At 47.3% G+C, this 72,089-nt stretch overlaps 3 protein-coding genes across 4 annotated transcripts; 1 reads left to right on the top strand and 2 right to left on the bottom strand.

Annotated features, from left to right (window-relative positions):
- Positions 1 to 51,064: 51,064 nt before the first annotated feature.
- On the bottom strand, positions 51,065 to 55,445 carry LOC125545760 (probable mitochondrial import receptor subunit TOM20). The gene is made up of 6 exons (XM_048709793.1): positions 55,226 to 55,445; positions 55,027 to 55,105; positions 52,887 to 53,056; positions 52,672 to 52,719; positions 52,192 to 52,272; positions 51,065 to 51,563 (listed from the first exon to the last, which is right to left on the bottom strand). Exons 1-6 carry the CDS (start codon positions 55,325 to 55,327, stop codon positions 51,411 to 51,413), a joined length of 633 nt encoding a protein of 210 aa, XP_048565750.1. The 5' UTR covers positions 55,328 to 55,445; the 3' UTR covers positions 51,065 to 51,410.
- Positions 55,446 to 55,581: 136 nt separating this feature from the next.
- LOC125545759 (SNF1-related protein kinase regulatory subunit gamma-1-like) lies at positions 55,582 to 58,311 on the top strand. The gene is made up of 2 exons (XM_048709792.1): positions 55,582 to 56,951; positions 57,030 to 58,311. Exons 1-2 carry the CDS (start codon positions 55,726 to 55,728, stop codon positions 57,307 to 57,309), a joined length of 1,506 nt encoding a protein of 501 aa, XP_048565749.1. The 5' UTR covers positions 55,582 to 55,725; the 3' UTR covers positions 57,310 to 58,311.
- LOC125545757 (exocyst complex component EXO70B1-like) lies at positions 58,216 to 62,629 on the bottom strand. 2 transcript variants are annotated; one of them, XM_048709791.1, is made up of 2 exons: positions 60,438 to 62,629; positions 58,216 to 58,604 (listed from the first exon to the last, which is right to left on the bottom strand). In XM_048709791.1, the coding sequence occupies exon 1, from the start codon at positions 62,451 to 62,453 to the stop codon at positions 60,459 to 60,461; it is 1,995 nt and encodes a 664-aa protein (XP_048565748.1). In that variant the 5' UTR covers positions 62,454 to 62,629; the 3' UTR covers positions 58,216 to 58,604; positions 60,438 to 60,458. The 2 variants fall into 2 exon arrangements, with proteins under 2 accessions (XP_048565748.1, XP_048565747.1); XM_048709790.1 differs by having other exon boundaries at positions 58,216 to 58,587; positions 60,438 to 62,627.
- Between the last annotated feature and the right edge of the window lie 9,460 nt (positions 62,630 to 72,089).

Below are 72,089 nucleotides of genomic sequence, written 5' to 3'. Positions count from 1 at the left end.
GGCGGCTTATATAGGCGGAGGCGCCGCGCGTACGCGTGGCCGCCGTGTTACGTGTGGCGGGCGAGGGACGCGGGGCGTCCGGTTGCGCCGCCCGTGAGGCATCAATGGAGGAGGCTGATCGGCACAGCAGCGCGCGGCAGTTTTCGCATTGATTCGTCGCGGGAACCGAGGCGATGAGGACGACGAAACGTCGAGAAGAGCCGAGTCGCTGCCAAGGAGGGCACTCGACTTTCGTGCCAAAAGCGATTCGGCCGGCGCCCCCAAGCGCCCACCAGCGCGCCGGGTTCGGCCTGGGTCCGCCGGCGCCAATTTCGGTCCGAGCCAATGAAAAAAGGGCTTTTGAGGACGCGGCTGAGCCGATTTTTCAGCATCGACGGCCGAAATTTCGCTTGGAAGACCTTGTTGGGGGCGCGGCTGGAGATGCTCTGAGGTGTGTTGGGTCCTCAGCTGTCGCACCCCCTCCCTCCTATAAGCCAGTTTTGTTTGGCCGTCCTACATGTATCACATGAGCTAGTGACATAAGCTGGACCCTAAGGAGAACATCCTATCATATGGACGCCCATTATCGAAGGAAACATCCTGTGCATGGATCATGCCATGAGTTAATTAGGTCCTACTAGGCCCTAGCTAGGAGAGGTCGACTGCCATCTGCCTAGCTTAGTTAATTGTGTTACGCCTAGATATGCAATTGGTCCTCTTTAGCCGATTGATCTAGCGCGGTTTGCATGGCTTGGTTCAATGCACAAGATTTTCTAATACAGGTTAAAACCTGCGCCCTAGGACATAAATATTCATAAATTTATCCTAGGAGATCTCAAGCGAATCCATCACACAAACTTACAATCAGAGTACATAGTAGTCGGCAAAGGCAGAACCATTTACAAAGATGAGGTGGATAACACCAACCATCAAGTCTCAGTTTTCTAAAGCAACGCCTTCAAGGAAAAAGTATGCACTTGCACCGACGTAGCTAGATGTCCAGTCTCGAAAGATCGAGACATCGGTTTTCATTTCATATTTTTTTCAAAAAGGGGAAAATCTGGCATCTGCATCTAGCGATGCATAGAGCCATTTCATTTCATGATACGCAATTCAACCAACTACTCAAAGTAAGAACAACAACACGGCATGGCTCCAAGAGGATGACACAAATGCAGTCATGATTCTGCAAAAAGATCGAAAATCTCCATTTCTCTCCTCTCCTTTGGCTTTGATCTTTGTTTTTGCACCGCGTCAGTTGCGGTTGTGCGTCCCATCCTAGAAGAGGAGATAAGGTACGTGCAGTTACCACCCCAATAGTACGTAACCTGCTCGCTCTTTTCTCTATCGAGGGATCTAGGTATATCTTCCAACTCTCCTTCCTACACCATTGTCTACCCTCCTGATTGGGCAGGCTTGAGAAAAAGGAATCATGATCTCCAAAGCAGTGGCCATGATGGACGCACAGACAAGTAAGGATGGGAGGGCTTTTCTTGATTTGCCAGGAACTGAGTACACCAAGATAATTAAATGTTTGTGGTAACATGCAGCAATCAATTCAAGCCCTCGTCTCATCTCATCTCTCGGGAGCACCCACACGGATTATGCGAGTGCGAGCCCCCTGGCCGGAGACCGGGACACGTCACACTCTGCTGCACTAATAGTGCAGTGCTACTGATGCATGATGCCGCCATGCCAGCCTATCGCTAGACCTTAAGAAGAATCAAGCGCTGGCAGAACCCTCAGTAGCTGCTAAACCTCTCCTCTCCACCAGTTTTGTTCGCCCATCCTACATGCATCACCATGAGTGGCATGAGTTGGGACCTAGGGGAGCACATCCTATCATGTGGATGCCCATTACCGAAGGAAACATCATGTGGATGGATCATGACATAAGTTAGGTCCTACTACGCCATAGCTAGGAGAGGTCTGCTACCATCTTCCTAGCTTAGTTAACTGCCTTACGCCTACATATGCAATTGATCCTCTCTGGATGTTCGATATAGTACGGTTTAAACAGCTTGGATCGATGCACAAGCTTTTTTAAGAAAGGTTAAAACCCACATCCTAGGACATGTATTTCCACAAATTTTATTATGGAAGATTTCTTTTTTTTGCGGGTGATTATGGAAGATTTCAAGCAAATCCATGACATAAACTTACATCAGAGTACATAGTAGTCGGCAATGGCATAACCATTTACAAAGATGAGGTTGATAACACCTACCACTAAGTCTCAATCTTCTAAAGCAATTCCTTCAAGGAAAAAGTGTGCACTCGCGCTGATGTCGCTAGGTATCCAATATCTGAGGATCGAGCCAACGATCTTCATTTTTACATTTTTCGAAAAGGGAAAGCCCTGCCCTCTAAATCAAGTGATGCACACGTCCATTTTGATTTCATTATGCCCAATCCAACCGACTAATCAAAGCTATAACAACACACACACACACACACACACACACACAAATGCAATCTCTTCTCCAAGAGGATGACGCAAGTGTGCGGCATGACTCCGACAAAAATTATTAAAAAGCTCCATTTCTATCCTTTCCTTTAGCTTTCATCTTTATTTTTGCACTGAGCCAGTTTGGTGCCTCCCGTCCTACAAGAGAAGACAAGGTACTTGCAGTTACTACCACCACTGTCAACCCACGTGATTGGGTAGGCTTTAGAAAAAGATCATAATCTCCAAAGTACTGGCCATGACGGACGGATAGGAATGGAAGGGCTTTTCTTGATTTGCCAGGAACGGGGTACACCGAGATTAATAGATGCTTGTGGTAACATGCAACAGTCAATTCAAGCACTCTCTCATCTCATCTCTCTGGATCCCCCACACAACATGTGTGTTGAGGAATGTACCACGCAACAAAAATTTACTGTACAGTCGCACCCAGGAACACTTGAATATGATAGGATAGATCAATCTCACTAGGTAAATGCATCGGGGAGAAGATCAGTTGATTCCCTGGCTAGGTTATACCTCCCAGTCGTGAGAATTTCGCCTAGATGATCTGTCGATCTAGTGTCGAAGTAGTTGAAACCTCTGAGGTACCCGCACATACTGACATAGAGGTACTGCACTTCATGGAACCAACATGAAGAACAACTCAGAAAACTAGAGAGAGAAAAAACCTAGTGGCATTCTTATCTAGATCTAATGAAGATCAGGGAGAAAGAGGGCGCGAATGCATGGAGGTCTTGAGCTGAGTGGCTTAGTATGTCCTTGGGTGCACCCCTCCCCACCGATAAATAGGTGGGGGCCAAGGGGAGTCAACCAAAACCCCGAAGGAGTCCTCCTCCTTCTGCGCAAGGGAGTCCCAGTCCAACTAGGACTCCTCCTGACTAGCTTGCCAAGGGGTTGTCGACTTGTGTTCATGTGGGCCGCCTTGCCTTTGGAATTGGGAGGGGGTAAGCCCATTAGGGATTGTATAGAACATCGTAGAACCCTTCGGACCTTCTCAAAGCTTCAGTCACCTTCTGTGACACATGCGGACATCACTGGGACACACCAGGACCTCCCGAAACACTTTTGGGGACATCTGAAACACTTTTGAAGCCCTTCTCTCATTCTCCATTATCTCCTAGTTCTCTTAAATACCACTGGTCATGTGGCGTGTGACCCTGTTGGTTTGAAAACATGTGGACATGTCTGGAACACTTTTTGGTCAATAATTATAGATGAGATCTGGACACCCTTAATAATTCCCATATATTCACGATTATCTTTATCTAGCGAAACTTTTGCTTTCGCATATGCTTCCCTTTCTTCGTGATATTTTATAAAACCCCAGTTGCCGGTATCGGATACCAAGTTATCCTCGTTACCTATTTTGTTCTATTTTCTCATGTATGTATTTAGGTATCCCTGCGATCAATATCACGCTTTCGTGTGGCCAGATGATGATGGATGTTGTAATACAGAGTGGGATCGGTGAGCATCTCTCCATTGTTGGAGGAGCAAATCCTAGTCATGAATCATCGAGAACATTGACATAGGGTGTACCCGCAAGCTACCTTTATGATCTCCCAGAAACGGAAAACTTTTGGGAACCCCAATGTAACCATCCGGTATGAAGGCCTACAATATTCTCATGGTCTAAGGATGTAAGTGATGACCCACAAGTATAGGGGATCTATCGTAGTCCTTTCGATAAGTAAGAGTGTCGAACCCAACGAGGAGCAGAAGGAAATGATAAGAAGTTTTAGTAAGGTATTCTCTGCGAGCACTGGAATTATCGATAACAGATAGTTTTGTGATAAGGTAGTTTGTAACGGGTGACAAGTAATAAAAGTAAATAAGGTGCAGCAAGATGGCCCAATCCTTTTTTGTAGCAAAGGACAAGCCTGGACAAACTCTTATATAAAGAAAAACGCTCCCGAGGACACATGGGAATTATCGTCAAGCTAGTTTTCATCACGCTCATATGATTCGCGTTCGGTACTTTGATAATTTGATATGTGGGTGGACCGGTGCTTGGATACTGTCCTTACTTGGACAAGCATCCCACTTATGATTAACCCATCTTGCAAGCATCCGCAACTACAAAAGAAGTATTAAGGTAAACCTAACCATATCATGAAACATATGGATCCAAATCAGCCCCTTACGAAGCAACTCATAAACTAGGGTTTAAGCTTCTGTCACTCTAGCAACCCATCATCTACTTATTACTTCCCAATGCCTTCCTCTAGGCCCAAACAATGGTGAAGTGTCATGTAGTCGACGTTCACATGACACCACTAGAGGTGAGACAACATACATCTCATCAAAATATCGAACGAATACCAAATTCACATGACTACTTATAGCAAGACTTCTCCCATGTCCTCAAGAACAAACGTAAATACTCACAAAGCATATTCATGTTCATAATCAGAGGGGTATTAATATGCATAAAGGATCTTAACATATGATCTTCCACCAAATAAACCAACTAGCATCAACTACAAGGAGTAATCAACACTACTAGCAACCCACATGTACCAATCTGAGGTTTTGGGACAAAGATTGGATACAAGAGATGAACTAGGGTTTGAGATGAGATGGTGTTGGTGAAGATGTTGATGGAGATTGACCCCCTCCTGATGAGAGGATCGATGGTGATGATGATGGTGATGATTTCCCCCTCTCGAAGGGAAGTTTCCCCGTAGAACAGCTCCGCCGAAGCCCTAGATTGGTTCCGCCAAGGTTCCGCCTCGTGGCGGCGGAGTTTCGTCCCGTGAGCTTGCTTATGATTTTTTTTTCCGGACGAAAGACCTCATATAGCAGAAGATGGGCATCAGAGGGCTGCCAGAGGGCCCACGAGGCGGGGGGCGCCCAGGGGGGTAGGGCGTGCCCCCACCCTCGTGGATGGTGGGTGGGCCCCCTCTGGTGCTTCCTTCGCCCAATATTTTTTTTATTCTGAAGCATGCTCCCGTGAAGTTTCAGGACTTTTGGAGTTGTGCAGAATAGGTCTGTAATATTTGCTCCTTTTCCAACCCAGAATTCCAGCTGTCGGCATTCTCCCTCTTCATGTAAACCTTCTAAAATAAGAGAGAATAGGCATAAGAATTGTGACATAATGTGTAATAACAACCCATAATGCAATAAATATCGATATAAAAGCATGGTGCAAAATGGACGTATCAACTCCCACAAGCTTAGACCTCGCTTGTCCTCAAGTGGAAGCCGAAATCGAAAAATATGTCCACATGTTTAGAGATAGAGGTGTCGATAAAATAAAATATGGACATGAGGGCATCATGTTCATTCTTATAACAGCAACATATATATATATTCATATGATTTCTTATGCTAAAGTAACAATTCATTCACAATTTCAAGTATGAATCAGAAACTTCATTGAAAACTAACAAAATATAATCTCAGTCATTGAAGCAATTGCAATTTATCATAACATCAGAAAGAGTCAATATAAGAGCTTTTCAGCAAGTCCACATACTCAACTATCATTTAGTCTTTCACAATTGCTAACACTCACGCAATATTTATGGGTATTAAGTTTTAGTCGGACACAGAGAAAGATGGGGGCTTATAGTTTTGCCTCCCAACCTTTTACCTCAAGGGTAATGCCAACAATAATAGTTCATGAAAACTCACATCCAATTAGCTATATATATCAGGATCTTTCCAACACATTGTGCTTGCCAAGAGATAAAATGTAAAAAGGAAAGGTGAAGATCACCGTGACTCTTGCATGAAGTATAAGACAAGAATAAAAGATAGGCCCTTTGCAAAGGGAAGCAGAGGTTGTCATGTGCTTTTACGGTTGGATGCACAAAATCTTAATGCGAAAGAACGTCGCTTTATATTGCCACTTGTGATATGGACCTTTATTATGCAGTCCGTCACTTTTATTTCTTCCACATCACAAGATCGTATAAAGCTTATTTTATCCACACTAATAAATCATACATATTTAGAGAGCAATTTTTTTATTGCTTGCAACAATGACAACTTACTTGAAGGATCTTACTCAATCCATAGGTAGATATGGTGGACTCTTATGGCAAACCTAGGTTTACGGATATTTGGAAGCACAAGTAGTATCTCTACTTGGTGCAAAGAATTTGGCTAGCATGAGAGGGAAAGGGAAGCTCAACATGTTGGATGATCCATGACAATATAATTTAATTAGGATGTAAGAAAACATAACCCATTACGTTGTCTTCCTTGTCCAACATCAACTTTTTAGCATCTCATATTTTAATGAGTGCTCACAATCATAAAAGATGTCCAAGATAGTATATTTATATGTGAAAACCTCTCTTTCTTTATTACTTCCTATTAATTGCAACGATGACCAAAACTATGTTTGTCAACTCTCAACAACTTTTATTCATCATACCCTTTATATGTGAAGTCATTACTCTCCATAAGATCCATATGATCTCTTTCTTTCTTTTTATTATTTCGCTTTTATTTTTATTCCCTCAAGATCATAGCAAGATAATCAAGCCCTTGACTCAACACTAATCTTTATTATATATAGCTCGCGGACTCGATTACATAGAAGGATCATAAAGCAAAAACTCAAAACTAGATCATACTAAAACTTTATTCTACTAGATCAAGATATTACCAAAAGGTTCGAACTAAGAAAAACGGTAAAGATAAAAGTGTGGTGGTGATACGATGCCGGGGCACTCCCCCAAGCTTGGCAGTTGCCAAGGGGAGTGCCCATACCCGATACACAGTTCTTCTTTGTTGGTGATGATGACAATTGTGCCTTCAGCTTTTTCATATTGTAATTGAGAAGAGCGATCTCCTCCTTTAAATCATCGACCTCCGATTCCAGCTTCAAGATCTTTTCACATAAATCTCCTTTGCTTTTCTGCCGAAAACGAGAAGGAATAGATCGGTTGTTAGACAGTTTAGCCCTCTTGGGGAGATTAGACTTCTTGAACTTCACGTGCATATTCCCAGGTCGAGGTAGAGGGACATCCTCCTCCTCCGAACTTGAATCATTGATCATCCTCAAGTGAGTATCCTCCTCATCATCCGTAGTTCGACCACAAGGAGATAGGTCCCCATAGGTCTTTGGGTCAGCAATGAGATGTGATACATAGCTCTCTCCGTCGGAGTCTTGAGAAGACATCTTGATCTAATCTGCCATAGAACAGCTCGAAACAAAAACAGAGGATCTTTGCGTGGTACGGTGGTCAAAACCTTCGGGAGATTATATAATGAATTTTACCAACCAAAAGAAGTATCGTGCAAGAAAATGGAGTCCGGAGAGCACACAAGGTGCCCACGAGGCAGGGGGCGTGCCCAGGGGGTAGGGCGCGCCCTCCACCCTCGTGGACGCCTCGTGTCCTTCCTGGACTACTTCTTATTTTTCCTATTTTCTTAAATATTCCAAAACGGAGAAAAATTGCTATTAGAACTATTTTGGAGTCGGTTTACTTACTGTACCACATACCCCTTCCTTTTTGGAGTCTGAAACGTTCTGGAAAGTTTCCCTTATGTATTCCTCTGGGGTTACGGTTTCAATAACATTAGTTTCAATATTTATAGGATTACCTGAGATATAATGTTTGATTCTTTGACTGTTCACCACCCTCGGATTTGTGCCTTCGAAGTTGTTGATTTTTATGGCACCGGAACGATAGACCTCCTCGATAATGTCAGGACCTTCTCATTTAGAGAGGAGTTTTCCTACAAAGAATCTTAAACGAGAGTTTTATAACAATACATAATCACCTACATTAAACTCACGTTTGTGTATCCTTTTGTCATGACATCTTTTAACTTTTTCTTTAAACAGTTTGGCATTCTCATAGGCCTAGGTTCTCCATTCATCAAGTGAGCTAATGTCAAAAAGCCTCTTCTCACCGGAAAGTTTGAAATCATAATTGAGCTCTTTAATGGCCCAATATGCCTTATGTTCTAGTTCAAGAGGTAAGTGACATGCTCTACCATAAACCATTTTATATGGAGACATACCCATAGGATTTTAATATGTAGTTCTATAAGCCCATAATGCATCATCAAGTTTCTTGGACAAATTCTTTCTAGATCTATTAACAGTCTTTTGCAAAATCAATTTAAGCTCTCTATTACTCAATTCTACTTGACCACTAGACTGTGGGTGATATGGAGATGCAATTCTATGATTAACATCATACTTAGCAAGCATTTCACGGAAAGCAACATGAATAAAATGTGAACCACCATCAGTCATTAAATATCTAGGGACTCCAAACCTCGGAAAAATAACTTCTTTAAGCATCTTAATAGAGGTGTTATGATCAGCACTATTAGTTGGAATAGCTTCTACCCACTTAGTAACGTAATCAAAAACAACTAAAATATGTGTATACCCATTATAGGAAGGAAACGGTCCCATATAATCAAAGCCCCAAACATCAAATGGTTCAATAACAAGTGAATAATTCATAGGCATTTCTTGACGTCTACTAATGTTACCAATTCTTTGACATTCATCACAAGATAAGACAAACTTACAGGCATCTTTGAAGAGAGTAGGCCAATAAAAATTGAATTGCAATACCTTATGTGCAGTTCTATCTCAGCATGGTGTCCTCCATAAGCCTCAGAGTGACACTTGCGTAGGATCTGTTCCTGTTCATGCTCAGGTACACAACGTCTAATAACATCATCTACTCCTTCTTTATAAAGGTGTGGGTCATCCCAAAAGTAATGTCTTAAATCATATAATTTTTTTTCTTTTGCTAGTATGTGAAACTAAGTGGTATAAATTTAGCAACAATGTAATTAGCATATCAGCATACCATGGAGCAGTGCGAGGCATTTATGACAGCTAATTGTTCATCAGGAAAGCTATCATCAATAGGTAGTGGGTCATCAAGAACATTCTCTAACCTAGACAAGTTGTGTGCAACGGGGTTCTCAGCTCCCTTTCTATCAATAATGTGCAAATCAAATTCTTGTAGCAAGAGAACCTATCTAATAAGTCTAGGTTTAGCATCTTTCTTTTACATAAGATATTTAATAGCAGCATGATCAGTGTGAACAATTACTTTAGAATCAACTATATAAGGTCTGAACTTATCACAAGCAAATACAACTGCTAAAAAATCCTTTTCAGTAGTAGCATAATTTCTTTGGGCACTATCTAGAGTTTTACTAGCACATTGGATAACATTTAATTTCTTATCAACTCTTTGTCCTAGAACAACCCCTACAGCATAATCACTAGCATCACACATAATTTAAAATGGTAAATTCCAATCAGGAGGCTGAACAATAGGTGCAGAAATCAAAGCTTTCTTAAGTATTTCAAATGCTTCTAGACAATCATCATCAAAGACAAAAGGAACATTTTTTTGTAAGAGATTAGTCAGAGGCCTGGAAATTTTAGAGAAGTCCTTAATGAACCTCCTATAAAAACCGGCATGACCAAGGAAACTTCTTATGCCTTTAATGTCCTTAGGACACGACATATTTTCAATAGCATCAACCTTAGCTTTATCAACTTCAATACCTCTTTCAGAAATTTTATGCCCCAAGACAATACATTCATTAACCATAAAATGGCACTTCTCCCAATTCAAGACAAGATTAGTTTCTTCACATCTCTGCAAAACTCGATCAAGGTTGCTTAAGAAATCATCAAAAGAAGTTCCATAAACGGAGAAATCATCCATGAAAACCTCAACAATCTTTTCACAAAAGTCAGAGAATATAGCACTCATAAATCTTTGAGAGGTAGCAGGTGCATTGCATAAACCAAAAGGCATACGTATATAAGCAAAGGTACCGAAAGGGCAAGTAAAAGTTGTCTTTTCTTGATCCTCCTTTGACACAGGTATTTGAGAGAAACCAAAATAACCATCTAGAAAGCAAAAATGTGTATGTTTGGACAATATTTCTAGCATTTGATCAATAAAAGGTAAAGGGTACTGATCCCTTTTAGTAGCTTTATTTAATTTGCGGAAATCAATTAACATTCTATAACCTGTAACAATTCTTTGTGGGATCAGTTCATATTTATCATTAGGAACAACAGTAATACCTCCCTTCTTAGAGACACAATGGACAGGACTTACCCATTGACTATCAGCAATGGGATAAATTATAACTACCTCTAGAAGCTTTAGTATTTCTTTTCTTATCACTTCTTTCATCTTAGGATTTAACCGTCGTTGGTGATCAACAACCGGTTTCGCGTCTTTCTCCAATTTTATTTTGTGCTGGCATAGAGTGGGACTAATGCCCTTAAGATCATCAAGAGTATATCCAATAGCAGCACGGTGCTTCCTCAGAGTTTTCAATAATTTATTTTCTTCATGCTCTGAAAGGTTAGCACTAATAATAACAAGATATATCTTTTTGTCATCAAGACAAGCATATTTAAGAGTATCAGGTAAAGGTTTAAGCTCAAACACGGGATCACCCTTGGGTGGAGGAGGATCCCCTAGAATTTCAACAGGCAAGTTGTGTTTCAAAATAGGTCCCTGTTTAAAGAATACTTCATCTATTTCCCTTCTTTCATTCATAAACATATCACTTTCATGGTCGAGTAAATATTGTTCTAAATGATCATTAGGAGGGACGACAATAGAAGCAAGACCAATAATTTCATCTTTACTAGGCAATTCTTTATCATGGGGTTGTCTACAAAATTTAGCAAAATTAAACTCATGAGACATATCCCCCAAACCAATAGTAACTACATCCTTTTTGCAGTCTATCTTAGCATTAACAGTATTCAAGAAGGGTCTACCAAATATAATGGGACAAAAGTCATCTTGTGGGGAACCAAGAACAAGAAAATCAGCAGGATATTTAAATTTCCCACACAAGACTTCAACATCTCTAACAATCCCAACTGGTGAAATAGTGTCTCTATTGGCAAGCTTAATTGTAACATAAATTTCCACTATCTCAGCAGGTGCAATATCTTGCATAATTTCTTTATATAATGAGGTATTGCACTTGCACTCAGAGCGGAGCCAGTGGGGGCTAGACCCCCCCTATGGATCGACCCCCCTCAACAGATTAGAGTGGGGGCTATGCTAATCCTGGCCATTAGCAAATTAAGCTTGTAGCATCGAATGGCTGAATGGCCCAAAGCCCAAAAGGAAAATAATTAGCGACACGCTCAATTGATCCATTATCATACCCCGGACTATTTTTGATCCATTAAAACACGCATACACCTTACCATTGACGCATATCCCCATCATGTTCAATTCTACTCGACGGTCTCGATCTCGATTGACTGCCGCCTCGCCCGATCTAGGGGTTCCTTCAGTGTTTCCACCGGCGACTGGTGAAGGTGTGGCGGTCATGTGGGACACGATTGTCAACTACGGCCTGCCGAATAGCTGTTGTTAACAGCCAGCCGACTGCGGTCTTCTGTCTCGCTACATGCCTCACACGTAGGTACAAATCTGATTTCGTGATCTGTGAGATATATTGTATAGACATACTAATATTGTACATTATACAAATTACTAGTTGTAGTTCTGTAAATTTAAGCAGGTCAATTAAATTACATACTGTTTGTACTAAGTAGAATTGCTGGTGGTGCACTGGTGCTGATGTTGGTCAGTTGGAGTGCTAAATCATCAAGCGGTTATGCAATAAAGTCTAGAGCTAGAGGTATGTTGTATATTGTAATTGTTTTATGAGGATACATGCAAGCATGAATTATGTACGCATAAGTAAGAGTGTAACTAGAAGCCTGATTTGCCTTTTTGTAATTTAACTATGATTCATTGTCAATGAGATAACCAAAAACATGCTTTCAAAATGGTGTGAACGAAAAAGAAAGATATCATCATTAAATATTGTATCACAACCAAGCTTGTTTTACCTACAGAGCTTGTGAAGGCACATTTTTGACATAAAAATTCTTCACCATGTATGTTACTTAAATTGAATGTATGTTAGTGTTAGTTATCGGGTGCAGTCATTATTCTCTTCGCCCCCCCCCCCCCATGTCCAAACCCTGGCTCCGCCCCTGCTTGCACTAGCACCCATATCACGTAAGCCATGATAGCAATGATCTCCTATTTTAACAGAAATAACAGGAATGCCTACAACAGGTCTATGTTTATTTTTAGTATTGGGTCTAGCAATTCTAGCAGCTTCATCACAAAAGTAAATGACATGCCCATCAATATTATCGGCCAAGAGATCTTTAGCCATAGCAATACTAGGTTCAACTTTAATTTGCTCAGAGGGTGTAGGTGTTCTAGTATTACTCTTATGAACCATAGTTGAAGCTTTAGCATGATCCTTTATTCTAACAGGGAAAGGTGGTTTCTCAATATAAGCAGTAGGAACAAAAGGATCAACATTATAAGTGATAGTCTTTTCTTCAACTTTAATAGGTGCAACTACTTTTACTTCAACGGGAGAATTATATTTAAACAACTTCTCCTTAGGAAGATCAACATGAGTAGCAAAGGATTCACAGAAAGAAGCTACTATCTCAGAGTCAAGTCCGTATTTAGTGCTAAATTCACGAAAGGCATCGGTATCCATAAAAGATTTAACACAATCAAACTTGGGTGTTATGCCTGACTCCTTACCTTTTTCGAGATCCCAATCTTCAGAGTTGCGTTTAATTCTCTCCAATTAATCCCATTTGAATTCAATAGTCTTCATCATAAAAGAACCAGTACAATAAGTATCGAGTATGGAGCGATTATTGAGAGAAAGCCGAGCATAAATTTTTTGAATAATAATTTCTCTTGAGAGCTCATGATTGGGGCATGAATATAACATTGACTTAAGCCTCCCCCAAGCTTGAGCGATGCTTTCTCCTTCGCGAGGCCAAAAATTATATATATAATTACGATCATGATGAACAAGATGCATAGGATAAAACTTCTGATGAAATTCCAATTTCAATCAGTTGTAGTTCCATGATCCCATATCATCACATAGCCTAAACCATGTCAATGCCCTTTCCTTCAAATATAAAGGGAAGACCTTCTTCTTGATAACATCCTCGGGCATACCTGCAATCTTAAATAATCCACAAACTTCATCCACATCGATTAGGTGCAAATCGGAATGTAATGTTCCATCACCAGTGAAAGGATTAGCTAGCATTTTCTCTATCATACCCGAAGGGATTTCAAAGTAAACATTTTCAGTAGGTTCAGTAGGTTGAGGAGAAACTCTTTAATCTACTGGTTGGGGTGAAGATACCCCGAACAAACCCCTCAAAGGATTATCTTCCATAGTAACAAGTGACAGTAAATTTCAGCACACTATATAAAATTTTCCTTACCAAATTCCACCTACCAAAGGCGCTTCACTCCCCGGCAACGGCGCCAGAAAAGAGTCTTGATGACCCACAAGTATAGGGGATCTATCGTAGTCCTTTCGATAAGTAAGAGTGTCGAACCCAATGAGGAGCTGAAGGAAATGATAAGCAGTTTTCAGTAAGGTATTCTTTGCAAGCACTGAAATTATCCGTAACAGATAGTTTTGTGATAAGGTAGTTTATAACGGGTGATAAGTAATAAAAGTAAATAAGGTGCAGCAAGATGGCCCAATCCATTTTGTAGAAAAGTACAAACCTGGACAAACTCTTATATAAAGAAAAGCGCTCCCGAGGACACATGGGAATTATCGTAAAGCTAGTTTTCATCACGCTCATATGATTCGCATTCGGTACTTTGATAATTTGATATGTGGGTGGACCGGTGCTTGGGTACTGTCCTTCCTTGGACAAGCATCCCACTTATGATTAACCCCTCTTGCAAGAATCCGCAAATACAAAAGAAGTATTAAGGTAAACCTAACCATAGCATGAAACATATGGATCCAAATCAGCCCCTTACGAAGCAACTCATAAACTAGGGTTTAAGCTTCTGTCACTCTAGCAACCCATCATCTACTTATTACTTCTCAATGCCTTCCTCTAGGCCCAAACAATGGTGAAGTGTCATGTAGTTGACGTTCACATGACACCACTAGAGGTGAGACAGCATACATCTCATCAAAATATCGAACGGATACCAAGTTCACATGACTACTTATAGCAAGACTTCTCCCATGTCCCCGGGAACAAATGTAACTACTCACAAAGCATATTCATGTTCATAATCAGAGGGGTATTAATATGCATAAAGGATCTGAACATATGATCTTCCACCAAATAAACCAACTAGCATCAACTACAAGGAGTAATCAACACTACTAGCAACCCACAGGTACCAATCTGAGATTTTGGGACAAAGATTGGATACAAGAGATGAACTAGGGTATGAGATAGATGGTGCTGGTGAAGAGGTTGATGGAGATTGACCCCATCCTGATGATAGGATCGATGGTGATGACGATGGTGATAATTTCCCCCTCCCGAAGAGAAATATCCCCGGCAGACAGCTCTGCCGGAGCCCTAGATTGGTTCCGCCAAGGTTCCGCCGCGTGGCGGCGGAGTTTCGTCACGTGAGCTTGCTTATGATTTTTTTTCCCGGATGAAAGACCTCATATAGCAGAAGATGGGTATCAGAGGGCTGCTAGAGGGCCCACGAGGCAGGGGGCGCGCCCAGGGGGGTAGGGCGCGCCCCCCACCCTCCTGGATGGTGGGTGGCCCCCTTGAAGGAAATATGCCCTAGAGGCAATAATAAAGTTATTATTTATTTCCTTATGTCATGATAAATGTTTATTATTCATGCTAGAATTGTATTAACCGGAAACATAATACATGTGTGAGTACATAGACAAACAGAGTGTCACTGGTATGCCTCTACTTGACTAGCTCGTTAATCAAAGATGGTTATGTTTCCTAACCATGAACAAAGAGTTGTTATTTGATTAACGGGATCACATCATTAGGTGAATGATCTGATTGACATGACCCATTCCATTAGCTTAGCACCCGATCATTTAGTATGTTGCTATTGCTTTCTTCATGACTTATACATGTTCCTATGACTATGAGATTATGCAACTCCCGTTTGCCGGAGGAACACTTTGTGTGCTACCAAACGTCACAACGTAAATGGGTGATTATAAAGGTGCTCTACAGGTGTCTCCAAAGGTACATGTTGGGTTGGCGTATTTCGAGATTAGGATTTGTCACTCCGATTGTCGGAGAGGTATCTCTGGGCCCTCTCGGTAATGCACATCACATAAGCCTTGCAAGCATTGCAACTAATGAGTTAGTTGCAAGATGATGTATTACGGAACGAGTAAAGAGACTTGCCGGTAACGAGATTGAACTAGGTATTGAGATACCGACGATCGAATCTCGGGCAAGTAACATACCGATGACAAAGGGAACAACGTATGTTGTTATGCGGTTTGACCGATAAAGATCTTCGTAGAATATGTAGGAGCCAATATGAGCATCCAGGTTCCGCTATTGGTTATTGACCAGAGACATGTCTCGGTCATGTCTACATTGTTCTCGAACTCGTAGGGTCCGCACGCTTAAGGTTTCGATGACAGTTATATTATGAGTTTATGAGTTTTGATGTACCGAAGTTAGTTCGGAGTCCCGGATGTGATCACGGACATGACGAGGAGTCTCGAAATGGTCGAGACATAAAGATTGATATATTGGACGGCTATATTCAACACCGGAAGTGTTCCGGGTGATTTCGGAGAAAACCGGAGAGCCGGAGGGTTACCGGAACCCTACCGGGAGAAGTAGTGGGCCTTATGGGCTTTAGTGGAGAGAGAGAGGGGCTGCCAGGGTGGGCCGCGCGCCTCCTCCCCCCCCTGGTCCGAATTGGACTAGGAGAGGGGGGCGGCGCCCCCCTTTCCCTCTCCCTCCCCACTTCCTTCCCCCTCCTAGTAGGAGTAGGCCTACTCCTACTAGGAGGAGGACTCCTCCTGGCGCGCCTATAGGGGCCGGCCGGCCTCCTCCCCTTGTCCTTTATATACGGGGGCAGGGGGGCACCCCTAGAGACAAGTTGATCCACGTGATCATATTCTTAGCCGTGTGCAGTGCCCCCTTCCACCATAGTCCTCGATAATATTGTAGCGGTGCTTAGGCGAAGCCCTGCGACAGTAGTGCATCAAGATCGTCACCACGCCGTCGTGCTGACGGAACTCTTCCCCGACACTTTGCTGGATCGGAGTCCGGGGATCGTCATCGAGCTGAACGTGTGCTAGAACTCGGAGGTGCCGTAGTTTCGGTGCTTGATCGGTCGGGCCGTGGAGACGTACGACTACATCAACCAAACGCTTCCGTTGTCGATCTACAAGGGTACGTAGATCACACTCTCCCCTCTCGTTGCTATGCATCACCATGATCTTGCGTGTGCGTAGGAAATTTTTTGAAATTACTACGAAACCCAACACCCCTCTGGTGCTTCCTTCGCCCAATATTTTTTATATATTCTGAAATGTGCTCCCGTGAAGTTTCAGGACTTTTGGAGTTGTGCAGAATAGGTCTCTAATATTTGCTCCTTTTCCAGCCCAGAATTCCAGCTGTCGGCATTCTCCCTCTTCATGTAAACCTTGTAAAATAAGAGAGAATGGGCATAAGTATTGTGACATAATGTGTAATAACAGCCCATAATGCAGTAAATATTGATATAAAAGCATGATGCAAAATGGATGTATGAGTAAGTAAGTCATAACTCATAATATGGTAATATCGATAATTAGTTACGATGGGATCTGGCAATATATCATAAATTGGGTAACAATGAGTTCTCATTATTGCTAGCACCCTTGTTACTTTAACAATGCCCATGGTCATGAAAACATGATCATTTGCAATATACAAGCTAGTCTTGGAGGCAAGACTAGCTATCGATTTTTTGTTTATGTTTCCACACATGCAGCTGATTTTTCCTCTAAATCTCACATTCAAGAACCATTGCAATTATAGCTCATGAATATAAACTTAGTTATGAACTTGGAAATAACTTAATAATATTTCATTAATGACTCTAGGGCATATTTCCAATAGTTTGCGAGCACCTCGGACGGAGACCCGGATGCGTCGTGCCCTACTACGTCAACATTGTGGTGACAATTGATGCATGATGCCTCTAGGCTAGCCTGTCTCTACACATTTAGGAACAACGCGGCGCTGGCAGAACCCTAAGCAACTGCTACACCACTCCCCTCTTTTAAGCCAATTTTGTTCGGCCTTCCTACGTGCACCACCATGAGTGACATTAGTTGGGTCCTAGGGGAGCACATCCTATCATATGGATGCCCATTCTAGAAAGAAACATCCTAGCGATGGATCATGCCACGAGTTAGGTCCTAGTTAGGAGAGGCCTGCTACCATCTGCTTAGCTTAGTTAACTACATTACGCCCATATATGCAATTGATCATCTTTGGTCATTTGATCTAGCACGGTTTGGGCGGCTTGAGTCAATGCACAAGCTTTATAAACAATGGTTAAAACCTCATCCTAGGATATAAATTTCCACAAATGTATTATGGAGTATCTCTAGTAAATCCTGACATAAACCTACAATGAGAGTACATAGTAGTCAGCAATGGCTAAACCATTACAAAGATGAGGTTGATAACACCTACCACTGAGTCCCAATCTTATAAGGCAATGCCTTCAAGGAAAAAGTGTGTGCTCACACTGACGTCGCTAGGTATCCAGTCTCTGAAGATCAGGACAACGATTTTCATTTCAAAAAAATGAAAAGGGGAAAGCCCGTCCTCTACATCAAGTGACTACTCAAAGCTAGTACAATGGCACAGAAACAAATGAAATGTCTTCTCCTAGAGGATGATGCAAGTGCATGGCATGACTCTGACAAAAAGATCGGAAAGCTCCATTTATCTCCTTTCCTTTAGCTTTGACCTTTCTTTGCGCTGAGTTAGGTTGCAGTTGTGCATCCCATCCTAGGAGAGGAGACAAGGTACCTGCAGTTACTACCACCACTGTCAACGCTCGTGATTGTGTAGGCTTGAGAAAATTGAATCATGATCTCCAAAGTAGTGGACATGATGGATGGGCTGACGGGTAGGGAGAGGATGTCTTTTCTTGATTTTCAAAGAACGAGATACACCGAGATCATTAGATAGTTGTAGTAACATTTAATAATCAATTCAAGCCCATATATCGTGGACCGACCAAAGAGGATCAACTTATGTCCTAGGATGCCCATTACCGAAGGAAACATCATGTGGATGGATCATGGCATGAGTTAGGTCCTGTTAGGCCCTAGCTAGGAGAGGCCTGCTACCATCTCCTTAGATTAGTTAACTACCTTACGCCCATATATGCAATTGATCATCTTTGACCATTTGATCTAGCGTGGTTTGGGCGGCTTGAATCGGTGCACAAGCTTTTTTAAGAAAGATTAAAACCGCATCCTAGGATATAAATTTCCACAAACTTAGTATGCAATATCTCTAGCAAATCCATGGCATGAACCTACAATCAGAGTACTTAGTAGTCAGCAATGGTAGAACAATTTGCAAATATGACATTGATAACACCTACCACTAAGACCTAATCTTGTGAGGCAATGCCTTCGAAAAAGTGTGTGCTCACACCGACGTCGCTAGGTATCCAGTCTCTGAAGATCAGGACAACGATTTTCTTTTCATTTTTTCGCAAAAGGGAAAGCTCCAGCCTCTAAATCAAGTGATGCACGCAACCATTTTATTTCACTATGCCCAATCCAACTGATTACTCAAAGCTAGTACAATGGCACAGAAAAAAATGAAATGTCTTCTCCCAGAGGATGACGCAAGTGCACGACGTGACTCTGAGGAAAAGATCGAAAAGCTCTATTTATCTCCTCTCCTTTAGCTTTTACCTTTCTTTACGCTGAGTCAGGTTGCAGTTGTGCATCCCATCCTAGGAGAGGAGACAAGGTACCTGTAGTTACTACCACCATTGTCAACCCTTGTGATTGGGCAGGCTTGAGAAAAGGAATCATGATCTCCAAAGCAGTGACCATGATGGATGTGCGGACGGGTAGGGAGGGGAGGACTTTTCTTGATTTTCCAAGAATGGGTACACCGAGATCATTAGATACTTGTAGCAGTAACATGTAACAATCAATTCAAGCTAATATGCCATGGAAGGACCAAAGAGGATCAACTTATGTCCTTTTTTTTAATCATCAACTTATGTCCTAGGATGTTATCGAAGGAAACATCATGTGGACCATGGCTTGAGTTAGGTCCTACTAGGTCCTAGACCTGCTACCATCTTCTTACTTAGTTAACTGTCTTACGCCCAAATGCAATGGGTCCTCTTTGGCCCTTCGATCTAGCGCGGTTCAGATGACTTGGATCGATGCACAGTTTTTTTAAAGAAGGTTATTAAAACCCGCATCATAGGACATAAATTCCACAAATTTATTACGAAAGATCTCTAGCAAATCCATGACATAAAACTACTCAACCAGAATACATAGTAGTCGGCAATGGCAGAACCATTTTACAAAGATGATATCGACAACCCACTGAGTCCCAATCTTCTAAAGCAAGGCCTTAAGAAAAAAGTGTGCGCTCGCGCCGACGACGCTAGATGTCTAGTCTGAAGATCGAGAAAGGGATTTTCATTTCATCATTTTTTTTGTTTGAAAAGGGGAAACTCTGGCGTCTGCACCATGACGAAGACGCAAGTGTGTCACCGTGCGAGTCAGATCTTTATTTTACGCTGAATCGGTTTGCGGTTGTGCATCCCGTCGGTGGGAGAGGAGACAGGTACCTGCACTTACTAGCACCGCTGTCAACCCTCCTGATTGGGCTAGCTCGAGAAAAAGGAACCATCATATCCATGGCAATGGCCATGATGGGTAGGGGCGAGAGGCTTTTCTTGGTTTGCCAGGAACGCGGTACAGGCAGTACGTGGAGATCATTAGATGCTAGTAGTAACATGCAGCAATCAACTCAAGGCCGTCTCTCTGGAGCCCCCACACGGCCGGACGGACGGACACGGTGCCCGTCCCTCCCGGCGACGGCATGTGCAGCCCCCCGGCCGGAGACCCGGACGGACGCCAACAGTGAGGTGACTACAGGTGTATGGTGGTGCAGGGCCAGCCCGTCGCTACACGTTACAAGAACCCGGCGCTGGCAGTGATCTGGTTGCGCGGCTCACGGCTACGTTGCCCATAATTTAGTTGGGAGGAGGACACGCATGTTAGGCTAGAGCAGATCGGTCCATGCGTTTCGTGCGCACGTGAGATGGCAAGCCTGCGTGTGTCACAACAGGGGCGCCTCTCTGTCCCGTTTGGCTTCAACCAACCTCGAAACAGATAACATGATGGCACGCATTCTAATGTTGAAAAATGCCAAGGAAAAAAAAGGCAAACAGAACCCCAAGAGTATGAGATGACCACGTCAAACGTCGTTTACAATTATCGGCAAAAAAGAATGCTCACGAGAAGCACGTATGCCGCTTAAAAGCAACATCCAAGTACTCAATTTTATGTAGAGAAGGCCATAAACATAGCAATGGTTCCCGCTAACAAGAGAAGCACGTAAGGAAAGCATTTTTTTTTAGAAAAAAAGGATGACCTCCGGCCTCTGCATCTGGGAGATGCATACGGCCACTTTATTGATTATTCTCGAGGACCTTACAAAGTATTATAACAATGTGCCTGAATCCATCATCTTGGTAACATATGCCGCTACTCCTATCCAATATGATGAAGGGGTGCTAGCTGGGCCACTATCCAAACCACTCACCTAAGCCTAACATCAAAAGCCGAAAGCCGAAACTCATTCGGAAGCCCCAGCTGAGCCACATACCGGGTCTGGGACACAATCCGGTCAGACGCACTCATGTGTCGTCGCCGCCATCTTCCACAGGTTTTCAGATCATATTGAGGCTTCTACGTTGCCTGGCCACTCTGCCATCAACATCATCATGACGCCAAACAACAACCTCCTCCTGCGCGAGTCCAGCACCGTGCATCGGGCGCCGAGTCTCCACTGCACCACACCGCCGAGATCCGCCGTCATCAATATGCAGGATGAAGCACCGCTCCACCACATAAGGAAAGCATATCCAGAGACGTCGTCCTTTGACAAGACAAACCTCATCAAGTCCGCCGCATGTCAAAAAAATTCACAAACACCGCAACACGGAATCACCATTTGCAGGTTTCCTTTTTCCAAGTCGATCTTGAATCACATGTGAGGCTGTGGCATGTGAGTTCTTTCTGGGAGCACCTATATGTCAGGTGCCTGAATTTTATTTAACTTTCAGTCACTTTTTTCTATGCCCTCGGATTAACATCCGATGGACAAAGTCTGCACGCTACATAGGAGCCGATCAAAAGCCTCGTGATGTGCTCTTCTCTTGCCTGCATGGACGCACCATGCATCCATGTAGATGCATCTAAGTTTTGCATTCCCGGAGAAGTGAACGCGTGCAAATTTTGCATTACCAATGATTCTACAACATGTACGAGCCTAAGCTCATCTTATTTTGGAATTTGTGATCATGACTTGATTAGAACATAGAAGGTAATTGTGCATTGACTCGTGCCATGTATAAATCTCCGTCTTCGTTAGTTTCGCACATAAAAATATTAGTCTTTTGTTCTCAACACTAAAACAATATATTTTATAATTACAAAAAATACTGAATTATGTGTATGCACGTAATATCTGGTCATATCCGAAGCAGACATGTCCATATCGTACCTCAAAGAAGAAACAAAAACGAAAATGAAATAGGAACACATTTCTTTCTATGGAAGAAATAATTAACAAAGTCAAGCTAAGTGGTATTACCTAACAAAAAAATGAAAATAAAACAACATTTATTCAAAGGAAGAATGAATTAAGTCCATTGATATTACCTAAAAGAAGAATGAAAATGAAGAAAAAAAGAAAATAACAAGAAAAAAGAAAATGGCATTTAGCTTTTAGTACAAATTTAGATCATGAACAAAAACACAAAATAACACATTTATTAGGAAGAATGACTTATGGGAGGGTTTAGTCCAAGAATGATAAGAAATTTAAAAATAAAATTTATATTATACAACTATGCCTAACATGGACACATTATAAATACTTAATGTCATATTCTCTCTTATATGTGGAAATTAGAACATAATGCACATAAATTACTAAAAACTTGCACTCTTCCATGTTGTGTAAAACAAACGTAAAATAGTGCAAATAATAATAATAATTTAAGTGGATTAATTAAGAATGATTTCCATTTTAAGTCTCTAATACAAATTAAGCAATCACATGATTACAACAAATAGTCACCGGTAACACAAAGAAAATCCAACAATAAAATAATTTACTAAGCAACAACCAAAAAACAAGATGAGATATTAGCACAAGTGAGAAAATTAGATGTATTTTTTCATGCCAGACACTTTTGTACCAATAATAAAAGACCTATAATAATATGGAGTAAAAAGGCTAAATATTATTTAAACATAGAAATTTCAATATAAGGAAGATAGAATCACGAAAGTGGTGTTATCTGGAAAAAACAAAAATGAAAATGAAAGTTTAGAAAAAATGAAGAAAAACACAAAAGTTGAAAGTGATGTCATCTAAGGAAGAATGAATTAAGGGCATTGGTGTTACCCTAAAAGACGAGAGAAAATGAAGAAAGGATAAAACATGACCAAGAACAAATTTAAAAACTAAACCTCACTTAGCTTTTAGTACAAATTTAGATCATGAACAAAAACTAATAAGAACACATTTATTTCTAAGGAAGAATGACTTATGGGAGTGGTTTAATATTAAAACGAATGACAAGAAATTTAAAATGGAAATTTATATTATAGAACTATGCCTAACATGAACAAGTTATAAATACTTTGGGTCAAACTCTTTTATTATATGGGGAGGTTAGAATATATTGATAATTGCACATATATAAAACAAAACTTGCACTCTCCCATACTATGCAAAAACAAGCATAAAATAGTGCAACTTTATAATAATTATGATTTAAGCAGATTGATTAAAAATGTATTCCATTTTATGTGCATTTCACAAATTAAGTAGTCACCGCCTAAACAGAGAAAATCCAACAGTCAAAGATTCACTAAGCAATAAAAAATGAAACATTAGCACACGGGAGGAAACTAGACGATTTTTCCGTCCCCAGCCATTTTTTTCACCAGCAAACATAACCATATAAAAGTGTGAACCGAAACAAAACCTAATTTTTATTTAAATATAAATTTCAATCTAAAGAAGATGGAGTTGTAAAAGTGGTCTTACTTCAAAATAGAAAAATATTCTAAGAAAGAATGAATTCGGGGCATTGGGATTATCCTAAAAGAACAATGAAAATGAAGAAATAACTAAAAATAATAATGGCCCAAACCTTGCAAACAAAATGCATAAAGCTTGTGTTGATCTATAATATAATCATATAATAAGTATAACTGGCACATACATATGTCGATGTTATACCCAGTGCTCAAAACACAAAATAACGAGATTAGTCGTTTCACGACACATTAAAATTGAATTGCATTTCACATCAATAATGTTGATTCCCCATTTATTTCTCTTTCACTCACGCAACCGCACACTCACTCATGGAAAATGCGCACACGCGCGTGTGGACCCAGACACAGCAACACTACACACAACACATTTTGCGCGCGAGCGTGCAACACAGCATACACAATCCTTCACGTGTTTTCAGGTTGGATCCTTTCGATCTACGCTACTCTTCATCGGCAGCGGTTGCTATTCTGCTGCAATGGTCCTATGGGGCCTTAGCACGACGACTTCCCGACAACTCCGGTGAGGAAAGGGCAATGATAGCGGCGCGCCTTCCGCTCGCTTCAGTGTTTGTCGTCGTCGCTAGGTGATCTACGGATTTGAATGTAATTTTTATTATTTCTAGTGTTCGTTGTACTGTCATAATTAAAAATGAATAGATCGAAAGTATTCTCGCAAAAAAATAGCACACGCAATCAGATCAAATACTTACACACACACGTTTGCATGCATCCGCTATTTTTTTTTCTTTTTTTGAGGCAACCTCCACTAACTTTGTTTTGAGAAACACCTCTAACTTTATTTATACTCGTAACAATTACAGGTAAACTGATTTAGACCTAAAATCCAAAAAATACAAAATAACTTCTATGACTAAGAATTACAATGAAATCTCTTGAAATCACTTTCTTCACAGAGTCAATCTCTGCTCGAAGAAATACTTCAAAGACTTTGGTAAAGAGGCTGCAATATGACTGGAGCAACGATGTTATCACTCTTCCACCAACACGAACATTACCAATAATGGTTTTTAAAAGCGCCTTGAGCCGATCATCCAAAGAGATGGGAAGCCATGATCGATGCACGTACTTAGGACGGGGATGATCCCTTATAAGTACAGGCCGTCGAATCACTATATCTTCATCATGTTATCGATGAAAGATTTCACCTCCACATAGGATCATACCAACAAAAAAGGCTTGACACAGCAATATAAATTCATCAGATCTGAATAATCAGATCCCGGAGGACAGAAAACTCTCTAACCTGATGGCACCGTCAAAAGCACAAGAGGAAATTTATTCTCACAAATTATGATGATCACTAAACAATGGGGAAGAACATAGAGGTCTTGAAGATCTGAGGTCCCCCCACCTCTCAGCGCCAAGATGGCAGCCGGAGGCGAGAGGACCTAAATTTCTCAAGGACGATGGTGGTGGCGCAAGCAACCCTAGTTGAAGACGTATATTGCGTGGATATACAGCCTTTGTCCGTGGGTCGGCTTTGGCCCAGTATTATTAGCCTAGCCAGCTACATGGATGGTGGGCTATTCCAGGCCATAGAAAAAAAATTAACTGAAATAGAATAAATTTTCAGGTGCCTGGAGAATAGCAAAAGCGGTTCTTTTTTGTTGTTGAGGCAAAAGCCTTCATGGTGCATTTTATTTTAACTCGAATAAGGATACATCATTTATTACATCCAAAACAATGAAGCTAGGTGAAATATCATCCCAAAAGAACAGAAGAATTCGAATTAAAAGCATGACGTATTTACATCAATCATGTGTGCTTGTTAAAAGCAGTTAGCACGGATAGCAGAGTAGGGATTCCTTGTCGGAGTCCCCTACCAGGAATAAGAGAATATGTCTGTTGATTATTGAGTATGACATTCTATGTGACTGACTAAACACATACCATCAACAAATTCACAATCGCAACATGAAAACCACCGACGGGGGTGAGGCTGGTCAATATCAACCCACCAGCTCACCCTGTCCGCATGATCTACGTCGACGCTTAGGCCGTCACGTTTAAGGCATCCATCATCACAGCTTCATCTTCATGGGGTGTAGGTGGTGGAGACCCAATGTGTAGGCGCAAGTTGTAGCGCCGTATCAGTAGCGTGCTCACCCGCGCCACTACTACACCTTCAACCCGCGTTACTATTAAGATTTTCCCTAATAGTGATGGCATCAATGAGCGCACACCAAGCCAACCAGCTGGCCTATCACGCTGAGTCCAACAGCCATGCCCAGATCTTGAGTGCCAAAATCGATGCGGCGATTGGCCCCTCCAGCGATGAGTAAGATGACAATGTCATCAAGATTTCATCTGACAAGGAAGAGGAGGATTAGTTGCGCTGCGGCAGCTGCAGTGTCGGCAATGAAGAAGAAGATTCGTTTGTCTGAAGAAGGCTCTTTCGCTTATCTAATGTTCATCCTAGTCTAATGGTCATGCTTAGTTTCTTCTTAACCAGTGTTTAGTCCGTGTTACAATTTTGAAATCAATGTCCATTTTCTGTTGAATTGTGTGTTTGACTTAAGAGGAAATTAAAGTTCAGTTAACTAAAAAAATCAGTTAAATGAACTATTGCAGAAATCTATCCCTCAAATTTTTTTTTACCGAAATCTACAGTCAATACCAAACAAAAAATGGTGTCCTTCCTAGTTAGGACATCCTCTTGCATGTGCGGGTTGGAGGATGTTTTCGTTATGCACCAGCAAGTTCAAGGATGAAATAGGTAATTTTCTCTCCTCTAATGTACCCAGAAGCGTGTTGTCAAAGCCATGGGGGACTAAAGCGGGCGTTCACTCGAAAAGTGCATACAGAGTCTGAGCTCTATAGAGCTCTTTATTTTTTTCCAATGAAAATACTATTTCCACATATTAAAAAAAATCTGAAAAAAGTACATACATAGATGTATATTTGTTCTATAAATGTATAAAATTTCATGAACATATATGTCCATATGTAATGTATAAAAAAAGATAAATATACACATTAAAATTGGTTTTTTCTTTGTTGTTTCTGGGCCATATATTTATCTTTTTTGTGTAGCATGCAAATAATTGAATTACTTGATGAAATTTTGTACATACTTGAAGAACATGCGTATGTACTTGTACAAAATAATTGACATTTTTTGAAACTTTTAAATACATTTTGATCTTTTTTGCAAAACGGGCTCCAAGGAGCCCGGTTTCTGTCCTTCCCCTAGGGCCACTGCGGCCGGCTAGACCTAAGAGCATCTATAGCTGGACTTGGCAAATCCGGACTCTCAAATGCCCGCGGACGCGGCCGAACACGACCACGGGCAGTGACCGGTCACACCTTAAATTTCCTCCATTGCATCCGGATACCTCATATTTAAAACCTTAAATCCGTACAAAAGCATCCAAGCAAGGAAATCCTACGTAGATCTACCTATAATACTATGTTCCTCGTCGAAGATGTCCACTATCTCCGTGCCTGGCTCCGGGTACATGGGCGGCAACCGCAACTTCGGCTACTCCGCGTCGGCCTCCGCCTCCGCGTCAAGTTCGGCGAAAAGCACGCTGGTCGCCTCCCGTTCCTGCCGATTGACCTTGACATAGGCCTTATCCTGAATGGACTCCAGGATGGCTTGTTGCTTCGCCATCTCAGCCGCTTGGGTGGCCGCAAACTACGGCTCCGCATCCTCGATGTTGAAGCCCGGAGCCAGTGCTTGCTCCGCCTCATCCTCCTCTGCGTCCACCATCTCCATCGGAGCCGGCTGCTGCTCCTTCCTCCGATCCTCCTCCGGTTGCTCCTCCTGCTCTGGCCCCGGCGAGTCCAGGGGCAGGCCAGCAACGATGCGGGCGGCGCGCCTCGCCCGGATCTCCTCCTCAATCTGGAACCTGTGTGAACATAGCATACGTGGTCTTCTTTTGCCGAGCCATGGCGGGCTCGGACTGACGGCTCGGACAAGGAGGAGGTGGATGTGGCTAGGGTTGGGGACGTTAGCCGGCTTAAATAGACGGATTTGGCCTCGGGTGGCGAGCTGGAGCGGCACTACGCGGCGTTCACACCCCCACCAGAGGAGACGTCCGTCGAACCGCCGAGTTTTCGGGTGATTCCGTGTTGGGCCTCATCGCTAGTCCGATGTGGTGGACACGTCCGGATGACCTAGATTTGGGTTGGATATGAGGGGTGCCAGTCAGCCCGAGCATTTAAGGAGCCCGTCTGGATCACCTTTTTGTGACTGACATTGATCGACCATCTACCCGGACATTTAAGATGGGTTTGGAGCGCCCGGCTGTATGCTCTAATAGCCGGGAACAAACGATGAAAGAGAAATCAAGGCATGTGAGAAAACCCGGTGTTAAGTTAAGGAGATATCAAGGTTTGTACTTTTGTCGCGTGCAAGAAGAACGAATAGATCTAACAGGGTTCGAAAGCAACATGACATGATCAATAATGCTAATAATCAATCTTTGCCACAGCCAAAGAAGATCTGATGCTGGATGCTTTTGTTATGGGGACACATCGTTATGGGGGAGATCAGGACAGTACTGTAGAGGTTTCTTGGCAGTACCAGATGGCTGCCACTGTTCCCGTTTTATGTTGTGGATGTACAGTGCCGGTGCATGAGAGGAAAATGAGCTAGCTTAATCTGGGGGGAAAGCATTTCAAAAAGGGAAGGGGTCGCTCGAGAGAGGGAGAAAGAAATTCTTCGTCCTGGTAGCTTAGGCTAATTGATGATTAATTAGTGAGGCCAACCAAGCGGATAAGGTGCCCATTTTTTCAATAATGGGCTAGCAAGCACATGATTGTTAAGTTTTTGTTTTATTCCTTGTGAAATCATGTAATGTACTGTAAGAAAAATTGGGAGAGTGGCTCAACCAACTTAGCATGGGTGCAATTTGCAGCACCTGCTAACAGGCACCTAACCTAGTTCATGTAAATTGCCAAATTTTGTAAGGTCGTTCATGCACGAAACATGAGTGTAGCTGCTGGACCCAGCTGCAAACGCATGCAAAGCATTTTGGTTTGCTTCCGAGTATCGTCTACACTACACATTAGTAGCAGGAGCTATATCATACGTGCTACTGCTGGCTATCCACACGAGATCACATCAATGGCATGCCTGCTTGGGGTAGTACTCTAAGTAGGTGTGAGTGCCCCAAAGGCTGCATCGCCTTTAACAACGCCACACCGGCTGCTGATGAACTACTACACCGCTAGCTAGCAAATCAGTCTTCCTCTCTGCCATGGCACACATGAATGTGGGGTTACCATGTCATAACATTGCCTGCCCATGATCAATCACAGACTGATCGCCGACCGATGGTGGATTAGAGCACACGAAAGTAATCTCTCTGGCGCGTGGTTGCTTAGGTTGCAGGTTTAGATCCTGTCGCAGAATGTTTGTCGTTGTGGACAAAACGTAGATACTAGATGACTTGGATCAAGAAAAATATACATACTCACTCCGGTCCATATTAATTGACGCTGCTTAAATACAACTTTGTAGTAGAAGTCCCTGTTACAGTTAGTCGAAAACCTCGTCATGTAAACATTAAGGGTTCTTATCAAGTTCATTTAGTCAAGAAATTCCTTAGCTTCCTCGAATTCTTGACGTACCAAAGTATTGTATTTTTGATGAAATCAAGTGACGTTAAGTTGATATATACAAGAGTTTCCAAACCAGGTCTACACTCCTATATATACATGTCTCCACTCCACACCTGGAAAAACAAGACTTGCACCGATACTAAAGCAATGCCTCAGATTTGCTCATGTTTCCTCTCACCCTTTTCTTCTTCTAAAAGCTAAACACAACCACACAACTAGTACCCAAAAAGAAAAAAGGCGCCTCAACAAAGTTTATTAATCTGGCGCAGCAAGGTGCCAAAGAGGTACCAGAAATGAAATGGTGAGCTAGCTCCTCCTTCCTATGCCTGCCTGCATGGTGCATGTGAGGCCGGCCAAGGACACGCATCAAGTCCAAAAAAGTAAGGAGGGGTTGGTTGAGTTTTGTACTCCAATGGCACCACCTAACCACAAATTTAGTCGTAGGAAAGATGAGCGAGGGCCAACTCTGAGTCAAGAACATGCAAGCAAGTATGTACCAGCAGTTGTTCCTAACAGGAGGAACTACGATCCACGAAGGAATGGTGGATTGGCTTCTCTGACATTGTTGTTCCTAACAGGAGGGCCATGGCCTCGCTTGCAATGCTAATCTCATGGGCCATTTGAAACGAGCGGAATGCTCGCGTCTTCCACCACAAGTGCATGCCACCAATGGTCATACTCCATAATTTATCAAGAAAGACGCGGCTCTATGGGTGGCCTCCGGTGCAAAAAAATTGGGTTTAATCATGCCGCGAGAGTAGTTTTTTTGTATCTTGGGGTGCTGTATCTTCAACAAACTCTATTCTCCTCTTAATTAATATATGAGACAAGTCTTTTGCCTCTGTTTCAAAAAAAAGTATGTACCAGCAGTTGCTGTCCAATTACTCATCTTCCTTGCTAACCCAGCCAAAGCAGCTAGATATCTCTGCTGGGTGTTGGGTGTGGGCGAAGGGAGCAAGCTATCCCTACAGTGCTAGCCGGCCAGGCCACCAACATGGCCTAACCGCTAACTTGCAAGTGCAAAATACAGTACACGATGAAGTTAATGGAGCAGTGATGATGGTGGTCGACCAGGGAAGCAGATCGACGCAGGAAAGCGCTGTGCAAAACCCAGCTAGCTTCACATCCCGTGCAAGGCAGCGTGGTGAGATGATGGGGGGCTCACGTACTCACATGCGTTGCATATGCCATCGATCGAATGGCCTTTCACGCCAGGCCAGCAGTGTAGCTTAGTACGTACTATTAATCAGTTCATCGTTCGTTGATGCATGCATGCATGCACGTAGTTTGTTGCTGGGTCATGTATAGTGTGTCCATGCATGGACCATGTATAGTGCGTTGATAGATCGTGTGTGACCTGAATTCTTTTGAAGCGTCGGGGTTTATTGCACGGATTCTTCTACGTTGACGAACCATCATTGGAGTTAAATTTACATGATCCATGCATTTTCTCGACCTACCCACCATGTCGATCTCCAACAGTGCGCGAGCGTGCGACATGTATCGATCTGTTGGACGTACGCCAGCTGATCTATACAATTTGGTGAGGCTGCACTGCACCACGGTGGAGACGGCCACCATCCTGGGTTGAAATTATGGTTCATGCAGGTACAACGGCGTTGCTGTCGATCGACCAACACACGTTAAGATATTAGAGCATCTACAAGAGGCTATGATAAATATGGCCTCTCAAACGTCCGCAGACGCATCCGAACGCATCCGCGGGTAGTGGCAGGGCACTCCTCAAATCAACACAATTGCATTCGGACATCTTATACTAGATCCTCAAATTCATACAAAAGCATGCAAACTTAAAAATCTACACAACTGCTTCGCCTCCTCCTCCTCCGGATCCGCCACCTTCATCGGCTCCGGCAGCGGCTCTTCCTCCTCCTCCTTCGGCTGCTCCTCCTCCTCCTCCTCCTCCTCTGGCTCCGGCAAGTCCGGAAGCAGCCCAACAGCGATGCGAGTGGCGCGCCTTGCCTGGATCTTCTTCGCGGTCTGCCTTCGGTGCTCCGGTGTGAGCATAGCGTACGTGGTGATCAGCCGCCGGACCATGGCGATGCCGGAGAGTATGAGAGAGCCGGGAAGAGGAGGCGGGCGAGCTCGGGTGGCAGCGCGGAGAGGGAGGAGGTGGATGGGCTAGGGTTGGGGGATGGCCGGCTTAAATAGCCGGATTTGGCCTCGAGCGGCGAGCCAGAGCGGCGCCACGCGGCGACGAAGGAGGCGTTCGTCGGACCGCCGAGTTTTCGGGTGCTTCCGCGTGGGACCCCATTGTCATTCCTACATGGCGGGCATGCCCGGGCACCCCATATCCGCCCCATATTTGGGTTGAACATGAGGGGTGCCGGTCAACCCGGACATTTGAGACATATTCGAGGCGCCCGTCTAAATCAGATTTTCGTGACCGGTCAATGATCGGGCGGGCCGTCCAGATATTTGAGGCTGATTTGGGGCGTCCGGCTGTAGACCCTCTTATACCCACGGGTTTGGTGGATCGATCTCTCTAGTGTCTGTCCGGTCAACACGAGCACAATAAAGCATACTACGTGGCTCCCAGGAAAAGGAACCCGAGAGGAACTCTCCGGCGCCATGCCCAACTGTTACCTCAGGACCGGACCGGACCTCTCTAAAAGATAATAAGCGTTCCTACTCCCTCGAGGGGAGCCGCGTCTCGTATATATTGATGTGTGGCAGAAGCCTTGCCTTGGCATACAAGATATAAGAAGGAGTTTGAGTAGAACAAGGAATAGGAAGGAGGTTAGGATTACAACGCAACGGATTACAGTAATATTCTCTAACACCCTCCCTTAATCTTAACTATCCTAAATTAAGATTACTCTTGAACTCCTCAAATGGTCTTGCTGGTAATGCCTTTGTAAAGCCGTCTGCTACTTGATCCTTGGAGGGAATAAACCGTATCTCAAGTTTTTTTGCTGCAACTCTTTCTCGCACAAAGTGAAAATCAATTTCGATGTGCTTTGTCCTTGCATGGAATACAGGATTTGCAGACAAATATGTTGCTCCCAAGTTATCACACCATAAACATGAGATACGATTCTTCTTGATTCCCAATTCCTCAAGAAGTGATTCAACCCAAATAATTTCAGCAGTTGCATTTGCCAAGGACTTGTATTCAGCTTCTGTACTTGACCGTGACACAGTGGCTTGCTTTCTAGCACTCCAAGAAATAAGATTAGACCCAAAGAATACTGCAAAGCCTCCAGTTGATCTTTTGTCATCACTGCATCCTGCCCAGTCAGCATCAGAGAATGCACTCACAAGAGAGGAATTAGAACGTTTGAAATGAAGTCCTATTCCCATAGTATGTTTCACATATCTTACAATCCTCTTGACAGCTGACAAATGTGCAGAAGTAGGTGCATGTAGATATTGACAAACCTTGTTGACAGCAAATGAGATATCTGGACGGGTGAGAGTTAAATATTGTAATGCTCCCACAGTACTCCTATACCTTGTACTTTCCTCCTCCTGAAGTGGCACACCTTCATATGCTGAAAGTTTTTCTGAGGAAGACAAAGGTGTAGGAACTGGCTTACAATTTTTCATTCCCATGCGAGACAGAAGCTCAATGATATATTTCTCTTGATTTAGCACAATTCCATCTTGAGTTTTCTTAACCTCAATACCTAGGAAGAAATGCAAATCACCTAGATCCTTCAAGGCAAACTCTGAGCTCAAGTCATGCAGAAGTGCATTAGTAGCATTTTGGGAAGAACTTGCAACTATGATATCATCAACATATATAAGCACAAAAATGACTACTCCAGCCTTGTTGTAAATAAACAAAGATGTATCAGCTTTGGAGGCAATGAAACCAAGATATTTTAACTGTAAGCTCAATCTGGAGTACCATGCTCTGTGTGCTTGTTTTAAACCATAGAGTGCTTTGTCAAGCTTGCAAACATAATGCGGTGACTTCTTATCCTCGTAACCAGGTGGCTGTCTCATAAACACTTCCTCTTCTAGAATACCATGCAAGAACGCATTTTGTACATCTAGCTGTCGTAGACTCCAACCCTTGGATACAGCAATGGCTAGCACAAGTCTGATAGTTGCAGCTTTAACAACAGGACTGAAAGTGTCCTCATAATCAATACCATAACGTTGTTTAAAACCCTTTGCAACTAGACGCGCTTTATACCTGTCAATGGAGCCATCTGCCTTCTTTTTAATTCTGTAAACCCATTTGCAATTGATGATGTTTTTACCTTTCTGATTTGGTACAAGATGCCATGTCTTGTTCCTCATAAGTGCAGAGTATTCCTCATCCATTGCATTCTTCCACGTAGGATCATCAAGTGCACTATTCAATGTTGTTGGTTCTCCTGAAATACACAACATTCCATACGGTATAGTCCCATCTTTTCTTATTTTAGGATTTCGTATACCTTTCTGTAACCGAGTCATAACTCGTGAAGGGGCTGTTGGCTGGACTGATGAAGCTATGTACCTAGGATAGGCGCATGGACCTGTTCTAAGTACCCTACCCAAGGACATCCCTAGAAGAAGTCACCTTTCAATCGACTTGGAGGTATCCCACTCGACAGATTCAAGACACTCGACCACGAAGCAATCACTCGACCAAAGTCCAACCACTCGACTGCCAGGAGATCTAAAGTCACCCTGCACGCAAACGGTCAGTCATTAAGTAGCTTTTATGGTCATCATAGCACTTTATTAGGGGCGTTACCAGTAACCCCCACTCTTAATGTACTTTAAACCTTGCATTACTGAGGGCTGGAGGGGCCTAGCGAACTCTATATAAGCCACCCCCCTCCTCGGTATCAAGGGTTGGCACCCCTGTTATTCATACACACATAATTCAGTCGACCGCCTCCGGGCACCGAGACGTAGGGCTGTTACTTCCTCCGGGAAGGGCCTGAACTCGTAATCCTCATGTGCTTACAACTCCTCCATAGCTAAGATCTAGCCTCTCCATACATACCCCCCTACATCACTGCCAGAGTTAGAACCACGACAGTTGGCGCCCACCGTGGGGCTAGGAGTCTTAGCGCCTAATTTGAGAAGTTGCGATTTTTTCCGATCTCCTTGATCATGGTTTCGGGCGGAGCTTTGGTGGAGGGCCGCGAGATCCGTCTCGGCGCGCTCACGTTCATCACCGACGACTCCGCTTGGCTTCAGGAGGCTCCACTCAACGTCGACGCGCTCCCCGTCCGCGGGGCGACGCACTTTCGCGCATGCGTCTGTGGTGTCCTCCTGCGGCAGCCGTCGACCCAGTATCGGTCGGCTCCCGTGGCATCTCCCCGCCCTGTTTCTCGTCGGCGCAAGCGCTCCGGTCGGTCGAGGCTTCAGAGGTGGGTGAGGCATGCGATGGCCCGCCAGTCTGCCACCCCACAAGTCGCGGCAATCGAGCCCGACGAATCCCTCTACGGCCTGTTCGACCTGTCGACTGGCTCCGCAGAGACCGCATCCGAATGCGACAGCAGTGACCCCGTTGCAGAGGTTCTGGTGATCGATGGGCCACACAGTCCTCCCGGTTTACCCCGCGCTGACGGAGGCGTGGATGGGGGCGACCCGTCGCGTCCTCACGAGGAGTATCTCCCCGAGCCTCTCACGTCGTTGCAGCGGGAGGAGCTTCGCCGCCGGAACATGGATGCACTCCACACTCCTATCGTTGGAGAAACCCCCGAGGCCCGAGCCTTGGAGGACGCGCGCTTGGCTAACTTGGCCGAGCGCACTCGACTAGAGAATCTCCAGCGAATACTCGACGAGCGAGCGCGTCAACGGGCTCCAGAATCCAGTCGACGTCAACTCTTTCCGCACACGCAGGTATATCGTACTCCGATTCAGAATTTGGCGGCTGCGGCCCGTATAGTAGAGTCGATTCAGCCCTCCCAGTTAGAGGCTGGCAGAGGCTTGTTGCAAATCAGAGCGTTGCTCCGGGCAGCGGGAGACCAGAATTCCGCTATTTCTCAGTCACGGAATAGGATCCACAGTCGATCCGTTGCAGCGGATACAGTCCAGTCGGCTCACAGCCCAAGATCGCCTCCGAGGCGTGAGGGACGTGGAGACCGGCGTGATCAGTACAGAAGGAATGAGCAGTATGATCACTGATTCGATCGTGATGATCGACGTCGAGTGCCAACCCCTCCCCCGAGGAGTGGATCATATGTGCCTCGACAACAGGTTGACAGACGCCCTCATAGTGTTGGGCGGAGAATTCCAGTCGACCCCAGGGAACCAGACTTTGATGCGAGATCCATTCTCGTTCAAGGTTTGGTCGACAGGAATAGAGCTCACCGAGAAGGCCACGACAGAGATGCGCCTACCAGTAGCAGAGTACATGTTTCAGGGCCGGAGTGTTTCAGTCGAGCCATCAGAGCCGCTGTAATTCCTCCCAACTTCAGGTTGGCGACTGGAGTTAGTAAGTTCACCGGTGAGTCCAAGCCCGATACTTGGCTCAAAGATTACCGAGTGGCTGTCCAGATTGGCGGTGGGAACGATGAGGTAGCCATGAAGCACCTGCCTCTCATGTTAGAAGGCTCGGCCAGAGCGTGGCTGAATCAGTTAGCACCCAGCAGCATTTACACTTGGGAGGATCTCTCCCGAGTGTTTGTCACCACATTTGAAGGAACATGCAAGCGACCTGCAGGCCTTACGGAATTGCGGTCTTGCGTGCAGAAACCGAATGAAACTCTGAGGGATTACATCCAGAGGTGGATCACATTGCATCACACAGTTGAAAATGTACCAGATCATCAAGCAGTTTGTGCCTTTAAAGAAGGCGTTAAGTACAGAGAATTGAATCTGAAGTTTCGGTCGAACCGGAGAGATGTCTCTGAATCGGATGATGGAGATTGCCACCAAATACGCTAATGGTGAAGATGAGGATCGACTCCGGAGTGGCAAGTATAAAGCAGTCACCCAGGAAACCGAAGGAAATTCCAGTCAGAAACAGAAGCGGAAAGCCGAGCCAGCCGCTCCTGGGGAGGCCCTGGCCGTAACCCAGGGAAAATTTAAGGGAAAACCCAAAGGACCTTGGAACCCCAAGAAAGTTAAAGACCAAGATGGAAATGATGTTTTGGATCTATCGTGTCACATCCACACCAAGAAAGATGAAGAGGGTAAACTCATTTACCCAAAGCATACCACTCGACAGTGTCGGCTTCTGATCCAGCAGTTTCAGGGCAAGCAGTCCAAAGATAAGGAAAAGGAGTCGGACAAAGTTGAGGACAAGGAAGATAGTGACGATGGGTACCCCCAGGTCAATTCCACCCTGATGATTTTTGCTGATGTTGAGAGCAAAAGTCGACTGAAGGTTATTAACCGTGAGGTAAATATGGTTGCTCCGGCAACACCCAATTATCTGAAGTGGTCCCAGACTGCCATCACATTCGACCAGTCTGATCACCCTACGCACATTGCCACCCCTGGGAGGCAAGCTCTGGTGGTCGACCCAGTTGTCGAAGGCACTCGACTGACCAAAGTCCTGATGGATGGAGGCAGCGGTTTGAACATACTGTATGCAGAAACATTGAAAGGGATGGGCATTCCGATGTCCAGGCTCAGCACCAGTAACATGAGTTTCCATGGAGTCATTCCTGGGAAGAAAGCCGAGTCACTCGGCCAAATTGCTCTTGATGTGGTTTTCGGTGATTCCAAGAATTACCGCAAGGAAAAGTTGACATTCGAAGTTGTGGATTTCCAAAGTGCTTATCACGCTATTTTGGGCAGGTCAGCTTATGCACGTTTCATGGCTCGACCATGTTATGTGTATCTCAAATTGAAGATGCCTGGTCCCAAAGGTGTGATCACTGTTACAGGCAATCGGAAGAAAGAAGAAGAGTGTTTTCAGAAAGGCTCAAAGATTGCTGACGCTCAGATGGCGGTGGTCGAGCTGCAAGAGTATCAGAAGACTGCAGATCCAAGTGAGTTGCTACGAGCTAAGAAGCCTGCTTCAGAATCAGCTTTTCAGTCGTCCGGTGAAACGAAGGCAGCTCACATTCACCCAACCGATCCAAACGCTGCTCCGACTCACATCTCAACGACGGTCGACTCCAAATAGGAAGAAGCGCTCATCCAGTTCCTCCATGAGAACTGGGACATCTTCGCATGGAAGCCTGATGACATGCCTGGAGTTCCCAGGGGACTGGCTGAGCACCGGCTACGAGTCGACCCAAAATTTAAACCTGTGAAAGAACATCTTCAACGGTCCGCCGTCCAGAAGAGGAAGGCCATTGGCGAGGAGGTGGCTCGGCTCTTAGCAGCGGAGTTCATCCGAGAAATTTACCACTCTGAGTGGCTCGCCAATGTTGTCATGGTCCCCAAGAAGGACAAGTCACTTCGCATGTGCATTGATTTCAAGCATATCAATTGGGCCTGCCCGAAAGATCATTTTCCTCTCCCCCGCATCGACCAGATAGTCGACTCGACTGTGGGATGTGAGCGTTTGTCTTTCCTAGACGCCTATTCCGGGTACCATCAGATCCGTTTGTACGGGCCCGACGAGATCAAAACAGCTTTCATCACTCCATTCGGGTGCTTCTGTTATGTCACCATGCCGTTCGGCCTCAAGAATGCCGGAGCCATGTTCATGAGGATGATTCAGAAGTGTTTGATCACTCAAATCAGTCGGAATGTGGAGGCATACATGGATGATATTGTGGTCAAGTCACGGAAGGGTTCTGACCTGCTGACTGACCTTGCTGAAACCTTTGCCAACCTCAGGAGGTATGATATCAAGCTCAATCCGTCAAAGTGCACGTTCGGAGTTCCAGGTGGGAAGTTACTCGGTTTTCTCATTTCCGAACGAGGAATCGATGTCAATCCTGAAAAAAATGGTACTATACTCCGGATGAAACGTCCTGTGCATGTGCATGACGTCCAGAAGCTTACAGGATGCTTGGCAGCTTTAAGTCGATTCATCTCTCGCCTCGGTGAAAAGGCATTGCCTCTTTACCGACTGATGAAGAAGTCCGACAAGTTCGAGTGGACTCCAGAAGCTGATGCAGCGTTTACAGAGCTCAAAGCTCTGCTCTCCATCCAGCCGGTGCTTGCTTCCCCAATCAGTAAGGAGCCTTTGCTGATTTACATTGCAGCCACAGGACAAGTTGTCAGTACAGTACTTACGGTCGAGCGGGAAGAAGAAGGAAAGGCCTTCAAAGTTCAGCGCCCAGTATATTATGTTTCTGAAGTTTTGACTCCTTCAAAGCAAAGATAACCTCATTACCAGAAGCTTGTATATGGGATTTATATGACCACGAAGAAGGTTGCACATTACTTCTCTGATCATTCCATTACAGTCGTCAGCGACGCTCCACTATCAAAGATTTTGCACAACAGAGATGCGACTGGTCGAGTGGCCAAATGGGCGATTGAACTTCTTCCCCTAGATATCAAGTTTGAGGCAAAGAAAGCTATCAAGTCCCAAGCAATTGCAGATTTCGTCGCCGAGTGGATCGAACAGCAACTTCCGACTCAAGTTCACTCGGAGCACTGGACCATGTTCTTCGATGGATCTAAGATGTTGAATGGTTCCGGTGCTGGGGTAGTATTGGTTTCCCCCCGAGGAGATAAGCTCAGATATGTTCTCCAGATTCACTTCGATTCCTCCAATAACGAAGCAGAATATGAAGCACTTTTGTATGGGTTGCGCATGGCCATTTCACTCGGCGTCCGTCGCCTCATGGTCTATGGCGACTCAGACTTGGTGGTTAATCAGGTGATGAAAGAATGGGACGTCAGAAGTCCAGCTATGACTGGTTATTGCAATGAAGTGAGAAAGTTAGAGAAGAAATTCGAGGGGTTAGAGCTTCATCACATCCGCCGACTGAAAAATCAAGCGGCTGATGATTTGGCAAAGATAGGCTCCAAGAGAGAAGCCATCCCCAGCAATGTGTTTTTGGAACACATCCACTCGCCATCAGTCCAAGAAGATCCTTTTACAGATGAAGCCCCACAGCCAAAGAGTGCCACAGATCCAACTGAAGTTGAAATTCCGGCAGTGGTCGACCTAATCATGGAAGTTTTGGCAATCACCCTTGACTAGATGATATCGTACATCGCGTATATCCTGAGAAAGGAACTCCCGGAGGACGAAGAAGAGGCTCGACAGATCGTCCATCAATCCAAGGCCTTTACAGTCATAAAGGGAGAGTTGTATAGAGAAAGCGCGACTGGAGTCGGTTAGAAGTGTATAACACCAGAAGAAGGTCAGGTAATCCTTGATGATATCCACTCGGGGACCTATGGTCATCATGCGTCCTCTCGGACCATTGTGGCTAAAGCATACCGAGCGGGATTTTACTGGCCAAGAGAGAATGAAATGGCAAAAGAGATAGTCGACAAGTGTGAAGGGTGTCAGTTCTACTCCAACATGTCGCACAAGCCTGCATCAGCCCTGAAGACCATTCCACTCGCCTGGCCCTTCGCTGTTTGGGGACTGGACATGGTTGGCCCATTGAGAACAGGCAGGAGCGGTTTCACACATGTGCTTGTGGCAGTCGACAAGTTTACCAAATGGATTGAAGCTAAGCCTATCAAGAATCTTGATGCTTGCACTGCTATCAGTTTTGTCAGAGAGTTAACATTCAGATATGGAGTCCCGCATAGCATCATCACCGACAATGAGTCAAACTTTGACTCAGACAAGTTCAGAGCTTTTTGCGCCTCTCAAGGCACACGAGTCGACTACGCATCGGTCGCCCACCCCCAGTCGAATGGACAAGCAGAAAAGGCAAATGGTCTGATTCTCAAAGGACTAAAGCCTCGGCTGATGCGTGATCTCAAGCACGCAGCAGGCGCTTGGGTCGACGAGCTTCCATCAGTTCTGTGGGGATCGAGGACCACCCCGAATCGGTCGACTGGAAGAACTCCGCTCTTTCTGGTTTACGGAGCGGAAGCAGTCCTGCCGAGTGATCTACTTCACAATGCACCCCGACTCGAGCTTTATACCGAAGATGAAGCAAAACAAGCCCGGCAAGACGCAGTCGACCTCCTGGAAGAAGAAAGAGAAATGGCTATGATCCGATCGACCATTTATCAGCAAGACTTGCGTCGATTCCATGCCAGAAATGTGAAGAGTCGAGCCTTCCAAGAAGGAGATTTGGTCCTCCGAGTGGATCAACAGAAACCACACAAGCTCGCTCCTACTTGGGAAGGTCCCTTCATCGTCACCAGAGTCCTCCACAATGGAGCGTATCACCTTTACAATGTCGATCGCCAGATCGATGAGCCACGAGCTTGGAATGCAGAACTGCTCCGCCCCTTTCACACTTGAATTCTCACTCGGATGAGATGTAATAAGAAAAACTTTTGTAGTCTATTTATCAAAGACAAGAGTGTTACAAATTTTCCTATAATTGTTGTTGCTTTTGTTTGCGTGTGAAATCCCCCAGTGGGTGGCTTAGCTGCGAATCCGTTTCGCCTAAGTTTATAAAAAAATCCTACCGAGTGGTGAGCCAGACTCCCACTCGGAGGCTTAGCTGCAGCCCAGTGCTCGCCTAAGTGTTTAAAAATCCTACCGAGTGGTGAGCCAGACTCCCACTCGGAGGCTTAGCTGCAGCCCAGTGCTCGCCTAAGTGTTTAAAAATCCTACCGAGTGGTGAGCCAGACTCCCACTCGGAGGCTTAGCTGCAGCCCAGTGCTCGCCTAAGTGTTTAAAAATCCTACTGAGTGGAGAGCAAACCTCCCACTCGGAGGCTTAGCTGCAGCCCAGTGCTCGCCTAAGTGTTTAAAAATCCTACCGAGTGGTGAGCCAGACTCCCACTCGGAGGCTTAGCTGCAGCCCAGTGCTCGCCTAAGTGTTTAAAAATCCTACCGAGTGGTGAGCCAGACTCCCACTCAGAGGCTTAGCTACAGCCCAGTGCTCGTCTAAGTGTTTAAAAATCCTCCCGAGTGGTGAGCCAGACTCCCACTCGGAGGCTTAGCTGCAGCCCAGTGCTCGCCTAAGTGTTTAAAAATCCTACCGAGTGGAGAGCAAACCTCCCACTCGGAGGCTTAGCTGCAGCTCAGTGCTCGCCTAAGTACGGAACACATCCCAATCCGCAAGGACGACGAGGTGCAAATCGACTGCTACCTTCTCCTTCGGAGTTGCACCACAAATACAAAGTTATTTCGAGTGAAGAACAAGTTCTACTCGACAGATAATTCATGAAGATATTCAACGATAAATCAAGTTCAGATAAGATCCAAAGGTTCTAAACCGCAGATCAAAGTACTCGAGCCTCCAGCTCGACAGAGTTTAACGGTTACAAAATCCACTCGGCATTCTGAGGCAAATTTAAAGTGAAGCATAAAAGTTTTTATTCCTCATGCGGAGGACTGGAAGGGGCGACGAACTCGTCCAAGTCGATCCCGTCTGCAATGCGAGTGGCAGCAGCAATGAAAGTCTCCATGAAGTCTTGAAAGTTGTGCTTCCTGGTATTGGCAACTTGGATGGCGGCCAACTTTTCTTCTCGCGCCTCCTTGCAGTGGACGGGGACCAGAGACAGAGCGACGTTAGCGCCACATCTAGCAGAAGATTTCTTCCATTCCGCCACTCGACCTGGAACTTCATTCAATCGAGTCATCAGGGACTCGAGGTCATTCTGAAGTGTCGTCCTAGGCCAGAGCGACGTGTCGATCCGTGACATCGCAACCTTCAACCGAGCAAGATAGTCAACAACGCCGGCAACACGAGATTCCAGTCGGAGCACGTTCATAGCAGCCTCATCCTTCACTGGAGAATTGATGGGGTCCAAGTCTGTCTCCACTCGACTGGTCTCCTCTTCGAAGTTCTGGCAGAATTCTGTAAACACAATTCAAGGATAAGTCAGTGGCTCTATGCAGATTTGGTAACTGCAAGTCAGTCGGGCCGGAGTAATTACCCTCGAGCATGACGAACAGCTTCTTGGCGAGTCCACCGAGATAAGCCTCCAGATCGTTCCTCTTCCCCGCCAGTTCACTTGCCTTGTCATTCAGAGCTATATTGCCATTCTTCAGACGGCTAACCTCTCGATTAGCCGCGTCGAGAGCAGTTTTCAGCCTGGAGTTTTCCTTTTCAATAGTATCGACTGAAGCCAGTTTTTCTTCAGCAAGCTTCGTTTTGTTCAGGGCCTCCTTCTGCGCTTCGGCAAGGTCTTGATCCTTCTTCTTCAGAGCCTCCTCCATTTTGTCTGCGAAACAGCAAGTGAGATCAACATCGAGGACGGCCAGAAAGAAAGGACAGTCAACAAAAGCTCATCAGCCATACCTTTTGCTTTGTCCCTCGCCTTCTGCAAGTTCTCCTGAGCAAGCTTCAAGTCAAGGTTCAGCTGGATCTGTTTGTTCTCCAACTCAGTGTAGCGAGCCACAAGTTCGCAGGATTTCTGCAAAAAATCAGTCGACAGACATCCAAGATAAGTTGCTTCCGAGTAACCAAGAGACAATGATGGCGTTTCTAAGACTACAGCCGAATCAAAAACATTCGATAGTAGTCTCAGGGACTACACCCAGTGGGTGCACTCAGCGTGCCCCCACTGGTTCAACCAAAAAAAATCGACTGCCCGCAGCCGACCGTGCACAGATTCATTCGACATGGCCTGACCAGACCGAGTGAAGAAGTTCAGCTAAAGCAACACAATATAAAGACTACAGTCGACTGCCAGCAGTCCATCATAGTCTCGGGGACTACACCCAGTGGGTGCACTTAGCGTGCCCCCACTCGTCAAAAAGATTAATAGACACATCCAGTGGGCGTACAGATATAAAGATCTTCGGAAAAGAGATTCTTCAGATAGCATATCCTAACAGAACAAGCGGTGAATCGACTGACCTAGACGTTGCTCTGAAGAGCTAAGCTCGCGTCATAAGCTGCTTGGCTGGCTTCCCGAACCACTTTCACTTGCTCCATCATGATCCCCGCCTGGCGTATAGCCTCTTTAGCGGCACCCACTTGGTCCTCAGGGACGTGGTGTGTGGCAAAAAGCGAAGGCGGATTTGCAGTCGACGTCGAAGGCCGGACACTCGTCAGAGGTTCAGCGAAGGTCACAGAAACCCGAGTGGTATCACCACCCTCCCGGACTGCGGCCTCAGGCGCCGGAGTAGTTTGTGGGGTCTTGCCAGCCGGCGCCCTCCTGTTCCTTCGCGCCCTCAGCGGCACTTCGTCGTCATCATCAGGGAGGTCAATGACATGAGGAGGAGCTACAAGAAAAATCCAATCGACCGGAATTATAAGAAATCGCCAGTCGACTAAAAGCTGAGCATCAGTAATCGTACCGGGGTTGGAGGTAACAGCGTCTTCCATCTCTTGATCATCGTCCTTGGCGGAGATCTCCGAGGTGGCAGCACTGCAAATTTCGAAAGTCAGTCAGCTTATTCAATGAGTCGACCAAGAGTCCGCCACGTTCGACAAAGGAAAACAAATTCTACTATTACCCAGAAATGGTGGGGACAATCATCTTCATCCTGGGCAGAGCCTTGGGCGGCTTGGACGGCATCGCGCGTGGGTGCTTGGGAGCTTTTTCTGTCGGCGCTGGAGATGAGGTCCGAGGGCACTTCGACGACTGCCCAACAGGGACAGTCGCCTTACCACGTTCCCGCACAGGGTCGTGTGTAAGCTTGGATCGCCGTTCCGAGCGGGGAGGTTCGACTTCTTCCTCCTCCTCTTCACTGGAGTCATCGTCGTCATCCCCCTCTCCTTCGCCGTCAGATTCCCACTCTTCTCCCTCGTCTCCACTTTCGCCTCCGCTCGCCTCTCCTTCCTCGGCTTGCTCCTGTGCTCCATTGGGTGTCGAGTACATCTCAGTAGTGGCCTAGAGGACAACAAACGAGACAAAAGTCAATCGACTGATACAAAAAGAATAAATAAAGAAAGCAAGATCACAGTCGGAAACGCAAGGTCAGACCTTGTCCACTTCGTATGTTTGGTCGAGTGGAGGAATCCTCCTGGCCCCTCGGGAGTTGTCCTTGTTCCGTGTGATACTCGATAGCCACCCTTCCAACATCTCGTCAGTGACCTCCTCTGGGTGAATCCGAGTGGTGTCTTCGAGACCCGAGTACAGCCACATCGGGTGGTCACGAGCCTGAAGCGGTTGGATGCGCGTCCGAAGGAAGACTTCCAACAAGTCCATGCCAGTCACACCCTCGCGGACAAGCTGAACCACTCGACCGACCAGCACCTTGACTTGCGCCTTTTCCTCCGGCGTCACTTTCAGAGAGGCGGGTTTTTGTGCTCGATTCAGAGAAAAAGGGGGAAGCCCAGTCGACTGTCCTGGGGTCACCTGGTCTTTAAAGTAAAACCAAGTCGACTGCCACCCACGGACTGACTCAGGAAAAGTGATAGACGGAAAGGAACTTTTTCCCCTCATCTGGATCGCCAGGCCCCCGCACAGCTGGATCACCTGCGTCCGTTCGTCACTCGACTTGGCCTTCTTGACCGACTGAGAGCGGCAAGTGAAGATGTGCTTGAAGAGTCCCCAATGGGGGCGGCAACCCAAGAAGTTTTCACACAAGGAAACGAAAGCAGCAAGATACACAATAGAATTGGGAGTAAAGTGATGGAGCTGCGCTCCGAAGAAGTTCAAGAAGTTCCATAAAAAAGGATGAGGAGGCAGAGAGAATCCACGATCGATATGGGTGGCGAGGAGGACGCACTCACCATCAAGAGGCTGGGGTTCGACTTCTTTCCCTGGGAGGCGCGCAGATTCGTGGGGAATGAATCCCCCCTCGACCAGATCATCGAGATCATCCTGCCGAATCACCGACGGCATCCAGTCGCCCTGGATCCAATCCTTGGGCAGAGCAGTCCTCGAGGAAGATCCGCCCCGAGCGGACTTCTTCCCCTTCCCCTGCACCGCCGCCTTCTTCGCGCGCTCCAGAGCCGACGTCCGCTCCTTCACCATCGTCGCCGGTGAAGCTCGAACAGACCTACGGCACCAAGGTGGGAGCGGAGGTGGCGGAGGATTTTGTTTAGGAAGGAGGAAAAGTGAAGGCGCACTGTTCGGGGGTCCCGAGCCGGTAGCTTATAAGAGGTCGCTTCCGAGTGGCTGACTGGTAGGCCCAGGCAATCCCGTCAAATCCCGCAACAGGCGCGCGCGCGGTACGTGGCGAAAAAGGTGGCACGGGGATCGAGGAGCTTCCGTCCTATCCCATCCGATTACTACGGCCGCCCCCGTCCCGCGCGCTTCCCGAAATTCGAATCCCGCAAAATCCGCGGGCCGCAGAACAACTCGTCAAACAGAAGATCCCTTTCACATCGTCACTCGGAACTTCACAAGTAAAGAAATTCACTCGACAAGAGGCCAAGAATGGATCAAGGCGACTGAAAGAAGTTGACGACGTCATCTGTGACAATTGATCCAAAACAAGACGTTCATATAACATGAAGAACCAGTCGAAAAGATTCCCAACTCCTTCCCCACTCGAACCTCGATCCATTCGGGGGCTAATGATGAAGGTATGTACCTAGGATAGGGGCATGGACCTGTCCTAAGTATCCTACCCAAGGACATCCCTAGAAGAAGTCACCTTTCAATCGACTTGGAGGTATCCCACTCGACAGATTCAAGACACTCGACCACGAAGCAATCACTCGACCAAAGTCCAACCACTCGACTGCCAGGAGATCTAAAGTCACCCTGCACGCAAATGGTCGGTCATTAAGTAGCTTTTATGGTCATCATAGCACTTTATTAGGGGCGTTACCAGTAACCCCCAGTCTTAATGTACTTTAAACCTTGCATTACTGAGGGCTGGAGGGGCCTGGCGAACTCTATATAAGCCACCCCCTCCTCAGTATCAAGGGTTGGCACCCCTGATATTCATACACACATAATTCAGTCGACCGCCTCCGGGCACCGAGACGTAGGGCTGTTACTTCCTCCGAGAAGGGCCTGAACTCGTAATCCCCGTGTGCTTACAACTCCTCCATAGCTAAGATCTAGCCTCTCCATACATACCCCCCTACATCACTGTCAGAGTTAGAACCATGACATGGACCACAGGAGCACTCGCCGCAGAGGATCCTGAAGAATCTGCATGTGCTGACACAGGCGAATCTGACGCCTCCTGTACAGAAGATCCCGTAGCTGTTGGTGTAGCCGCTGGTGTGGCCGCCTCCGCTGAGGCCACACGGGTGCTAGCCTCCCGAGCCGGCACAGCGGATCGACCGCCCAACCGCGGTTGCAGGCGCACGTTGGGCGAGGGGGGTCCGGTCGGGGATCCGGTCCCGCCTGCTGCTGAGGTGGCGGCGCAGGAGTGGCGCGCGCTGGGCGAGGGGGATCCGGCCCCGCGCCTGGCCCCGCCTGCTGTTGTACCAGCGCTGCAGCTGGTAGGGGCGCGATCCGAGGCTGATTTTGTCACGTGATCCGAGGTCTACACACGCACAGGAGTTGCGGGCGCCTCCGGATCAGCTTCTTCATCCGTGCCAGGTTCGTCTCCTTCCTCAGCATGAAATATAAGATCATCTTGGGCTATATTTTCGAAATTTTGATCATTTTGAGCATCGTTTTCACCAGGAACCTGCACAGGCAACAGAGAAGGACCAGTACCAGCAGGAATATCATCACTTTGATTAGTACAACTGTCGCCCCCATGATCAAAAGACCGAAGATGCGGAGGAAGAAGGAGGATTTCCTTGCGGAGAAGTGCACCCGGCGTTGGGATGAAGGGAAGCAAAAGGAAACACGGACTCATCAAAGACAACATCTCTGGATATGTAGACCCTACCAGTAGGAACATCTAGACATTTAACCCCTTTATGCATGGGACTATAGCCTAAGAAGACACACTTTTTGGAGCGAAAAGCGAGTTTGCGTGTGTTATAGGGTCTAAGGTTGGGCCAACATGCACAACCGAAAACACGAAGGGATGTGTAGTTGGGTGTGACACCAAGGAGCCGTGTAATGGGTGTTTCAAATTTTATGACTTTACTTGGAAGCAAATTGATAAGGTATGTGACAGTTAAGAACGCTTCATCCCAGAACTTGAGTGGCATGGATGCATTGGCTAGAAATGCTAGTCCCATATCAACTATGTGACGGTGCTTTCTTTCAGCAGATCCGTTTTGTTGGTGAGCATGAGGGCAAGAAACATGATGTGAAATACCAAGTTTTTGAAAGAAAGAGTTCAATTTTTCATACTCACCACCCCAGTCACTTTGCATAGCAATGATCTTGGAGTTCAATTTGCGTTCAACAAGATTTTGGAAATTGATGAAGACTTGGAATACATCAGATCGTTTCTTTAACAAGTAAATCCAAGTAAATTTACTATAGTCATCAATAAAACTTACATAGTAAGAAAATCTCCCAACTGAGGTAGGGGCTGGCCCCCATACATCTGAAAATATAAGTTGTAGAGGAGCAGTAGACACACTAGTAGAGATAGGGTAAGGTAATTGATGACTTTTTGCTTGTTGACACGGATCACACACTGACTCAACACTATTCTCATAAGAGAGTTTATTTTTGCTAAGAACATATTTAACTATGACCGAAGATGGATGACCTAATCGACTATGCCACCTTGATGATGATGGCTTGGTGACAATGTTTGCTTGTTTATTGGACCATGAAGATGATGATGATGATATGAGTGGATAGAGGCCTCCCACGCACCGTCCTCTAAGAATAATTCTCCTTGTTCTCAAGTCCTTGACCAAGAAAAAGTAAGGATAAAACTCTATAAGAACATTGTTATCAAGGGTGAATCGATGAACAGAAACAAGATTTTTTGAAGTTTGAGGGACATGCAAGACATCTTTAAGGTGCAAATTTTTCATGGGGTTTTTAACAATTGAACTACCAATGTGAGTGATATTCATACCAGAACCGCTTGCCGTGCAAATTTGGTCGCCTCCGTTGTATTTCTCCCGCATTGTTAACTTGTCAAGTTCACCTGTGATGTCATTTGTTGCTGCACTGTCGGCGTACCAATTGGTGTCCACGCCATAGGAGACAGCATGCGCCTCCTTTTCCTCTTGATCACTCTCTTCATAGCGCCACCAGCAGACACGTGCACCTCCTGGATGATGTTTGAGGCATATCTGGCACTCAGGATAGTCATGCTGCTGCTCGCGTACCTGCTGTTGCTGTTGCTGTCGAGGGCGTCCTCTGAATCCGCCTCCTCTGTTTGCAGGAGAGGGCTGGCGATCACCACGGTCACCGCGGCCGCGCCCTCTTCCTCCTCGCCGGCGGGGTCTGCCACGGGACTGGCCGCGGCCTCTATAGACGACGTTGGCAGATGAATGAAACCCGCCTGATGACGAGTCTCCCAACATCTCCATCCTCTGATCAAAGGCGGAGATCTGAGCAAAGAGGTCGTCGGCGGTAATTGTGTTCTTGACAGCGCCGATCGCCGCCACCACGGAGTCGTAGTCGCGGTCGAGTCCTGCCAGGATGTAGTCCACCATCTCTGGATCAGAGACGGGACGACCAGCAGCAGCTAGTTCATCCCCAAGGCTCTTCATCTTCGCCATATACGCCGAGCTCGACATTGTGCCCTTCTTGGTGTTGGTGATCGCGATCCTTAGATTGGTGATCCGGGACTGTGATTGCGAGGCGAAGAGATTGTTCACCGTCGTCCAAAGCTCATAGGTGGAGTCCTTCCCGACGACTTGCGCAAGAATTTCTGGAGACATGGAGTTAAGAAGATATGAGAGGACCTGCTGATCTTTGGCGATCCAGGGCCTGTACAGAGGGTTCGGCTCTAGGGCCGTCGTCTTGTCCGCCTTCGTGACCTCCACAGTCTTGGGCGGAGCGGCGTCAGAATTGTCCAAGAGCCCGGTTACCCACGCACCTCACAGGGCCGGGAGCACCTGGGTCTTCCAGAGGATGAAATTTCCTCTTGCTAGCTTCTCTGATGGCAGCGAACCGGGGTTGAGGGCGACGCCTACTGAAGAAGCCATGGTGATGATAATATGCGGTTCTAGGGTTTTGGTTTGTGGCTAGATGTATGAGAAGAGGTGGCTATGATTACCATGAAAGATAATAAGCATTCCTGCTCCCTCGAGGGGAGCCGCGTCTCGTATATATTGATGTGTGGCAGAAGCCTTGCCTTGGCGTACAAGAGATAAGAAGGAGTTTGAGTAGAACAAGGAATAGGAAGGAGGTTAGGATTACAACGCAACAGATTACAGTAATATTCTCTAACACTCTCTCCACACGACCATGTTCTTTCTCAGGCAGAGCTCCTGAGATTCAACCTTGCTGACGAAATTTCCTCCCGTTTACACTAACCGACCACTGCAAGTGTCTGGCTACAGGCTAAGTGGCTACGACGCCGAGGATCCTCTTTCATTGTGTTGACAAAAGCTTGACTAATTCGACCGATCTTGCCTAAGCCACTACATACAGATCCCAGGGAGCTAGCGTGCGTTTGTGGTGGTACGAGTCAATAAAACTGGTGCTTGCAACGTACGCAGCCCATGGATGCATGATGGATTGGAGCCGAGTCACCCGACACGGGGTGGTGATGAGGGGTGACGGATTGTCAGCGCACGGCGGAGGGAGGCCCCATCGCCCGTGCATTGCATTGCATGCCATGGTCCGGCCGGCCGGCCGGCAGGCTGCTCCTGTAGCGGCAGCTGCTGCTCGTCGTAGGCGCAGGCCGGCGTGAGAAGGAAGCATCCTCCTGTGGAGTTGAGGTGCGCTGTGTTGAACCCAATCCATCCCCCACATTGCCCTCAGCAGCTGCTACCCTACACCTCTCCCCTCCTAAGCCGTCTTTGTGCGGCCGTCCTACGTGCACCGCCATGAGTGACATAAGTCGGGTCCTAGGGGAGCACATCCTATCATAAGGATGCCCACTATCGAAGGAAACATCCCGTGGATGGGTCATGCCATGAGTCAAGTCCTAGCTATAGGCCGAGGCCGGCTACCATCTTCTGCCTAGCTTAACTGCATCCTAGGACATAAACTTACAAAGCAGCCCCTTCAACAAGGAAGTGCGCACTCAAGGCCACAACATCGGAAAAAAAAAAAGAACAAATGCAATGTCTTCACCAAGAGGTGGACGCAGGTGTGTCGTTGCCGGGTCTGACAGCCCTCCTGATTGGGCAGGATTGAGAAGAAGGGATCATCATCTCCAAAGCAGTAGGATGGGGTAGGGACGAGACGATAGGGCTTTTCTTGATTTGCAGTACATGGAGATCATTAGATGCTACTAATAACATGCGGCAATCAACTCAAGCCCATCTCTCTGGAGCCCCCACACGGCCGGACGGACGGACACCGTACCCGTACCTCCCGGCGACGGCATGTGCAGTGCAGCCCCCGGCCGGAGACCCGGACGCGTCGCGCCAACAGCTCGGTGAATACTCTCTCCGTTCCTAAATCTTTTTATAGACATACAGAGCAAAATGAATGAATCTACACTCTAAAATATATCTATATATATCCGTATGTAGTTTGTAGGAACGAAGGGAGTACATGTAAAAGATAGCGCAAGGCCAACCTTTCCATGCACGTTAGAACTCTGGTTGCGCTCACATCTACGTTGCCCATAATTTAGGTGGGACGAGGTCAGGCATGTTGCCAGGCCTGCATGTGTGACAACATGGGCGCATGCCTGTCCCGTCGGGTTCCAACCAACTTCGAAATACTCCGTCCGTTCCTAAATACTCCCTCCGGTCCGAATTACTTGTTACAGATATGGATGTATCTAGATGTATTTTAGTTTTAGATACAAACATTTCTGCGACGAGTAATTTGAAACGGAAGGAGTATAACTTTGGAGAGATTCCACTATGAACTACATACGGAGCAAAATGAGTAAATCTACATTCTAAAATACATCTATATACATCTATATGTGGTCCGTAATGAAATCTTTACAAAAACTTGTATATGGAACGGAGTAGATAACATGATGGCATGCATTTTAATATAGAAAAAAAATGCCAAACAGACACCAATAGAGAGTATGAGATGAGCACGTCAAAAGTCAATTACAAATTATTGGCAAACAAAAAGAATGATCACAGAAAGCAGGTATATGCCGCTTATAAGCACATCAGTACTCAATACTGTATTATCTAGGGCATGTGAAAAGGCCATAACCACAGCAATGGTTCCCGCTAACAAGAGAAGCGCATAAAGTAAGAAGCATATCCAGCGTCGTATGACAAGACAAACCTCATCAAGGCCCGCCGCATGTCGAAAAATTCCACAAAAAACCGCAACATGGAAACACCATTTCCTCTCCATAACTTTTGCTAAGTCCTAACATAGGCATGCCATTTGCAGGTTTCCCTTTTTCCAAGTCTCGTCTTGAATCACATGTTAGGCTGGTGTGACATGTGAGGTGGTTGTGCCTCCTTGGCTTGACTGTTGGCCACTCCTAGCCAAACACCGATGCCAACGAGAAGAATTCCCCATCCAGCCAGATCATACCAGAAGTCATTGTTCTTCTTCTTTTTCCTTGATTGCTGCAAACCACAATAAATTCTCATGTTAGGTACAGCAAGGAACAGAGTAGAGTATATGTGGCGTGTGGACATAATGTCAAAAATCAAGGCCAGATGTATGGCCAAGAAAATATACTCGAGGTCATATGGCAGAATAGGCATACATAGCATGTAGCACATCAATTAGAAGAAGAAAAAAACAGGGCTATGTATTTTGTTAGAAATGCAAGGGGGGAAATACAGATATTACATCAAAAAATATTGAGTATCCACTGCCTGTTTAGTGAAACAATTTGTTTTCACACAGCCTCTTTACTAAAAGAATTGACAGCAATAGGATGGGTATAAGACAAATGTGCGAAGGGTTAAAATTACTGATATATTGATCCATCCACTGCCTGTTTACTGAAACAATATATCTTCACTCTTGTTAACACTACTGGATTGACTAGTACAATGAGAGAAGGATGTCTTAAGGATCCACATGTACGACAATTCAAATGCAGATTTCTGGGTACTCACAGGAAATGAGATGAACAGAACCAAAAAATATGTACAGTAAAAAGAAATAGGGACTCCTTACATATGTCAAGGGCAGAAAATGTAATAAGCAAAAAAGTGGTAAGCAGAGCAATGTTAAACAAAATACCCTTGCATTTGAGGACGAGGGTGCTCCTTGCGAGGCTTGAGATGCGATTTGCCTATGGATCTCCATATGCAGTTCAGGTGCCTGAGGGTGATTGCACACAAATGTTACAGAAAGGCAATACAAAGTGATATGCAGGCATACTCAAATATGCTATGCTACGAATAAAAGGTTCAGAGTTAATTTAGATACAAAGAAACTACAGATACAGGGTAGTTAGGGGATTCAAATTCCCCCTACAGCTTAGAAGTTCTTGCATTGCTAGTGAGCCAATCTGAGTAAGACCTATTACAAGTTTTCTATCATAGGCATGGGGTGTTGTCAGCTTTTAAATTATGTTGAAAGCATCAAATAAAACAAGGAACCTGGAGAAGATTCAAAAACATGCATCAAAACAACTCGAATAGTTGAATGAAATGGTATAATGGTATAATAATAACTGAGCAAAGATATAGCCAAACATGATGATAGAACAAAGCATACCTTTGATGACAAATCCAATGACTTCCTGTACAACTCATTTGCTGGTTCCTACAAGAAACATGCACATATCTCAATCTCCAGCTGAATATGCTTAGAAACTTATTAACAGAAACCGTTTCAGAGGCTTGTGTGTGAAACTGCGTGCATATGATCTCAGGCCCATGGATCAGCCTCCAGCATGGAACATGCAAACTACTCAAGCAGACTACACATACCACATCAACAGCCCTCTGGAAACAACCAGTTGCTTTTTCAAAGCATTCATTAGCCTGGACAGTTTCCGAAGTGAAGAATCCACGAGAGGTCAGGGCATTCCCCAAGCACCAGAGTGCATCAGCCTTGTTGGGATCAATTCTCAGTGCTTCATCCAGCTTAGACTCAGCATCTATAAGAAATAAAACTAGATTAGCCAAATACCCCACTTTTGACCCCAATCATAAACTCAAAAAACAGTAAGTCGCGCAGAAGCTATATAATTGTATGCAAACTCCAAAATATTAGTACCAATTATCACTCCGACTAAACAAACATGCATGTAATCCTACTTTAAGGATGAATTTGGAACACAGATCTATGATAACAACATAAAGCAAGCAAATAGTACATGAAAACAATCAAACTGAAGTTATATAATTAATCTCTGCCAGATTATTTTGAAAGGTCATTTTGTTTGGCAGCATAGGCTCAGCCTGGTGTTACAATGCAATATAAATTTGAATCCAGTAACCTAATATCTGACATGTGGTGAATTCTTGAAATGAATCTAATGTGTGGGTCTACAGCAAACCACCACAAAAAGTGTTCATAAATTGAAGGGTTGCTTCATTGAACACCACGGCAAAACACTTGGCACTGATAGTGGACTTGGCCACTGCCTAGCACCTATCTCACCTACTCACATGCTTAGCATGATTAAGAGCTAGGCGTTCTGCTGTCGCCTAGCACACTTTTTTTACTACACGGGAAATACGACTCCAAAAAGAAACAGTAATGCTGTTCACACGCATAAATAACTTGGACCCCTAAATCTGCCTGTTATTCTAAATATACAAACACCGCCATTACCATCAATCTGATAAACGCACATAACAAATGCAACTACAGGCTCCATATAAATGTTAGAAAGAACACCACACATTCCATCATACAACAAATGCAATTGCAGGTTCCATACACACAATCAAGCAAGTTCCATACAATCATTCATCTTAAAGAAGGTCAAACAAGTTGTTAACACACTCCAAACATCTAGTGCACATATGTTCACTAGCACTACTAAGGGCGCGCTTGGATTGGGTGTATTTGAATACACATATATTTAATTTACAGGTGTAAATTACGGAGCCAGTGGCGATTTCCAGCTGGAAGCGAAACGACAGACGGAGACGTGTATTGTTTAGAGGTGTAATTGCTAGCGAAACGACATTCCAAACATGGCCTAACTGTCTCAATGTCTGTTCTGTGGTTGGTAACATCGTACCAACAAACCCAATACTGCAGTGTTCAGCACACTATCCATAATGATCTCCTATTTTCTCACAAATCAGAGTAACCTATTTCTCAAGTATACCTAACTTCATGGTATAAATAAAAACTGGTGGCCATAAAACGCTCACTCAGGCACAAGTCTTGTGATTATATGCGAACTCCAAATTATCAGTGCCTATTACCACTCCAACTAGACAGGCATGCACGTAATCCTACTTACAGATGAATCCAGAACACAGCTCTATGATACAACAAAATAAAGCAAGCAAATAGTACATGAAAACAACCAAACTGAAGTTCCACAATCAGTCTGTGTCAGATTATTTTGGAAGGTCATTGTGCTTGGCAGCATAAATTCCATCATAAAACAAATGCAACTACATGTTCTGTACATGCTGGGAACAAAACCACACACAAATCAAGCATGCTACAAGCACTCATCTAACCATTAAAGGTAAAACAAGCTGTTAACACACTCCAAACGCCAAATGCAGATATGTTCAGTTGTTCACTAGCACTACCAACCATATTAATGTTTGTTCTGTGGTTGAGAATATTGTACCAACCAAATACTGCAGTGTTCAGCACACCACCATCCATAATGATCTCCTATTTTCTAACAAATCAGAGTAACTTATTTCTCAAGTATACCTTCGATACAACTAACTGGCACATGATATAAATAAAAAACTAGTGGACATAAAAGCACAACTACGTTGAACACAATAACCTTTATGGCAATGTTAGCAAACACAATGAAAGGCCGCCACCAAATTGTTAGGTAGGATCTATTCCAAGTTCCAACTTCTCTAGGGATAATCAGTCAAAGCCACTAAGTTCCGACACGGAGCAAATCTCGCGGCGTACCTTCGAGGCACTTGAGGCTCTCAGGGCCGTTCTGCATCTGCGACAGCTCCAGCAGCGCGCCGCCCCATCGCGTCAGGTTCTGCGGCGCACAAAACAAACATCAGATCAGATCAGACCAAATCAGGCGGGGCCGCCACAGTCGCGTTCCCCTCGGAACGAACCGCCGGAGCGGAGCAGGAGGAGGAGGGGGAGGCGTTACGTCGGCGTCGAGCGGGTTCTCGTCGTAGGTGGATTTGGCGGTCTTGCAGGCGAGGTCGAAGAAGAAGAGCCTCTCCGGGTCGTTCATCGCTGCCATGTCCATGGCGACGGCGACGGCGACGGCGAGATCCGGTGCGGCGGCGAGGCGGGGCGGTGCCGGGGGCTTACCTAGGGTTTTAGGCCTCGCTTCGATTTGGGGGAGGCGTCGACGGAGGCGGGGGTGGGGAACTAGTAGTTGTTGATGTAGGGGGAGGGGATCGCACCGCTTTTCTAGGAGGCTGCCAGGCGGGCCCTTCGAGCTTCGTCCCCACCTGCCAGCGAGACAGCGCGTCCACGGCGGGTCCCCGGCATGACTTGCGGGAGGAGATAGAAAAGCATGTCCCGCGGCCCGGCCCAGCTCGGCAGTTCGCAAGCTGGGCCCGTTTGAAGCCCACTGGGAATTTCGGCCCGTTGCCGTCCAGAGGAATTCCGTTTCTTTTTTTTTTGCTGGAATTTTGGTGCATGTTTCAGAGGAGCTCAGCTGCCGGGCGGCGAACCACTTGGCAGCGTCCCCTGCCGTTCTGGCGCGAAACCTTCGGGCAGCTCGCTCGCGCCACCATTGTCGGGCCGAGGAAGCGACCGAGCAACGCGAGGTCACTGGTGGTCGTGGACGAGGGAGCCAAGAAGACCAGAGTAGAGCAGAGGCTTCCGACAGGGGAGAGAGAGGAGGCGGGAGCCATGCAGGCGAGGCGGGAGATCCGGACGAAGCCGGAGCAGCGGGGGGAGGAGGATGCGGCGGCGGCGGAGACGCCTCTGAGCGCGCGGTGGAGCCCGGAGGCGGAGATCGGGATGCGGGTGGAGGACATCTGGGACAGCCTGGACCAGCCGCAGCTGAGCCGGAGCGACAAGCTCAACAGCTGCTTCGACGCCATCCCGGTCTCCTCCTTCCCGCAGACCTTCGGGTCGCAGCTGGTGGACATCCCCTCCGACGCCACGCTGGCCGAGGCCGTCGACATCCTCTCCCGGAACCGCATCAACGGCGCGCCCGTGCGCAACGTGGAGGCGCCCGAGGACGCCAGCTGGATCGACCGCTACATCGGCATCGTGGAGTTCGCCGGGATCGCCGTCTGGCTGCTGCACCAGTCGGAGACCTCGGCGGCCGCGCTGGGCGCCGACGAGATGGCCGCCAAGCTCGGCACGGTGACCCTCGACCCGGAGCTGAAGCCGGCGGCGCCGGCGTCGGAGGCGGAGGGCGCGGTGGCGGAGGCGTTCGGGTCGCTGCCGTCGTCGGAGCTGTTCCGGAAGACCAAGGTGAAGGACATCTCCGGGTCGTTCCGGTGGGCGCCGTTCCTGGCGCTGCAGAGCTCGGACACGTTCCTCACCATGCTGCTGCTGCTGTCCAAGTACCGGATGAAGAGCCTCCCCGTGGTGGACATCGGCGAGGGCACCATCAGCAACATGGTGACGCAGGCGGCGGTGGTGCACATGCTGGCCGAGTGCGTGGGGCTGAGCTGGTTCGAGGACTGGGGCACCAAGACGCTGGCCGAGCTGGGCCTCCCCCTCATGAAGACCAGCCGGCTCGTCAAGGTCTGCGAGGACGACCCGGCGCTCAAGGCGTTCCGGCAGATGAGGCGGCGCGGCGTCGGCGGCATCCCCGTGGTGGACGCCGCCGGCAAGCCCGTCGGCAGCATCATGATCAAGGACGTCAAGCACCTCCTCACGGCCTCCGAGTCAACCGGACACTACAGGTGCGTGATCGCATCAGATCATCATCAACCTAGCTTGTTCATGACGCTGACGGCCGGCGAACGCATGCATGCATGCAGGACGCTGACGGCGAGGGAGTTCATCGCGAGCGCGCGGCAGTGCTCGGGGGAGAAGCAGATGAGCATCATCACGTGCACCAGGGAGGACAACATGAAGGAGATCATCCTGAAGCTGGACGCGGAGAAGAGGCAGAGGATCTACGTGGTGGACGGGGAGGGCAACCTGGACGGCCTCATCACGCTCAGGGACATCATCGCCAAGCTCGTCTACGAGCCGCCGGGATACTTCGGGGACTTCTTCAACGGCGTCATCCCCATGCCGCAGAACAGCAGGGTCTGAAATTCTGAATCCTTCTTAGAGAAATTAAGCCTTCTGTTTGTTTCCTAGCCAAGATCAGGATATAATCTTTCTGCCATTTTCTCTAGGTAGTGATTCTCGGTGTTTTCTTCCTCTTCCAATTTTCACTCTCCTTAGTGCTTCGTTAAAGCTAGAACCTAGTTTCATTTGTTTCAGTTTTGTCAGTTCGGCATAGCCAGCTACCTAGCTCATCATAATGAAGAACAATGTGGCTCTGTTCATGTCAACGACCGGAATTTAGATATGGAACACAGTCTCCGTTATGTGGGATAATCTTAGAGGCTGTACGGATTACGCATTTGCTTGCGCAGAATCTGCTCAAGTCTGAAGCTACACACGCACTCTATTCTTAATACGGACGGTGATGTAAATTCACACCGCGGGAGTATCAGCCATCGGCTGCAGAGTAGACAAGGATACAAAGGTCTGTGGAATGTAACTCTAAACCACAAGATATGACATTGTGAATAGGCATCCAATACTTTGACAGCATACATTTCTGCATGTTATCTCCCAGGTTATGAGCTGTCCAAGATGGTAATAAAGGCGCAAATAAAAGACCCCAGACTTATCAAAATAGGCAATACGTATATAAGATAAGGAGCAGAACAACCATCAATGTGCAATACAGCACAATGACAATAGATGGAAGCAAACTGCATAAATCGAAAACCCACTCTATGAACTGAGAAGATTAAAACAGGGCACAGTGAAACTGCTACACTGCCTTTATGATAACGAGGTTCAAGAATTCACGAAACTGGATTCAAAGTCGTAAGTTGTAGTCTTTTTAGTTATCCGATAAGCTACTGTACTTACTTTTCTTTTATCATCAACATGTTACTATACTTCCTGCCCAGCAACCAACTAAACAGCAGATGACGAAAATTGAAACAAGGGGAAAGCGAACATAACCGCTGTATAAATTGTACATAAGATGCCAACCACCGACCATCCAGCAATAGTCAATAATCAACAAAAGAAGGGTAAACTGTAATAATGACAGTTACACAGCTCACCGCACTGTCCTAAATCCCATGTGGAAGCGCCAATGTCAGCACTCCCCTTAAAAAGAGTCAAAGATGACACGCAAAGTATTCCGGCCAGGGTGCCTTGCATTCACAATATTTCTGCTCCAGCAGTCAAAATTGATTTCTCCATCTTCGAACCCCACAAGCATGATGGTAGGGCAGGTTACTAGCACACTGCCTGAATCAATTTTGCCAGGGATTTGTAACCACCAACATTGATATGACATCCCTGAAGAGATAAAGGACCTGGTCATTAAGTTTGTTGATTACACTCAAGTAAATCACTAAATCCATGACTAAAGCATGACAAGCAACCCAGGTCATAATTTTTTGGGGGGGAATTTTCCTGCTTCATAAACATTACAAATTTGTTGATTTGCCAAAAACTCGTCTAGCAAGGAACAATATACCATTTGAAAACCAGTTCACTGCACTAGGGGAAATATGTCGCTTACAGGTAATCCAGATTACTGTTTCAAATATGCAGTAGTTAAGAGCATCTTCAAACCCTCACTTTCTCCCAGCTGGGCGGACAGCCTGGACAGTGCCCGGACAGGAGAGACAGTGAAAAAGCCTACCCAACCAGAGACCCCCCAAATCATCCCTATACGCCTGCGCTACCAGCACCCCTCAAATCCAGCCCATATTTGGGGAGGTTATGAGGGTGTCCAGGCAGTCCGCCATGTCCGGTTCAGTTTCCGGTTTGTACCGAAAAAATGTTTCACATATACGTGCTTTCGCCACTCACAACCATCCCTATTATAGCTGAGCTATCTTGCCTCTTCTCTTTACCCACGCGAGGTGGGATTAAATCAATTGGACTACTGTTGTCGTCTGATGCTAAAAGCTAAATGGTTCAAACAATAGAAGAAATATGTATGTTGGGCTTGGGGCTTGCATGCAGGCCCACGGGCATGGCGTCCAGAGAACCTGGTTGCAGGCCGACTAGTATCCTAACTGGCTGCTGGATGCCAGGCCTACTTAGCATCCGCGAAGCCGCTCAAAAAAAACTAAGCGTCAGCAAAGTGCTAAAAATGTCCTGGCATCAACGACATGACCATGTGGGAGTCGTGGGTGTCTACGTTCCTAGGACTAGGAGGCTAGGAGCGCGATTCATTCCACTGGAATATAACACCCTGCCATACAGGTCGGTTTCTATCGGCTTAACCGATGTAACACCGAACCGACCTTACTAATTTGTTAGTGAAAGTGAACACCGAATTTATCTGTACTAGGGATAAAAACCAACATTTCGGTCTTTTAGGTAACAGTTTTGGTTCGGTATTCAGTTCCTAAGTTTCTATGCCCACCCCTAGCTGCGTGCACTGGCACCGGACACTGTCCGGACGCTTTCGCAGATGTCTAGGGGCCCAAATTAGGCCAGTCCAGTTGGAGATGCTCTAAGAGCCTTATTCTTCAATTATTAAGAAATGTAGGAAAGAGTACAGTCCTACAACTTAAAGTTGCACCGAGAAGAATAACAAACCATGATCAGATGAGAAATCAAATTTTGTTACTCTATTAGATACAAACATGATAAGTTACTCACGAATTTATCATGAACATTGCTCGATAAACTACAAAATCAACGGAACAATGTACTTCCTCCATCCGGGTTTACTGGGGCCCGTCGTATTTGGTCAAACTTTGACCATCTAGACTAACAAAATATGATTTATATGCTGATTTTATTTGAAAGAGGATTCCAATGGTATGGTGTTTTGCGACATATAGTTTATATTTTATTAGTCAAATTTATAGTGAAAGTTTGAGCCTAAATACGAGGGGGCCCAATAAACCCGTGCGGAGGGAGTATATTTGTGATGCATTTTTACAAGCGCAGGATAATATAGGGGTGCAATCTCTGTAGTATCTCAGTAGTTAGGTAAACTTGACTAACTTTTAGCATACGTCATCCAAAATGCCCAATTGAATTGCAAGGTAGAAGGTACCATTATGATCTTGCAAATCTAATTATGCAGCTGCTAAAAAGAAAAACCTGACTGCACAGCCTTCTATAAACCGATATGAACAATCTATGAAAGCACAATCTGAAAGTTATAGCACTTTAGCACTCACCTTCAAACATAGACAGTTTGATCAAGCATTCAATTTTTTCCCTTCAAAGAAATCTGAGACCTGGTTCTCCACATCCTCAGGGTTGTACTTTATATACTTTGCGAAATTCCTTCCCCCCTCCAGCTGCCCTCGGAACCTTCCAACAAACGAACGGTATGCTGGAAGGACCTTCTCCGAGATGGAAATCTTCAACTCTTCTCTTAACTGAGGATCCACAACCTTCCATGCTGTCTGTGTCCTGTATAACTCCTCGTAAGCCAAGTTGAAGCTCTTGAACCTTTCCTTCAGAGCAGCCTTGAGTGCACTCGATGAACCTGTTGTCTGTGGCAACCCATCGTCCCTCAGGCAAGCTAATACCCTGGTCCATGAGGATCGGAGGTACCCTGTGGAGTACCTCCTTATCTGACCACGGCGCTTACGGATCCAGTTATCCCCAAGCAAACTCTTAAGCTCTGAATCCTTGATCTTCTGCACAACATACCACAGATTGTTCATCAAAAATATGTTCTGCAGTGCCTCATCATCATACAGCTTCGCTTTATCCTCAATCTTGTCCAATAGATGTGTGATCAGTATGAGCAGACAGTGACCCAGTGGAGTCATATCCGCATTGTCACCCCCATTTTCCAGCTCAGTCTCGCAACCATCAAGAAGATGATTCAGCCAGCGGCTGTAGTCTGCAAGCAGTCGCACATAATTCATGACATAACGCGTAAGCGGGTGGATCTCGCCCCCTGGCAGTGATCTGCGAGAAGTCTCCCCACGTATCGCATTGGCAAACTCAGCGACCGTGCCACGCACCGCATCCCCTAGCCTGACCAGTATCCCCTCTGCCTCTTCCTTGATGAAATCCCTTGCATCGCCTGAGAACAAGGCCTCGAGCTCTGGCAGCAACTCAGCTAGCGCCTCATACATACCAAGAATGCGGAACAGCTTCTCGGACGACCTCTTGCCAATCGCAATGGCATCACCGAAGTTGAGCAGCTGCAGGACACACCCCTTGGCCGCCTCAGTAAAGCACTCCTCCTCGGCATCTGCGTCGGCCGCAAGGATCTGGCCACAGATGCGGCGCTCCTCGGCGAGAAGGCCCTGGACGACGACCCTGAGAGCCTGGATCCACTTCTTCATCTTGCCATCGAGGACGCCCCACTCCACGCGCTGCACCTCCTCCAGGCTCATCTTGTCGACCCCAAGCACGGCGAGGCACTCCATGAGCGTGTCCCGGCGCACCTCGCTGTAGACCTGGCAGAGCTCCGGCCCATAGCCGGCGCGCAGCATGACGTCCGCGATGTCCTTGAGGGTGCTGACGGTGTCGGGGGAAATGAGGTAGGGCGAGATCTCGCCGTCGGAGGCGGAGCTCCATCTGGCCGCGGAAGCGGACTCGTCGCCCTCGTCGGCGTGGCTGGCGAAGGAGGGGCAGTCGAGGTCGACGGAGGAGGCGGAGTGGAAGGTGGGCACCGTGAGCGAGAGGCGGCGGAGGAGGGACGCGTGCAGGTCCTCGGCGGCGAGCGAGGCGGTCCCGCGGATGAGCAGCTGGCGGAACTCCTCCTCGAGGCGCGCCATGGCGACCTGCAGCGCCGCCTCGACGCGCGGGCCGGCCTCGCCCATGAGGCAGGCGGCGGCGGCGAGGTACTCCTCGGCGTCCTCGGGCGACTCGAAGACCAGCCGGTCGCCGGCCGCGGGGGAGTCCCACTGCTCCACCAGCCGCAGCGCGTCCTCCACCGCCGCGTCCCTCTCGTCCTCCAGGTCGTCGTCGTCGCCGAAGCCGTCGCCGCCGCCGGGGCCGGGAAGCCCCTCCCGCGCGTAATCCCCCTCCGGGAGGGGCTCGGAGCCGGCCGCGGCGTCGGGGGCGCCGGCGGCCGGGAAGAGGTCGGACATGAGGGAGAAGCGGTTGTCGAAGCCGGAGAGGATGCGGATCATGTCGTCCGCGGCGTTCTTGGAGTTGGCGAGCGACTTGACGATCTGCTGCGCCGCCGCGATCACCTTCTCCTGCCCGTCGGGCGGCGCCGCCGCCATCCCGTCCCCCGCGCCGCGCCGCCTGAGCTTCTGGATCGGAGGAGGGCGGTGTGAAAGGGGGCAGCGGAGTCGCGGCGGAGGAAGGGGAGAGGAGGCGGAAGGGGGGAGGCGAGTCGCTGGTCTGCTGAGCTGGCCTTGGTTTGGGTTTGGGTTTGAGCAAGTCGTCGGGTGGTTTAGATGTCTGTCTGGGCTAAAAAAAAGGTTGGACTGATGATAATCTTCCTGCTTTGGTCACTGGCTTTGTCGTACGGACCGGACCGGGATCAGATTCGTTCCGGCGACCATACACTTTAGCTTTGAACATACGCAAACACAACCCGTCTGTGAGCGCCTTTGCGCACTCCGGTTAGAGCAACTCTAACACGCCGATCTAAACTGTCAGCACATTTATCCGTGTGAATCGGCCGCCCATTCAATGCCGTCTTTTTTTAATTTGGGTCAGCAATGCGTTCAACGTGCCGACCCATATTTGCCCGCGTGGCTGGCTGGTCTTCATTTCAATGAACACTCTGCATATTTCACAATCAAATATATAGTTTTACAAAAAATAAAGCATAGTTTCAGAACCAAATAAAACATAGTTTTACAAGCCGAATGAAAATTAAATTGTCTCACATAGTTTTACAAAGCCAAATAAAAAGGATACATTTATTGGTTACCAACATGATCTTACATATACTCGACCAAATCATTTTATAGCTGCATGTGAGTTTCACAATCACGCATTTCATGATGAAATTGGGTGAACTATTCAGACGTTGCCGCTCTTCCATGCTCAGGCACAACATTCTCACCCTGAAACTGAAACCCTTAATCGTAGATACGTTCATCACAAAAAACCTGATCATCTAAGCGACACTCATCGCTTTCTGATCTTCTCTCAACAGAGCACGAACACGAAAGATGTGTACATTTGAACCCGTTTAGGTTATGGCGGTAAAGATTAATTTACATATGTTAAACTGCAAAAAAAACTACATTGGGAATGTCTTAGGGCCTAAGATGCTTGGGCGACATCCAATCAAACTCCGCCCGGAAGGTGGAACACGGAAGGAAGAGAATGAATAAGGGGCTGGCGCCCGATGCCCGCAAACCTTGACAACGACCATCGGCGACCACAACCGCCAGCATGCCACAAGCCAAGTAATGGCGAATATATAAGAGCAATTTCAACGGGCCGACTCAAATGGACGGCGATTTTGTTCATTTTTTATTTGTTTTGGTCGGCCAGGCGGACATGGATGTTTGCTTCCGCGTTTGGGTTGGCGTGTGCGCCCAACGCTGGCCCGATGCATTTTGACGGCGTTAGAAAAATATTAGAATGCATGCATATTTAAAAAAACGTCATTAATTATCACGCGTCCACATTAACATTTAAGAAAAATAAAAACAACCTAAACTACGAGGCGGCGCGCAGCCCTAGGCGGCGTCGTCCTCCTCCTCCTCCTCGGGGTCGGTGAGGTCGATGAGCATCGGCGCAGGGCCGACCCAGGGCGGCGGCGATGTAGGCCGCGGGCAGGTGTTCCAGCGCGGGGGGCTGTTCTGGCACGAGCAGTGCCGGCGCGGGGGGCTGTGCAGCCACCTGTGCAGCCGCGGCCTAGCGCGCCTCCTCCTCAGCCTCGCGTTGGTCCTCCTTGAGGTCGCGCTCGAGCATCTCCTCGTACTCGCCGCGACAGCGCTCCAGGCCAGTCGTCGCTGGCGCCACATCTCGAGGTAGGCCGCCTCCTGCGCCGGCGTCGTCCCCATCCAAACCGGTGGCGCAGACACCCACTCGCGCAGTACTCCCGTCCAGGAGTAGCGCCCGATCGAGGACGGCTGCGGCTCGGGCTCCGGCTGCGGCTCCGGGTCGGCCTTGACGCGGATCCTCTCTGGATCCAGATGCCAGTCGTGCGGTAGGGTGACGTCAGGGTACGACAGAGGCACGCGGTGCTGCCAGTGCCACTCCGCCTGGTGCACTGGCATGTTCACGCATTGCCTCTGCCGGTGAGCCGGTGCTGGCGGAGGCGGGAGGAGCTCCGATGGGAAAGGGACGGCGGGGGCCTTGCCCTTGGCCTTGCTGCTGCCGGTGCCGAAGAAGAGCCCCATCTCGCTGTGGTGGTGGTGGCTAGGGTTTGCCGGCGACGGGGAGCAGAGCTGGCTAGATGTGGACACGAGTTTGGATAAGGACGGCCCCGCCGCACGGTCGGCTTAAAAAAGGACGACCACCGTCGCTGACGCGTGGGCCCGTGGTCATAAATTAAGCTGACCGCGTGGGCAGCGGGTAGTTAGACGGCCGCCAGGTGGGGACGAGGCGGACACCGAGAAGGCGCGCGCAACGTCCGTTCCGTGTCCGCACGGACGCATTTGGGGCGCAAATTTGGGCCGCAAATGCGTCGGCGCGGACGCGAAGCGGACGTGATTTGGGTTTGGGTTGACGCGTTGGGCTGCCACTTTTGTCCGCGCCGACCCAAACGGACGCAAGCAGACGAAATGGGTCACCCCATTGGAGTTGCTCTAAGGGCATCTCCAACGTCGACCCGCAAAACTCTCACAATGATTCAGACTGCGTTGTTTGAATCACAGAAGCCATCCAATGCGGGCATGTATTGATCTGCGGGGCGGTCCGGACGTGATTTATCCCGTAAAGCGGAGACAAAAGTGGGGAAGGTCTAGTGGAGTCTGAACCGCTCCCAAGCCCATTTCTAACCGCCCTAACCCACCAAAAAACCCTCACCCTCTCCCATGTGATTTCGTCCAGGGCCGCTCCAGAGTGTCAGCGCCCGCATTCATGCCCGCCTAGAGCACACGCGACCGCTCACTGGTGCCGGTATTGAAACGGTGCGCCGTCCACGCTGCTTCCCGGTGTAGGTGATTGATTCACGTTCAAACGACATGACGGCCGCCCGTCCGTCCATCTGCCGCCCGCATTGATGGCACACTGTTGCCGATACGTGTCCTCCGGCACCACCTGTTTGTCCGTCTACCGCCCATCGGTGCTATATAGACCGCTGCCCCGGTGTCCCGGCCATAGCCACAGTCATCCCTCTCCACAGCACTCCCCGCCATGGATCCCACCGCGGCCAAAACTCCCACCGCCATGGATCCCACCGCAGAAGAAGGCCATGGCCGCCATTGCCTCCTACTAGCAGGCCGGCAGGCAACTAGAGGACGTGCAAACGGAGGACGCCTCCGACGACGATCCAGCGCTACCCTCCTCTTCCTCCACGACACCCTCCTCCTCCGCTTCACCCTCGCTGGTGCATTGCACCCTGACCATCGGTGAGGCCCGTGCCCATTATATGGACATGGAGCGAGAGGAGCGGGAAGAGTAGTTCCGGGAGGCACAGGCCGGCGCCAACTACAACAACAACCTCCTCCAGGAGTATCTGCAGATGGAGGAGCAGCTCGCGCCGGATGCGGACCTGGTGGAGCTAGAGGCGTTGCTCGAATCCTACTGCTCTGCCCGCAAGATCTGCCTCGCCCCGCTGGCTGTTGGGGAACGTAGTAATTTCAAAAAAAAATCCTACGCACACGCAAGATCTTGGTGATGCATAGCAACGAGAGAGGAGAGTATCGTCCACGTACCCTTGTAGACCGTAAGCGGAAGCGTTATGAGAACGCGGTTGATGTAGTCGTACGTCTTCACGATCCGACCGATCAAAGTACCGAATGTACGGCACCTCCGAGTTCAGCACACATTCAGCTCAATGACGTCCCACGAACTCCGATCCAGTAGAGCTTCATAGGAGAGTTCCATCAGCACGACAGCGTGATGACATTGATGATGTTGCTACCGACGCAGGGCTTCGCCTAAGCACCGCTACGATATAATCGAGATGGATTATGATGAAGGGGGGCACCGCATACGGCTTGGAACAATCAACTTGTGTGTCCTAGGGTGCCCCCTGCCCCCGTATATAAAGGAGCAAGGGGGGAGGTCGGCCGACCCTTGCAGGGCGCGCCAGGAGGAGGAGTCGAAGGAGGAGAGGGAGAAGGAAAGGGGGGCGCCCCCCCCCCTTCCCTAGTCCAATTCGTACCAGAGGGGGAGGGGGGTGCGGCCTGCCCTGGCTGGCCCTCTCTCTCTCCATTAAGGCCCATGTGGCCCATTACTTCTCCCGGGGGGGTTCCGGTAACCCTCCGGCACTCCGGTTTTCTCCAAAATCACCCGGAACACTTCCGATATCCGAATATAGTCGTCCAATATATCAATCTTTATGTCTCAGCCATTTCGAGACTCCTCGTCATGTCCATGATCACATTCGAGACTCTGAACTACCTTCGGTACATCAAATCACATAAACTCATAATACCGATCGTCACCGAATGTTAAGCGTGCGGACCCTACGGGTTCGAGAACTATGTAGACATGACCGAGAAACATCTCCGGTCAATAACCAATAGCGGAACCTGGATGCTCATATTGGCTCCTACAGATTCTACGAAGATCTTTATCGGTCAAACCGCATAACAACATACGTTGTTCCCTTTGTCATTGGTGTGTTACTTGCCCGAGATTCGATCGTCGGTATCTCAATACCTAGCTCAATCTCGTTACCGGCAAGTCTCTTTACTCGTTCCGTAATGCATCATCCCGCAACTAACTCATTAGTTGCATTGCTTGCAAGGCTTATGGTGATGTGCATTACCGAGAGGGCCCAGAGATACCTCTCCGACAATCGGAGTGACAAATCCTAATCTCGATCTATGCCAACTCAACAAGTACCATCGGAGACACCTGTAGAGCACCTTTATAATCACCCAGTTACGTTGTGACGTTTGGTAGCACACAAAGTGTTCCTCTAGTAATCGAGAGTTGCATAATCCCATAGTCATAGGAACATGTATAAGTCATGAAGAAAGCAAAAGTAGTAAACTAAAACGATCAAGTGCTAAGCTAACGGAATGGGTCAAGTCAATCACATCATTTTCCTAATGATGTGATCCCGTTTATCAAATGAAAACCCATGTCTATGGTTAGGAAACATAATCATCTTTGACTAACGATCTAGTTAAGTAGAGGCATACTAGTGACACTATGTTTGTCTATGTATTCACACATGTATTATGTTTCCAGTTAATACAATTCTAGCATGAATAATAAACATTTTTCATGAAATAAGGAAATAAATAATAACTTTATTATTGCCTCTAGGGCATATTTCCTTCAGTCTTCCACTTGCACTAGAGTCAATAATCTAGATTACACAATAATGATTCTAACACCCATGGAGCCTTGGTGCTGATCATGTTTTGCTCGTGAGAGAGGCTTAGTCAACGGGTCTGCAACATTTAGATTCGTATGTATCTTGCAAATCTCTATGTCTCCCACCTGGACTTGATCGCGGATGGAATTGAAGCGTCTCTTGATGTGTTTGGTTCTCTTGTGAAATTTGGATTCCTTTGCCAAGACAATTGCACCAGTATTGTCACAAAAGATTTTCATTAGACCCGATGCACTAGGTACGCTACAAAAAAGACACATCCGTGACATTTTAGGCCGGACGAAAAAAATTTCTGTCATACATATGACACTTCTATGACGATAATTGTGACAAAACCCAGTATCATCATAGACGTGGTGGGATCCTACTTCTATGACAAAACATCATGACAGAAAATGGGCTTTTCATCCTGGGCGGGCCGGAGACGCAGCTGCATGACATTCTTTGGGCCGTCCATGACGGAAAAAACCGTGGTAGAAGCGAGGGGGAGGAAAATTTCAGGGAGTTCCCGGTTACGGTGGGAGGTCGGGCGCCGAGCGATGCGTGTTTCTCTCGTACACGTACGTGCGTGTGTGCGAGGCGTTGGCTCTAACTGAACCCGAGCGAGGCGTTGGGCTCTAACTGAACCCAAGCGATTGCACTGCAGGCTACACGTTACTGAACCCGAGCGATCGATCGATGGCTGTTAACTGAACCCGATCGAGCGATTCCTTCGCTACTGCTGCTAACTGAAGCCGATCGATGCTGCCTCTAGGATGAACAGTGAGTGTTGCGGGGGATTTGGATGAACAGTGAGCGGTGGCGTTGCCTCTGGATGAACATGACCCCGTGGTGTGGTCGAGGGCTGGATGAACGGTAGACGGTGGAGGGGTGCCCGTGGAGGGGTGGTTGAACAGGACCCCGTGGTGTGGAGGGCTGGATGAACAGTAGACGGTGGAGGGGTGCCCGTGGAGGGGTGGTTGAACAGTAGCCGGTGGAGTAGCGCAAGGTGGAGGCTGGATGAACAGGAGCCCGTGGAGGCTGGAGGAGGTCGACGGTAGCCCGTGGAGGCTGGAGGAGGTCGACGGTGGAGATGAACAGTATCTCGTGGAGTCCCGTTTTGCGGTACGCCACACCCCTCCCAATGAACAGGACCCCCGTTTCGACCGTTTTGCGGTACGCCACACCCCTCCCGATCAACAGGACCCCCGTTTCGACCGTAGGAGGTCCGTTTCGTCCGTTTTGCGGTACGCCACACCCCTCCCGATCAACAGGACCCCCGTTTCGACCGTAGGAGGTCTGTTTCCTCCATTTTGCGGTACGCCACACCCCTCCCGATCAACAGGACCCCCGTTTTGACTGTAGGAGGTCCGTTTCATCTGTTTTGCGGTACGCCAGACCCCTCCCGATCAATAGGACCCCGTTCTGAACATAGGACGTCCGTTTCCTCCGTTGTGCGGTACGCTAGGCCTTGTTTCCATCGCCTGTTCCGTCCAAGCCCTCCCGATGAACACGACCACGCATTCCGTTCCGACCCAGCCGGTTAGCTCCCACGCGTTCCGTTGCCTCCCGAACACGACGCATTCCGTTGCCTCCCCATGAACATGACGCATTCTGTTGCCTCCCCATGAACACGACGACGACGCTGTTTCTCCGTTCCGACCCAGCCATGTACACGAGCCCTGGTCGTACGTATGCGCGAGTAGGCGTTCGAGACCCCGCCCGTATGTACACATACGTGGCCGTATTTTCTTTCTTGCCCCCTGGCCGTTGTACGTACGTGTACATGCTACGTGCGCGCCTCTACTACGACACGTGCGCGCCTCTACTACGACACGTGCGCGCCTCTACATCCACCAGTATATATGTACGTACACGTTCGCGACCAGAATGACAACGCTACGTACGCTTCGACCAGGTGGGTCTCGACTGTCAGGCACTTCCTTGCCTGTGAAGATGTAGCTGGTGGGTCCCAGCAGTCAGGGAGGTGAATCGTTTTTTTTGCCCGGACGCACTTCCTTGCTTGCGAAGATGTAGCTGGTGGGTCCCAGCAGTCAGGGGGAAACGTTTTTTTTTCACGAAATACAGTGGCCCGTTCGGTGGGTCCCAGCTGTCAGGTGGAGGAATCATTATTTTCCGCGTAATAAGGAGGCACTTCCTTGCTGCGGCCGTGGACCCAGCTGTCAGCCTCTCCACGTACAGTCCATGTCCGATGGAAGTCGTTCCTTGACCACGTTGACCACGCCGCGCCGAGAGCACCAGGGCGGTGGACGACGGTGAGGCCTAGGAAGGGGACGACGGGGAGCCGGGGAAGACGCGACAGTGGAAGCCCGTGCGGAGAGGAGTACGAGGGTTCACTGGTTCGGCTGCGGTGTGAGGCTGTCCTCGCCGCATGGCCTGGCCAGCGGTGGGAATAGTAGGGGGCGGTGAGGCCTCCGCGGTAGCACAGCCGACCATAGGAGGCAGGAGCATGCGGCACGACCGGCGCTGCTTTGGGCGGCTGGAGTAAGAAGACCAGAGGTTGAAGAAGCACTACGGCCATTGGATGGACATTGTATGGTCAATGGAGCTAGAATCGTTTATATTGACTAAGTTGATAAAGCCCTCCGTCCCCGTCAACTTAGTAGGCCCACAAGTCAGCCTCCCACCAAGGTGGGTCCCAGCTAGCAGGGGGTATTCATTTTTTTGTGCGTAATAAGGAGGCACTTCCGGTGGGTCCGAGCTAACAGCAGGGGGAACGTTTTTTTCGCGAAATACGGTGGCCCTCGGGTGGGTCCGAGCAGTCAGGGGCAAACGTTTTTTTCGCGAAATACTGGTGGGCGTCCGGTGGGTCCCTGCTGTCAGGTGGAGGAATAATTATTTTTCGCGTAATAAGGAGGCACTTCCTTGTGGCTACCATGGACCCAGCTGTCAGCCTCTCCACGTACAGTATTCTTCCGATGGAATTCGGTCGTCGACCACATTGACCACGCCGCACCGAGAGCACCACGGCGGTGGACGATGGCGAGGCCTAGGAAGGGGACTACGCGGAGCCGGGAAAGACACGACAGTGTATGCCCACGCGAAGAGGAGTACGAGGGTTCACTGGTTCGGCTACGCTGCCGTCGCCGCAGAATAACAGGGGGTGTGGGTGAGTGGAGTGGAGGGATGGCCTGGCCAGCGGTGGGAGTGGTATGGGGGCGGTGAGGCCTCCGCGGCAGCACAGCCGGCCACGGGAGGCAGGAGCAGGCGGCACGACCGGCGCTGCTTTGGGCGGCTGGAGCAAGAAGACCAGAGGTTGAAGAAGCACTAGGGCCGTTGGATGGACATCGTACGGTCAGTCGAGCTAGAATCGTGCATATTGACTAAGTTGACAAAGCCCTTCGTCCCCGTCAACTTAGTAGGCCCACTATACTGGGTCCCAGCTAGCAGGGGGAGTATTCATTTTTTTGTGCATAATAAGGAGGCACTTCCTTGCGTGCAAAGATATAGCTGGTGGGTCCGAGCTGTCAGCAGCGGTAACGTTTTTTTTCATGAAATACAGAGGCCCTTTCGGTGGGTCCCAGATGTCAGGTGGAGGAATCATTATTTTGCGCGTAATAAGGAGACATTTCCTTGCGTGCGACCGTGGACCCAGCTGTCAGCCTCTCCACGTACAGTCCACTTCAGATGCATGTCGGTCGTTGACCACGTTGACCACGCCACGCCGAGAGCACCAGGGCGGTGGACGACGGCGAGGCCTAGGAAGGGAACGACACAGAGGCAGGGAAGACTCAGCAGTTGTTTTTGTTTCCCACGCAGAGGGGAGTACGACTGTATGAGGGTTTACTGGTTTGTCTGCCGTCGCCGGAGAATAACAGTAGGTGTGGGTGAGTAGAGGGATGGCTAGGCCAGCGATGGGAGTACGGTGGGGCGGTGAGGCCTGCACAGCAGCACAGTCGGCCACGGGAGGAGGGAGCAGGCAGTCTCGCCGGCGCTTGTTTGAGCGGCTGAAGCAGGAAGAGCCGAGATTGAAGAAGCACGACGGCCGTTGGATGGACATCCAACAGTATACAGGTCATCCGTGGAAAGACTTAAATCTGTGGAAAACAACATACAACCTATCTGCCATTATTTCAAATAATTTATAGCCCATTTGCTAATTCTTACTGGTTTTTCGAGCCCATATTATTTTTGTTAGCATTACAGCCCATATTATGGCCATGGTTAAAAAATTATACGAAATTTTGCATATGTCGGTGCGGTCTGAACTGTTTTTAATCCCGAAATTTCGAGTCACATTCAGATTGATTTTAAAAATAAATGTATATCACTATAAAATCCAATAAATTGTCCACGCATAAAAATCAATGCAATTTAAAATCTCGAAATGAAAAAAAAGATATTTAAAACTAATTGCTGGTTTGATGTGTTTTAAAAATGTACATCCCATTTCTCATTACTGATAGGCCATTTTCTCGGCCAGCTGAATGAAGCT

This window comes from Triticum urartu, chromosome 3 (genome assembly GCF_003073215.2).
Source record: "Triticum urartu cultivar G1812 chromosome 3, Tu2.1, whole genome shotgun sequence".
NCBI lineage: Eukaryota > Viridiplantae > Streptophyta > Magnoliopsida > Poales > Poaceae > Triticum > Triticum urartu.
Note: the sequence above shows the minus strand (reverse complement) of the source record. Positions and strands in the feature narration are given on the sequence as shown.

What these genes read in the sequence shown, in the direction of transcription:
- LOC125545760 (XM_048709793.1), bottom strand. Translation starts at nt 55,327, where the DNA reads ATGGACATGGCAGCGATGAACGACCCGGAGAGGCTCTTCTTCTTCGAC. An exon ending in GAGCCTCAAGTGCCTCGAAG is followed by an intron (nt 53,057 to 55,026) that starts GTACGCCGCGAG and finishes TATTTCTTATAG; the next exon opens with ATGCTGAGTCTAAGCTGGAT. An exon ending in CATTGGATTTGTCATCAAAG is followed by an intron (nt 52,273 to 52,671) that starts GTATGCTTTGTT and finishes AATCACCCTCAG; the next exon opens with GCACCTGAACTGCATATGGA.
- LOC125545759 (XM_048709792.1), top strand. Translation starts at nt 55,726, where the DNA reads ATGTTTCAGAGGAGCTCAGCTGCCGGGCGGCGAACCACTTGGCAGCGT. An exon ending in GAGTCAACCGGACACTACAG is followed by an intron (nt 56,952 to 57,029) that starts GTGCGTGATCGC and finishes GCATGCATGCAG; the next exon opens with GACGCTGACGGCGAGGGAGT.
- LOC125545757 (XM_048709791.1), bottom strand. Translation starts at nt 62,453, where the DNA reads ATGGCGGCGGCGCCGCCCGACGGGCAGGAGAAGGTGATCGCGGCGGCG.